The sequence below is a fragment of the Aulonocara stuartgranti genome, assembly GCF_965226115.1.
Source record: "Aulonocara stuartgranti genome assembly, chromosome: 3".
NCBI lineage: Eukaryota > Metazoa > Chordata > Actinopteri > Cichliformes > Cichlidae > Aulonocara > Aulonocara stuartgranti.
The window spans coordinates 52,461,597-52,525,847 of record NC_138941.1 but is presented as its reverse complement, the minus strand read 5'-3'; the positions used below and the strand labels follow the sequence as shown (position 1 = coordinate 52,525,847).

The 64,251-nt window shown below is 39.7% G+C and overlaps 1 protein-coding gene across 2 annotated transcripts; it reads right to left on the bottom strand.

Moving 5' to 3' along the window:
- Window positions 1-4,119: 4,119 nt before the first annotated feature.
- LOC309703823 (GRB2-associated-binding protein 1-like) lies at window positions 4,120-26,845 on the bottom strand. Of its 2 annotated transcripts, XM_082528741.1 has the most exons (14): window positions 26,224-26,845; window positions 19,873-19,942; window positions 17,155-17,283; window positions 16,008-16,173; window positions 14,910-15,102; window positions 12,639-13,318; window positions 10,358-10,440; window positions 10,113-10,222; window positions 9,028-9,317; window positions 8,597-8,668; window positions 7,050-7,146; window positions 6,458-6,587; window positions 6,039-6,173; window positions 4,120-5,748 (listed from the first exon to the last, which is right to left on the bottom strand). In XM_082528741.1, the coding sequence occupies exons 2-14, from the start codon at window positions 19,888-19,890 to the stop codon at window positions 5,563-5,565; spliced, it is 2,289 nt and encodes a 762-aa protein (XP_082384867.1). In that variant the 5' UTR covers window positions 19,891-19,942; window positions 26,224-26,845; the 3' UTR covers window positions 4,120-5,562. The 2 variants fall into 2 exon arrangements, with proteins under 2 accessions (XP_082384867.1, XP_082384866.1); XM_082528740.1 differs by lacking the exon at window positions 19,873-19,942.
- Between the last annotated feature and the right edge of the window lie 37,406 nt (window positions 26,846-64,251).

The following is a 64,251-nucleotide window of genomic DNA, read 5'->3' as shown; positions in this document are numbered from 1 at the left end:
GGCAGCAGAAGAACATGTATGTTCCTCATTGCACTTTCTTGAGCAGGCACTTTGCTTCCATTCTTTGTTTCCACTTAATCCTTGAGAGTGAAGTGTTACTGCAGTTTTTCTAAGTAATCGTCTTCATCCTGATGAGATTGGTCTCTCCCAGGAGGACAATCACCCAGATCCAATAAACTCGCTGACAGTGATCAGACGATCTCTAGCCAAGTTCCAGAGCCCTGCAGAGTCACTACCAAGGTCTACAGAAGCTATTGTATGACTGAGTGTACTGTGTTTTATACTTTAAGTTGTCCCCTGTCTGTATAGAGTAAAGAGGTAAATGATTGGTATGACAAAGGCTGCCAGACATCCTGCCAATCCTGCACCCAATGCCAAGTTGGAAAAAAGGCTTCTTTCTCCTCTCTCAGGTTTTCGGTTTGGTTCTCGTGTTGCTGTCACTGGCTTGGGTTTCACTGTGGCTGCTGTGAAAAACAAGTATTGATTATACAACTGATTAGGATTACTGAAAGAATATACCAAATAAATGTATTTTCAAATTCAGTTCATTTTTAACACTTAAAAACAAGTAGATTTGACCAAAGAGGCAAACTCAACTTGAAAGCAGTTAAATAAAACATAAAAGCAGTATGACATCAAAATGCTTCACAGTCGGTCAGAGCAAGAGCATAAGACAGAATAAAAGAAACAGTTAAAAGGAGGGCAGGACACAATATGACAATTGTTTGAAACAAACAAAAAAAAAATAGCCATGAAATAACATACTAGTTTGAATCAAAAGCCACAATAAAATAATAAGTTTTAAGACGCACTTTAAAATGTATCTTTATGTTAGCAGACAGATCTAGTCTGAGCAGTGATAATGTCTATTCTAATGTCCCGATTTTGTGTGTGCAGACTTTTTATTCATGTCTTAGTTTGAAAAGATAAGATCCGTGTTGCCAAACCATCATTATACTTTTGATCAAGAAAAACAGTGTTAAATGGTGAAAGTTAATTATGCTCAATAATGATCAGAACATAATTAGTAAATATAAAGATGTTTGAGTTTGGCTAAAAGGATGACTAAGAATAAAAGTATGAAAAGAAAATAATTATTTTAGATACAGGCGTAACTCGGGTCTAGAAGACAGCCTGTGTAGAAACATCCTTGAACGATATGAGAGTGAATGTGAGAGTGAATGACCACATAGAGTACACTATGATCTCTGAATGTTTGACTTTCAAAGTGTATGTTTAGTGAAAAGGGGGATTGTATTGAGATTATTGTAATTGACACACAGTTTTAAAGAGAAAAGTATCTGGATTAAAGGGGATTAGGGTTTGGATTTGTCTCCATTTCCCTCATCATCATCATGATCATCATTATCAATGCCATGTTAGATTATAACTCTGAGAAGGATTTGGACTTCCATCATTTTCCAAGTGGACTGCAGATTCTGCAGACTTCCAAGGTGCCCCCTGTGGATTATAACTTTGAGAAGATGTGGGATCCATCAAGGAATCCTGCTTTCCTGATTATTTCCATTAACACAAAAAATCCTCTCTCACCCTGAAGCCTGGTTATTATATTTACATTATTTTAACTGTAAATAGGTATTTGTGTATTCTAAAGTTTTGTGTTTTCAATATGAATTTGTTTTTCCGGCCCTTTTTTAGTTTTGTAAAGGTGATATGTAAATAAATGTCATTACTCCAGTAGCAGAAATAGGAATAGTAGTCGTACACACACACACACATACAAAGCTTACCAGTGATGTTGAGCCTGAACTCTTTAACCTTCTTTCCAAACTGAGTGGCCATCCTGCAGAGGTAGCGGCCCGAGTCGTTACTCCTAACTCTGGACAGCTGAAGTCTGACTTGTCCTGTCGTCAGAGCGTCTTTGTCACACTGAACACGTCCAGCAAACTGCTCGTGCTGAGGCTCATCAGAACTAGTGTCCATGTTGAAGAAAACCTTCAGCTCAGGTAACTGCAGGCAGTGGAAATTCAAATCTGGGCTATTCTATGCTAGCTAAATTTTTTAGCCACTGCATGGCATTAGCAAGATGACAGACAAAAAAGTTCGAGTTTATCACAATTTTTCCTCTGGGAATGATGATGGCTAAACTATTAAAAACAACCGTTCTAACCATTACTAAATGTTTATGTAAAATATAAATTCACAAAGGTACTAAATCAGTGTCCTCATGGAGGTTCAACTAACCGCAGAAACATGAAGTCAGAATTATGAGGAGAAAGCTCCTACACATGGTCTTCTCCCTGTGAATGAACACACATGATGGTAGTTCACAGAATAATAATGACAGTACTATAAAACACTGAATAATTACACTGAAAATACTGTTAACAATCCACAAAGAAAGTTCAAATTCTGTTGTCTAATTATAAATACACAGTCACTGCTTTTTAATTTTGCTGTTATACAATACTACAACAAGCACCAGTGACTTGTTTCCACAGGCATCCACACATAGTCCTAGCTTCACTTACATATTACACATGACATATCATATAGCCCTTACCAAATGTTCTCTGTTCAATAGAATTTCTCAAGTCCCTCTGAAACCTTCAGCCAGCTAATAAGTTCCACGATAAACTCTTGCTTTGCTTACATGCTTGTTACAGCAGCAAGTGTGTCTTCCACGGCTCCTTTCTTTTTCTGCAAACTGTTTTCCTTATCTGACATCAGCCGGTCACATTTAGTTTGACACTCCCTCTCAAACACCAAAAAGAGAAACCAGTTTAACAGTGAACATTTCCTAAGCAAAATTACATACAGTGGTTTTCCTTTGTAAGTTCAAACAATATTTTTCAGAGTTCTAAGAAAGGCTAGCACATTACTCAGACGATGACTCATCTGAGACTGCTTATCTTTGAGGTTTCCATTCAAAGTGTTTCAGTAAGATCTGATATAATACGAATCATCAAAATAGCATTATATTGGCCATATTACTACAGACTACAGAAATACACTAAAACTAAAAAAATCCTACTCTCAAATCCGGAATAATTATTTTGCATATTCTGAGCTATGAGGTTTGTTGGGTTGTTGTTGTCGTCATACTTACTGTCATACGTCAATATTTTGATATGCAAATAACATATGATCAGAATTAACATTAGTTGTTATCAGGGAAAATGTAAATGAAAATGTATTTCTACTGTATACTACCACAGCTAATAACACATAGCTACAAAGCCACCTAATTCAAATGTAAGTGTAGCAGTTTTGTGTAAGTCCACTTCTTTCACACATCAGCATTTCCGCAGAGCAAAATGTGCAGGAAAACAGAAACAGGAAGTTGGTCAATGACAACAAGAGCCCAGACTAAGAGTGAAAGAAACATGGCCAAAAAAAGGTCATTCTTTATAAGATGCAAAGTTTCCCATTTGTACTGTATGTTTACTAAACTCTGTATTTGTCACACACTTATTGTCTTTTCTTTCTTTTTTTTTAACTGAAGTATATTAAGCAAACATAACTAAAATGTCTAGTAGCTCACCCCCGGGAATGTGGATTTTATCTCCTTTTTGATTTTTTACAATCCACCCCTTCAAGGCTAAAACATCTGTAGATCAAGCCTAATGACTGACAGTGTGACAGTGGGAGTGAAAAAGAGGGTATTCTGGGTGATTAGAAAGTGAGCAAAAATTAAGCCACTGTAAAACTGTCACAAACAATTTCATCTTTTTTGAGTAAAACTGTAGTATGATCTACTATGGGCTAAGTCTGTTATTTGTGCCTGATGAACTCATGGAGTTTATGGGTGCAGCATGCTAACCCAGCATTGCTAATGTTAGCTGGTAGCTTGCTAATCCATCCTCCAATCCAAATAAGATTACTTCTGACTCCAAAAATAGGCCACCATCATGGCAGCATGTATGCTAATCTTGAAGTTTCAGAATATGGAGCTGCAGTGGTTACAGCAAAATGTGCACCCGCTGGTTTTGTCTGTGTCTTGTCTTTGAATTATACAAATACATGGCATCTCACTGAGACTTGGACTTGATAAAGTGAGTCGTTATTTTCTCCTGATTGTCAAAACACTGTTTTAGTTTTTGAACAATTTTGTGTTCTTTGGAAATGAATGAAAAATACACCAGGCCCTGGCCCTGCTAGTGATGTATAGTGTTTATTCCATTCTTACTACGATCACATAAATCAGCATTAACAGATTATATCCATCATCTGGACAGACAGGATCTGACAGAAGGCTTCACATCGCGATGATGAATACACTGGAAAATAACTGTGTGTTAGTCACAAGGAAAACACAAACTTCCCGCCACGTTTATCACTCCCTCAGAGGAGCAAATCTAACTAATGCATGTCGTTAGGGAAACTTAACATAGACATACAAAATTAAAGTCACCAGAGATTTTTGGCTTAAAAAAATATCACAGCACAAAACAAGTCAAACAGTTTTTCTCAGTAGATTTAAAGCAAAACTGAAATCTTACTTATATTACGGTGCAGCAAAAACTACCCTGGAGAAATAAGTGATGTTGTCACCTGTTTTGAATAGAAGTAGATGAAGAAGTTCCAGTGCTCTAGAGAAGCAGCTGTTATATTCTTTTTTGCTTATGTAGGATCTGAGTAAGACTGCATTTCCTCATTGCCCTGCCTTCTATTCAAAGTGTGGTGTTTTCCATTCAGTAAAAACGGGCTTTCCAAAAACTCTGACAAGTCGACCTGTGGTTTTGAAAGGGGCAGTTTTGTGTCGAATCATCACCATCCTTTGACAGATCATTCGCGCATATTAATATGACATTGTGTTGCTTAACATACATTTCTATTTTTAGATTTTTTTTATCTTCAAATGCCTGCTGGTGATTTAAACTCTAAAATTCAAAGAATATTTGCCTTTTCTAAGGGTTTCTACGCTGCCACTGAAAGTCATCTTAGAGAACAGGGTCATGTCCTTTATTTCTGCAAATGTGACTTTGATTTCTGGGTATTTGAAGGTTTTAATAACCAAGGAAAATTTTTCATTTTATATAAAATAACTAAATAATAAAATATGGTAGTGTGGTGTGGTTTTGTAGTGTGGAGAGGAAATAAAAAAAGGAACTGTTACTATAAACTACTGTACATTTTATATAATAACTTAGTTAAACTATCTGATATTCATGTTTTAATGACAACAGCTTTTTATGACTAACTGCAAGACCTGCCAATCAAGGCATTCACATCATCAACATACCTTTGTTAAAAAAAAAAAAAAAATCCAGAGTAATCTGTTGTGTATTTAAGTGAAGTGGCTTCTAGCTGTGCTGAAACTTAAATATGAGCCCTATACGATATTTACCAGTGGGATGTATATCAGCTGATATACTGGGCTGTAGATGGTTCCTGCATGCCCCAAGCTCATTTTAACAGATCTGCCAAACAGTCTGAGGATGTGAATACTTTCCTAAGTAGATACTTGATATTAACGTAATGATTCTAAGATTATAACAGTCCATCAGTCACTTTGTCCACCAATGGATTGCAGTTATATTTATTCTTTTCCTGGATAAGAAGCACGTTTTGAACTTTGTGTGTGTGTTTGTGCGTTTTTCATAATTTATTCTTCTCCGTAGACATCCTCCCGGCATGCCGTGCTTCTCGCGTGCTCCTCAGGGCCTTGGTCCTTTTGGGGTCCACCACTGCATAGTCCACACGTGTACGCTGGCCTCGTGCTTGATCCTCGCCGTCTCCAGCGTGCTCACTGCCCCCGGTTAAACCTTCTCCAGTGCAGCGTTTCTGGTTGCACAGAAACACAATGAGAAAGATTTATATGATTTTTGGGAGTTTGGGGTTTTTGGGGTTTTTTTTAGATTATTTACTCGGAAAAACGAAAGTAATCCATTGGTGCCCTCTGGTGGTCAGACAAAATGATCACAGTCAAAATGTATTATTTATATCTGATGACAAATTATTAATTAAATAATGCATATGCTATATAGTATAACAGTAAAAGAAATAAAAGCACATTTAATTGAATGTTATGACTCATGTGGAATGACAGAGTGAAACAGCGAGAGATGGTTTACCTGTCTGCTTGGTGTTGATTGTCCAGTGTGGAGGTCAAGGTCCAGGTACTCCACCTGCTTGTCATCTCTGGCTCGTCGTAACACAGGGCTGTTGACTCCGCCCTCTGAAGCTCGGTGCATCATAAGTCTCAGAGACTGTAAACCGTAACGTAGAGAGTTTAGTAAAGGAGTTATGAAATCTAGAAGAAAGAAAAAAATGTTAAGACATGATAGAGAGATGGAAGGTACTCACAATCAGGTATTAGAATATATTTCAAAGAAAGAAGGGAAACAATGCCCCAAATAACAAAACATGAGCCAAATGTTTTCAATATAATAAGAATAAAAGATGAAGAAGAATAAATGGGGAAAAAGAAAGCAAGAATAGTTGGAACATTGTGAAAAAATGGAACAAAACAGGGGAGATGTGTGTGTTTTACCTGCTCGCCGGCACTGAAACTGAGGCTAGAGGTCATCATTGCAACATAGTTGTCATCTGGGTCATCGGAATCAGAGGACGGTGAAGAGCTGTGAGCAGAGCTCGGCGTGACCGTCCGACGACTGGAGGGTCTGTCACACAAACACATAAATATAAAATGAATCTTACATGATGATTTAAGATTAGGTAGTTTTTGCTTTTAAAGCAAAACTTCATCTCAATTTTGCTGACTTATAGATTGTTGGTCAGACAAATCAATCAATATTTATTCTATTGATGGCTGAGTAAAGAAAACTTTTACTTTGTAGTTTTTACTACAGAGTAACTACTTACTGTTAATTAGTATTTATATTTACTGATTCTACTCCATTCTTCTTTTATTAACTTAAATTACAACATCTTGCTGTTGTAAGATGATCTAAAAGTCCTTGTAGTAACCCTTAAGCACCACAGGGTGGCAGTAGATTGCTGCTCAGCTATTAACACATCCTTCCTCTCTCTTACTCTGAAAGCGTTCCAGGCAGTAAATTTGTGTTCTGTAGTTTTCTGTTGACCTTGCAGTAAACGTGATCATGTCACGCAAACAAACATACCCACGGGTGAAGGTCCGTGTTACAGGCGAGCGCACTGGAGGGGGGACTTCCTGCCAGTCCTGCTGCACTGAAGAGATGTCCAGAGGAGCTGGTTTTACTGGGTGACAAAAGATGGGGAGAAAAGGGCGGCTTTACTTATTACAGTTTGAAATAATGTAAGGCTTAGCTCAAATAGGGGCTGCTTGTTTTCAGGATATGAGAACAAGAAAACTGTATTTCCACTTGTCCTTCCTTTATATCTGTGATTAGAGCTGTTTAGACAGCAGTAAAAAAAAAAGAGCATTGCATTGTTTATTTTAAGCCTCGAGTTTGAAAAATTTCACAGTTTAACATAAAAAAGTAAGACCTGAGGTCTGATTTTTTAAATATATTCATTGTCTTCCTCAGTTGCTGAGTCATTTCAAACCCCCTTTTTTTTCAGTTCAGCTGTTGAATTTGGGTGATTTGAGTGAAAACGTGTACTTCATTGTTTTATTGCTGTATTGACCAACTGAAAGCAGGCTGACGCAGACCTGCAGGCTGAGGAAAAAAAACAAAGACAGATTACCATCTAATGTGTGACCCAGCCAGCAGTCACATATATGACAAATTTGACAGAAATTTTGCTTTTATCTGGACAAACCACTCTTTGAAAACAACTAAAAACTGTAAACGGTGCCAAAGCATCCTTGTAATACTTTTAATGTTGGCTTTTAATGTTTATTATTGTAATTAAAAACAGAATAAAGTTTTTATAGGAAGTAAAATCAGGTGGGGGATTTTTCCTTGCGTGTCCAGAAACAGTTTCTTGACTGTGAAGACTTTAAAATTTAATGTGAACGTTTCTATAAGCAGCAGCTGGTTCGTGTCGCTGTGTGTGTGGCTGTCGTGCTCTTGTAGTGCAGGCTTGTTGAGCAAAGTGGGAGCAGGTGAATAATTAAAACAAAATGAAATGACAGATATTGAGGGGGTGGGGGGAGAAAGAGTCACCACAGAGGAGAAACAGCCAAGTGTTTCAGGAACAGAAAGCTTAGGGTCAAAGTTTGAAAACTGTTTCATTTTATAAGTGGGTGTATTGTCTTCAAACCACAATTTAAAAGAAAAAAAAATCAGTTGTCAGCACAAACAACAAAATGTGATTTTACAGAACAAGACAAGCTGAGTAAAAGCAAAAAGAGGAATCATGAAGTGGGAAGTAATTACAAGAAGCTCTGATGGAAAGCCCCTTTCACCAGTGTTTTTCATGGCTTCTAAGGTTCAGATATTTTATTGCATTTACTTGCTTCAGTAGATGCATCAGCTTCTGCTGGTGTGATTACACCTGTACACTTTGAATCATTTTTTAAAGCTTCTTTTACGTCTTCCACCTCTGCTGGACTGTTCGCTGATCATGCAAAATGTTTACTTTTTGATGCTTAGCAAATATTTTATATCTAGAATTTTAAATATTTGGCAAAATTTTGATTTTTCTATTTGTTTTCATTATTATTCAGCCATATCATTTTAATATTGTCTTAAATATCAAGAGAAAACTAAGTGTTGATGTAAATGTGTGTTGTAGTTTGTACCTCTTGTTTTATTTGTCAGCTCCTCAGGAGTTTGGCTCTCATTTCTGTCCACCGGCTGATTGGCACAAACCCCTGCAGAGACACGCAACACCGCAAAACAGATGGCATTTACCAAAGAGTGCTGCAACAGCAACTCAGCTAATGCTACATTAATGCTTACTATGAACAGACAGAATCTGGTTTTTAAACTCTAGTTCATTTCCTTAGAAATATGCTTGTGGTTATTTAGGTGAATTTTACAAATCACCAAAATGCTTGAAAATACAAAATATTTTAAAGGGAACATTATTTAATTCAAGGTAAGGAGTTTTTCTTTTTTTTTCTTTTTTTTCTTTTTTTTACATCAAGGCTCTGTTACAGCTTCCAGCTCTCACAGTAGAATGATACTAAATTTAACACAAAACTTAATTTCCCACTAAGTTTCCGCTAACCTCTCCGTTGTGGTTTCAGGTTGCGGTGGATCGGAGGGGGCACGGCTTCTTGTTCGCCTCCAGCAGAAGTGTTCATGGTATTTCTCCTGAGCGGCGGAGTGAGAGGAGCAAGGGGAGTCAGGGCGGAGTTACGGAAACCCATGTGCGCAGGGGGAGGCACCTGCCTCCCGAGAGATGCCATGTCGGTCATGACAGTGGTGGGGTGTGTAGGAAATGAAGATGTCAGAGGGGTCATAGGGACGTAGTTGCCTTCTTGGAGCTGGGCAGAGGGGTCTGAGGGTGGAGGCACTCTGGAAGAAGAATAAAATTAATCAGAAATTAACGTTACTGAATTGTAAATTCCAATTTCAAATGTCCCAGATGTTCTTTTCATCACAGCATTGGCTGTCATTAGGTTTATCAAATCAATCAAATTTATTGTCACGTCACATTACTAGTACATTGGTACAGCACATGTGAGGGAAGTAGTTACTAATAGTTATAAGTAGTTCCTTACATGTGAGGTGATGTTAGCTTGTGTTTTAGTCCAAAGATTAAAGGTGCCTTTTGTAACAACTCTCTGAAAATTTTGATTGACATCAAGCCACCACCAGGGGTTAGTGTTTTATCAGCAGGTGTGTGTTTTTTTTCAGTGTGTGTTTGCTTGGGAGGCTTTTATTTGTTAATAAAGACTGCTATTTAACAAAGCAGTCTTTATGACTTGCTTTGTTAAATAAAGGTTACATCAACTCCTTGCACCTTGAACTGTGTTCATCTTCATTTGATAGCTCTTCAACACAATACAAATATGTTTTTGAAATATTGTCATACCTGTATTTTTTTTCACATTAAGTTGTTTGTGTGTCTGTGCGTCTTTGATTGATAGTCTACTAAGGGCTCATGAACTATGTAAATGTGCCAGATTTGGCCAATTCATCCACTTGAGTACTACAAAGTAAGGGGCAGCCTATTAGAAGAAAGTGGAATTTCACGAAGTGGGATCTTAAAGAGAGAGGACCTAAAACAGCTTCATCATGCAGATGACAATTTGAGAGGCTGATTTTAAGAAAGAAATCTTTATTTTACGTGTCGTAATTCTTACAGACCTGGGTGCAACCGGTGGCTCAGAGGTGGCAGCGCTCATGGGAACATAATTTTCATCCACATCATCATCTTCAGAACAGACACTACCCAGAGGGACCATGCCTTTGTTAAACTGAGAAAGAATGGATCAAGAATGCAGGTTGTTTTTCATTGTAAAATTATAAATCCATGATAAAACAGAAAGAGATAAAAGATAGAATAGTCGTTCAAAGTTAACATTTATTTTATTTTGGAGGTTTCAACTTACAAAATAGCTGTTAAAGCTCTCACTGAAATCAAACATGCTTGCTCTGTCAGACAAAGACCGAGGGATGTAAAAAGAGTCGCTACCTGAAACAGAAAGTATTGAGACAAAATCCATGAGTAGCTCAATCCTCTGTTCAATGATAACAGACAAACTTGTTTTGGCTTTCTATTTATTTGTTTCTTGCTGTTTTTTTTTTTGTTGTTTTTTTTGTTTTTTGTCTACAGATGTGAAAGTGAAAGTGATTTTCTTTCCAATGGCAAAGCTCTTCCAGTAAACTGCCAACTACTTGTATACCTTTGCAGATCGTAGACTTCTGCTGACACGCATTTACACAAACAGCATTTGTACAGTGGGTTTGACCAAATGTGAAACTGAATACGCATGGCGGGTAATCTAAAAAGGTGGGACAACCACATGCATGAAATAACAAGTCTGAGCTTGCATGAATCTATCTTAGATATACTTGAAAGCAGCTGTTTCTTTATGATGGAAACTTCATAGAACTGGAAAGAGAATGTGGATTAAAAAAAACAAAAGAAAAGAAATCTCCTTGTGCTGTTGTTGGGCAAAGTTCACGTTTGATTAATGAATCAAATTATGGAGCAATCATGCACAAACAGTTTCAGCTGTAACAATATAATCCCTCAGAACTGCTAGCTCTGCACAACAAAGCTTCTTAGCTCTGCATAATCTCCCTCAGGTACGAGGTTTAAAAATCAGATAGCAAACAGTGATTGCAGCCTCCTAAAAAGATTTAGCATTGAACTGAGTACAACATTAATGTGCATGAACTTGTCTCTGAATATTACTAAGTAGGCACATCTGGTACCAGAAGGTGTTCTCATGTGAACCAGTTTTCATTAGTTTGCACCTTTTGTGGGATTATTACTCTGAATCTGACACTTTGGTGATTAAATTAATGACAAATGTAAAATGGTAAAAATGTTAGTGGTTGGTGTTTTAGAAGAGTAGAAAAAAAATGCTATCTCAATAAAATTCATGAAGAACAAGAACATTGTCTTCTGGTTTGAAAAATGAATCCAGTGACGTGCATTAAAGCTGCGTTATTTTTAATAACTAGCAGGGCAATTAGTGGTAAAACAGCCTGACTTGTTTGTTAAATTAAGGGAGGTCTATCTCTATCTCTCTGAATACAGCATTAAATTTATGTTCAACTGATGAAAAAAAAGCATGAGATCACAATCTTTCGTAGGGTTTCAGTCATATCTACATCTCACTCCTCATATCAGGTTTCGAAACACCAAAAGCCTTCAAAGTAAGAGCCAGCAAATCCAGAAGTGACATCACAGTAACTTTGTTTAGAGCAACAAATTTTAAAACTGTTTAGTTTTAAAAGTCAGCTACAATAAAACATAATGAAACCTGGATCATTACAAGTTTGCATAATGGCAATTAAAACAAAAAGATCTGAAGAACCAACTGAGAATTACCATCCAACGCTGTCAGTCTCCAGATTCATAAAGTCTCTTTTACATCACAAGTTTCCTGCAGCAGCAATAAAACCTTAATGAACCTGCTGTGTAAAACCTATCCTGCTTTAAATTGCAGCCTAAGTTACATACAGCTGATTAATATCCACTAAACATGGTACACACGGTAAAGCATTTTGGCAGCTAAATCAATGCCTTACACTGGCACTGATTTATCTTTAGTTCTACAGCTAGAACTTATAGATTGGCTTAGCACAAGGACTATAAAATGTCAAAAACAGCGAGCCTGGTTGAATCCAAATGCAGCATGGAACACACCGGCCAGAAGGTCGACTTGTTTTGACAACAACTACATTTTTAGAGCTATTGTTATAGCCCGAACATGTGGATACCAGATAAGAGATAACTAGATCAAGACTTCTGCTGGTCACTATATAAGACTGAAGAAAAGAAATGTTCACATGAAAACTACCAGGTTCATTTTGTCTGTCTTTGGCTCTGTACAAAGATTAGGTACCCATGTGTAATCAATGCCAGCTCAAACTGACAGCTCAGTGGGACTCAGATTGCAGACAGACAGAAACATCTTCTCGTCTGTTATTTGCACATTATGTTTATTCATATTCAGGTGTTGTGTGTATTGACGTTAATCAAGAGGAAATAAAATGCATCAACTGGCATCTCAAAGGCTCCTTAAAGAACTCCCTAAATCTGATTTGTTGAATGTGTGAAAAATAAAAAATCTAATGAATGAAATTTTGGTTTTGGCATTGAAATCTGAAGGATTATTTGTTTGAATTATCAATGTCAGGACAGTATTGTCTCCTTACTTGTATGCATGCATCCTGGTGTAGTGACGGTGTTGCTCCTTGGCAGATGTCCTCCTCCATCCACACTCTCATCCCTCCTCTCTGGCTCTGAGGCAGTTCGGGGGAGTGTGGCAAGCTTTGAGCTTTCTCCTTGGGCTGCAATGCCAGGAGGTTTTGGTGGGCGCGGAGGAGGAGTAGGGGTGGAGGCATGAAGCTCTGCTTGGGTTAGGGAGTCCACACTAGGGGTAGAAGATGGGCGGCGAGGGGGCGGCGGTTGTGAAGTGCATACTGGACGTGGGATCTGGTAACCACTAGTGGTGGATGAGTGTGTGCTTGGATGCACATTGGAGTGCACATTATCACTGAGAGGTATTGCTACTGGACGAAGGTGAAAATCCAGGGAGTGCTTTCTGGGATGCGGAGAGGGGTGACAGCGGGGTCTGCCAGCTCGATTCTGGGAGTCAGGGGTTGTGCTGGCATCTAAAGACTGGCTGAGAGGGCTCGACATTGCAGTGACTGTCCAAGGGACCACTCTAAAGCCAGAAGAAGAGGAGGAAGAGGAGTAGGATGGATTTGGAAGGCTGCTGGGGAGGAGGGAAGGAGAGGAAGAAGAAGAAGAAGAGGAGGAGGTTGCAGAGGGAGGCGGGTAAAGGTTGTCATTGTAGTCAGTTTCAAGAGATGTGGATGACCCTAAAGGAGCCCTACAAAAAGAAAGAGAGAGATATCAACAAAAAGACTTGAATAAAAAGAGTTTGTTTTTTCTTTTTTTTTTTTTTCCTTATTAAGTTGTATAGTTTATCTGTTTATTTTGGTCAAAAACAAAGACGAATAAAATAGAAAGGTTTTCTTTGCATTAAAATTATTGTTGATTTTTCCCATCATAGTCCACTCAAGGCTTTGGGTTCAAACCTCAACAACTAAACGTGTCTGGAAAGATCAAACATTTTCCAACTGAGGAGGAAAATAGGTTTTATTGTGCTGTTCTGAGGAACTCTCCCATGAAGTTTCATGAAGTCAACCTTTTCCGTGGGTGTGATCCAAGTTAAATCTCAAATCCCCTTTCTTAGAGTCAACACGTCTGAACCTGTAACTCTGGTAGTTTCGCTGATTTATCTTCAGCTGGTTCTCTTTAGTCTGAACTGGAGTGGAACTGGAGTCAGAGTGGAAAAGTTTTTTTTGCATTTTTAGGATTTTGTTTTGAGCAATAATATGACTAAAACAAAAACTAACTAGATATATTAAACAAAGCTTGCAGATCTGACAGGCTGTCTTTTATAATTCTGTTTTCTATCATTGTGTTTTTATTAGTTTTGTTAGAGTTTAAGTATAGATTCTGGACTCATTTTGGCATTTTAACTCAGTTTTTACAGAAACTGCAAATCTTTCTATGAGGTTAAAATTTTAGCGAAACTCTAAAGGCTTCAGAAGACGTCTAAAGTTAATTCGCTGCTCTGTTACCTTAAATGATATTGCTAACAACAGGATTTATTAACACATTAGGAATTCTAAGTATACCTTCAAAGTTAAATAACTTAATTAATGCAAAAAGACTTCTGGGTGCATAGAAATCTATGGGAAAATGGCCATAAGATCCCTTAATCTATGACCTTCAGTAGTTTCCTGATGAGTTTAGTGTCTCGATCGTGAGTTTCAAGTGATACTGAATGGAAGATTAACTTGTAGATTATGGTCCTAATGCACTGAAGTAGAAAAGGATGATGAAGCTGGGATTTTTTTACTCAGTTATTGACAAGTCATTTCATGAGCAATGGCCCCCAATTGCACAATCATGTCCCCTCATACATTCGCGATGTCTAGTTAGAAAACCCTAACAATATTGTAATTGTATACATACAATATACTATATATACAATATCCATCAGGTTTGTTTCAAGTGTTCTGTATCTCGATTTTTCCATCCACTACATGTTGGAGATATTCCATCTATGACATGTTTGCTTATTTAATTAAAGTTAAATCTTCAGAAAAATATCTTTCTATGATATTTTAAAACTATCCTTAAAAGAGGATTAAATTGTTTACAGACAAATTCACCAGATAACCTTTACTAAGTAGTTGGAAATCATTTAGACTTAGGTGAAAAAAAAATCTGGCCGTAACCTATTGTAACTTAATCTATCTTAATTGAGATGTAGAGTTTACCAGGCATGGATTAAGCCTGAACCTCCTAGAAAACATGTTTGGTCTAAGACTAAGCTGGGAAAATGAGCTTTAAGACATTAATGACTAGGCTTTTTTTGTCTTATTGTATCTTTGTGTTCATTTATTTACCTGATGTGACTCTGGCATTGTGATAACCACAGGTAATCCTCCTCTGAATTCCGGTCAGGCTCCATGTGCCGCACACTCACCGGGTCATATGGTGGTGGGACTAACCCTGTCATCGTAGAGATGGTGGTGGTGTGACTGACTGGGGTCATAGATGTTGCAGAGGTGGAGGAGGAGACAAGAGGTCTTTCTGGAACTGTACAATGAAAGAAAATAAATCAGCTAATTCAGGAATTAAAAACCGTATAGACAATCTGTTCAAAGGTCCCAAAGCTCAGCCAGTATTTGTCATGTCAGTTTATTAGGCACGCCACTTCAATACTTTTAATGCATATTTTACCAGCAGTTTGTTATTCTTCCTGTTGTGCTGAAGTGCATTTTATTGAAATGCTACCAATATATTTATCATTTATATGTTATATATTAACATACATTTGTTGATTATCTGAGCAAAACATTGGAAAACCTTAATAAACTGGAGTGTGGTGCAGTATTGATGATGCAAAAACTATATTGCATTACAATAGATGTTTAGTAAAGCGGTGACTTACTTCATGTGTGAATTTACAGAAGCTCTTTTACATGTTTTTTTCTATAACTTTAATCCTAAAGAGATCTATGTTAATTACAAAGAAACCATTGATTTTACAGTCAACATATGGAAAAAAAATAACTGATTTGTTGCATTGTATCATATCAAATTTATATCAAAAAATCAAATTTATATTTGTTATATCAAATTTATTCAGAATATGAAACCTCTGATAAAACATCCATCTATTATAAACACAAATAAGACTGTTTAACTCAAAGGATCCATTTCACGTGTGAACACAAAGTTCAAATGTACAAGGGCAAGCTGCTATAACAATATCATAATATTTATATTGTTTAAATGTATTGCTGTACAGGTCTGAGTCAATGGCAGCCACAATCGTGAAGGCATACTTGTCTACTTTTCTTTATGCATGTTCTCTCCTCCTCCTACTTTTCACACTGACTCAACCACAGCCCACGCAGGCAAACATCCACTTCAAATGCAAAACAAGAAAGGTACACGGAGCATTTTTCACTTGTCTAATAATTGGATATTTAGCATACCATCATCAGTAGGGTTGAAGCCACAGAGCAGGCAGATGGATGTCACCCAGCGGTTCATGTCCTCTTCAGACTCAGCCACCAAGTACCAGATCCTCTCTTCTGTCCTGAGGTCAAAAACAAAGCTGCTCTCTAGCTCCTTTTTTGTGAAAGAAAGGCCAGCATCCACCTGACGGAGAGGCAGAAATGGAGCAGACTTGTTACTGTCAAACAGTCAAGCAACCCTTAGGATTTATTAAGTGTAAGTGTTTACATAGTTGAGTATCTATGTACATGATATACATACATTCAATTGGCATTTAACAAAGAAAAAGAATTTGAAAGAAAAAAAATAAATTATGAGATGTGATCATAAAGTTCCCTGTGTCTCTCAAAAAGTGAAAAATCATACCTAATTTAAATTTGGTCAACCTTCCCCTATGGGCCGTCGAGTCCCAACACACATGCTATGTTTGGATTGCATCTTAGAAGACACTCAGGCATGCGGATTTGTAATTTCAAACTTTCCCAAAAACAAAATATCACAGTCCGTGTCAAAGTAATTCAACCATTATGCTAATGATCACTGGCCCAACAGCAATTTTTAATCAAAGTGTCCCCAATGTCCAGACCTGAATTGATTGCACCAGGTCAGGAACACAACAATGATCTATTTTCTGACAATCCCCAGGTTGTGCGCCAAGAATTCGTTCCCTGTGGACAGACTATCAAAGTTCGACTTTACTGCAATGTTCCGATGTGTCAAAGGAAGATCATTCAGCAGAAACCACCTTAAATAAATCACATTTTATGCTGCACACAAGACATGTGTGGCCATGCCAACACAATCTTTTTAGTATTATTACCAAACCAATGTTAGTGTTGTGACTTTCACAGTGTGTGATTCGGTGTAATCTAATAATTAGTAGTTCTGTGCTACAAGTCTTGCACTGCTCAAAGAAAGAAACTTGAAAAGAAGATCAGTCAAAGTTGAAATAAGAGAAACTTTCTCTTTTCTCATAAAGAAAATTCAGGAACTGATTTTATTACCAAAATCTGTGTTGCCACACTCTCTCTTTATTTTGCAAATAAGATCATATTTACAAAAAAAAAAATGTTTAAAGACATAAATCCAACATTAGGTGAGATAGTAATATATCTGTCATCTCACCTGTTCGCACAGATTCAGATTGATGTTCCTGATTGGCCGACGGGAATGCGGGTTCTTGTAGTATTGCAGAACGTCCGGCTCTCCGCTCAGTCGACCGCTTCGCAGCACAAACCAGCGCCTCTTCCAGGCCTAGACAGAGTAAAAGATTTATTACTAAAAAAGGTTTTTATGTGTAAAAATAATCTCAGGACAAGATGCAAGCACTCAACCCCTGTGTGCCAACTGCTGAGATCTTTTTGAGACTTTTACTTTGGACTTTGAACTTCAGTCTTCTTCCTGAGTGAGTTATTGATTATATGAAGTTTTTTTTTTTCTGTCCTTCTTCCGTTACACAAACTCATTAAACGCAATACTGTTGTCTTCCTCCATGTCCTAAGTTTTACACTTCAGTGAATTTGAATGCTAACTAAACATCACACACACGCCTACGTCCACTGAACTGCTAAATGTTTGACACTTGTCTCCGGTCGTTTGGCATCAGGTGTTGGGCATTACAGGTAGGGTCTATCTCCAACAAATGATCCACAGGAAGGCATCTCATACTTCAGACATGACTCACAACCAGTGCGTTTGTGCCATTAGTGTGTAGGCAGAGTGTGAAAGAGAAGTCATGATATTTTTTTAAAGGTGTGAAGCAGAGCATAAATAAGGATTTAAATTTCATAACAGTACAGGGACACGTGAATGCACAGTTTCACATTCAGGGCTCAGGTTTTCAGTTTAAAGAAACCTGAGATTTTTCTTACGAAGGTTGAACAAATGCCATTTAAAACACAGGAACAAGTTTTATGCTTCTGTTTAAAAGGCTGAATACAGTATGTGTGTGTGTATGTTTTTGTGTTGGCCTGACAAGCTAAATCCATTCTTTCTGATCATCATGAACTATTTCTCAACAAAATAAAATGGACTCCTCGGGCCTGAGCCTCAGCGGGAGTTTATGTGTTTGTGTGCTTGTTTGATCAAAGCGCACAGTAATGAATGGCAAAACACATTTCAACCTTTTTTTCTTCAAACCCAGACAGGAAAAGGAAATAGCTGAACAGGAAATGCCGGTGGGAGATGGCAGTATGAGCATGTGTTTATTGACTGTCTCCCTCGAGCTGTTTGATGATCTGCTGGGTGCTGGGGAGATAAAAGCAGCAACATGGCAGAACTAGTATGAAAATACTTTTTGATTCTTTCTAATTAAAGTAACAGGAACAAGCTGCAGCGGACTGGATCACTCACCAGCATGGCCTGCAAAATCCTTTTTAAGTGCCTGGTAACACAGGCTATTACTAGAATAAGTCATGATGGAGCAACCAGATTAAGAAACACACTAGTTTTAAAGGGATAAAAAGGTAATCAAATTTTAATGTTGTTATTATGCAATAAGTACTTCTTTTACAACCTGACATGCAAACTTCAACAAGTTCAACATTGTACGAAAGCGTTTGTTTGTCAAACTAAATTGGTGTTCAGTTTGGACTTGATTTTATGTACTGACTCATTGGGTTTATTTATGTTTTTAATTTAAAAGAATTAATATATTTAATAATATAATTATAATAAAATACAGTGATTTACGACCCTTAATAAACACTTGATCATTAGTTTCATGTGATTCTGAAAAAATAAAAAAAACGATTTTAGGCTTGTAAATTATGATCATTGGCCTTCAATTTTGTCAGGTGGTCCTGAGCACTTTTGAAGTCTTGTTAGAAAACCCATTTATTTTTGATGTACAGTCTATGGTTTTGTTATACAAGTTCATAACTTATTTTGCCTACCAAGTTATTGCATTTCTTTAGACTTTTTTATTTAAAACTTTGATTTAAAACTTTAATTAGAAGAAAAAACTCACTTCATTATTGTCTTCATATTCATGATTTTTTTTCAGTGGCCAAAAAGTGTGTTTGGTGTTTTGTTTTATTTTAAAGATGTGACTCTCAATAATCAGATACCAAAGTATCAAAAATACTATTCTTATTCCAGTTTGTGAAATACTGTTTTCTTTTTTAATTTTGCTTTGGATTTTTTCACTTGACATCACAGAAATGAATAAAAGTTTTCCTTTGGTATTATTGCCTTGACTCACTGACAATTTGATGTCCTGTAGTAATGGTTCTTTTTTGAAGGTTGGAAAAGTGAGCAGGTTGTTTGTCAACATGCATTTCTACTTATTGCGCTAGTATATCCTTGTACTTGTATGCCTACAAACACCCTCTTTTTTCTTGCATCCATTGGGTCAGCTGAACTTTGATTTACCCCACATCATGCCTGCCATGCAGTGACAGGTCTAGGGCATCATTCATTTTGCTTTCCTCTGTTCCACAGTACAAGAGATAAGACTGTCTCCATGTCTTTGTAAGGTTTTACAAATATGAGATTTTTTTCTTCTTAATAAAAGGAAATCTATCGTGCTCATTTCTAAGTTATTATTTTTTATTCTTGTACTCTAGAGTAGGTTTGCATGGTTCCAAGCTCAAAACAATTCTTATTTATCCCTTCCTCTTTAAGCCAACTTTCTTCAGATTGGCTGCTGATCAGAAGAAGAAAAAAAAGCTTGAATGGCGGTGGGTGGGGCTTTTTGCTCACAGTCCCAGCTGTGTGGCTAACATGACCATATTAGGTATGCATGCTACTATGCTAAGGCTACTATACTAAGGCCAACGGTAGGAAAGTAACATGTCTAAGACCAACATTTAGAGCATTCTGAAACATCTGTTCTTCACTCACATAGATTACTTTCCACATTTGCTGATTTCACAATTTGGACAGTCCATTCATCGTCCTCTTAGTTGCTGATCTGATGAAAAAGATCAAATTTTAAGCACAATGGCAACCAATTATACATTTCCTCACATATTTTATTTATTTGGAACTGTACTTCTACTTTGCTATCATCACCAAGACAGTGGTCAGAATAGACACACTAACAAACAATTACTGATATTCTTTGTTCCAGTTTATACTTTTGCTCCTATATTTAAGATCCCAAGTGTAACCTCTATGGACAACATTTATTCTGAAACATTTATAGCATTACCTTTGATCTGTGTTTGTTGCCTATGTCCACTGTGCACTGTGCATTTCCTCTCTATCACCTACAGCTCCCATGCAGCGGCCTTATATCCACCTAAAGTAATAAAGATAACCTCTTTTCCTTTAACAGCTTCTTTCCTCCTCTCCTTTCATTTGGTTTCTTTCTTTGACCTTTGACCTCAGCAGGAAAAGGGCACAATGGATCTAAAATAACACTTCCTCCATCCTGTCTCCAAGCCAAAATTAACACCAGACCTGAATAACAATATTCCTGCTGTTCAGTTCCTCATCTTCTCATCTGTAATCCCTAATCTTCTCATTCCTTTTAGTGCTGAGCTCTCATAACTGCAAACATGTGACTTTAAAACACTTTCTGTTTGTTTGCAGTCACTTGCAGACAGTTTCATTTATGAAAAACTAAAAAAAAAAAACCTGACTAAATTATTCTAAAATGCTTTATTTCAACGTAAACAAAATTTAGATGAATAATATTTTGAACATGGCTGTAAATGAATATGCTAAGATGCTAGGCTCCTCAGTTTCCTTCATAGATTTTAGAGGTTTTAAATGGAAATACATTGGTGTCCTTTTTTAAAATCTATCTAGCTTGGTGTCATTTGCCAAATTTTGGAGATGTCTGCTTTCTTTTAAATATAATAGAACTAAATTACATGTAAAACATCAGCAGCAGCACTTCTTACCACAAATCAGACCCAGTTCCTCAAAAATATATTTTAAAAAACTTCTAGAGAACAGTTTCATGAAGGAACTGTTTTCTTTCTCCTGAACTGCACCTTTTAACTGTATGACTGTACAGAAGGAAGTGTACATCTACAACCCACTAATAGAGGTCCTGGCTTATGATTCGTGTAACAGGATGTAAACACTGGTGGCCCCGCTTCCACGCACTGTCCCTTTCTATGATGCAATGTTAGTCAGCTTCAAGTTTTTTTTGACTGGCATATTTGACAAATTGTTTCTGAAAGTATTTGAATTTGATGTTTGGGGGGTAAACAGTTCATTTCAAGATACGATGAAATAAGATTATTTTGTGCTATGGAAGTGAAACAGTAGGTACCAGGATGGATCGATGACTTTGACCAATAGCAACTTCATTCTATTAGTTGTTCAGAATTTCCTCAGATGGTCTTTGAAGTGTCACGCTGGGAAGAAGTTAAGCTTAGATTGCAAAGGAAAACATTACAAGAGATAATTGGTGGTAATTTTCCTGTTTACGTTTGCTTTCTAATCCAGATAAATATGCCTTAACTGTATTTCAGTGTGGTCCTTTTCTTCAGTCACTGGCTTCGTTTTTTAGTGGTGCTTGTCACCCATGTCCAGTGTTGGGCAAGTTACTTTGAAAAAGTAATTAATTCTTAAAAAGAGTAACTGAGTTAGTAACTAAGTTACAAGATTCTAAAAGTAATTAATTACTTGAAAAGTAACTGTTACGTTACTTTAAAAAAAATGTTTAGCCCTCTGGGGTCCAGGGTACAATTGGCCATTTTTAACTACTTTTGATTTTCTCTCCACATTTCACCCTTAAAAACTATTTACTTTGCCTTGTTTGGTATCATCCTTTTCAGCACAACCTCACATGTCTGAATTTACAGTTAAGTTTTCATTTTGACATACTGTATTAACACAACTGATCTAAAATCAGACAAAAAACATAAAATCGGAGCAGAAAAAGTTATATTTTTTAGTGTAACAACCACAAACATGTTTAATGAATCATATTTCATAACTTTAAATGCAAATATAAATTGTCAATTTTAAAATCATATGCACAAGTTTTGCAAACAACAAAGTTATTTGCAGTCATTTACCTTTTACCTTGATTTTCTAAATAACCATTTCAAACTACAGAACAACAGGCTGTTCTTCATTCAATAAGATGCCACACAAATTATTTGTGCCACTCCAAAACAATAATCTCTGTCCACAGCAGCAGGTGTATCACTCCTGTTTCTACCTGGAGACAGCAGTCGCCTCATTGTTCTGACACACAAACAAAACTATCCACAGCACTACACACTAACTACACAAGACAACACACTAACTACACAAGACAACACACTAACTACACAAGACAACACATTAACTACACAAGACAACACATTAACTACACACTGCAAACACACTAAACATCACAAATCTCTCAACATCTCAAGACTCGCTCTCTCTCTTTTTCTGCCGTCTTTCTCTCTCTCTCTCTCTCTCTCTCTCTCTCTCTCTCTCTCTCTCTCTCTCTCTCTCTCTCGCTCTCTCACCGTCACTCCTAAAACTTCCCCCTCTTCCTAAACAACCAAATGTCATGTTGCTATAGAACTCATGCGGTTGTTTTGTCCACTAGCTACACTTCTTATGCCAAAAAGAAATCGTCAACCTGAAAGTGATTGCCGTCCGCGGGAGCATGTGCAGCTGCTTAAAGCTGTAGCGTCCAGATTACTTTCAGCTACTTCCATGCAACTGATATAAGATGCGGTAAGCTGAACACAGCTTCAACCGTCTGTTTGTTGACAAATAGTAACGAGACCATACCGCATTTTCGTGTTAGTAACGGCAACGGCGTTGTAACGATAGAAATAGTAATTAGTTAGATTACTCGTTACTGAAAAAAGTGACTCCGTAACGCCGTTACTTGTAAGGCCGTTATTCCCATCACTGCCCATGTCATTCCCAGATCTCAATATTACTAGCAGAACCAACAAGGAGAAAAGAAAGAAATTAGAATTGCCCCAGAGAGCATGTCCTCAGCTAAGGTCAACGCCCCATCTCACAGCTGTAAACACAGTGATTCAGATCTGCTTCCAAATAAAACATTTCCTCCTTTGCCCATTTAAATCCTAAAGTTTCATACACTGAACAAATGTTAGGTATAGGACCCAAATTAGAGTGAAACAGAATTAGCTTTTTTATGTGGCTTTGCTGTATTTCATTTAAGTCATAGGTTAAGAGTTTTTCAACTTGGAAAACTGAAATCATGAATAACTCTAGGGCTCTCGAGGTGAAATGTAACATTTCAGGTGCACCATGGCTGACTGACCTTGTAGCATCCAGCTGTGCATTAATCGGATGCAACCGTATAATGGAGTGGAATAAATGTCAAATATAAGAGCCATTCACACCAGCAATTTAGATAGATCATTGTATCCCATTATCCTACCGAGTGCCATAAATGCTACATACTTTACAGGCTGTGGCTAAGTAACGTTCAACTCTGTGGGTGCTGCTGAGTGGTGTTTGAGCATCTGTGGTGCTGGGACGCATGAAATCAGAGCTCTTCATTCAAACCTTTTCAAGGCAAGGTGTTGAACTTGTCTGTAGAGCACCATTGCTCTGATGGAGAGCAGGACTTTTGGAGGTATCCACACTGTGATACATATCCAAGAGAGGGCCTCTGCAGACCCAACTCTTTCTTCAACTGTGTTTGACTTTCTGTGTGTGTGTGTATGTGTAAAACATGTGTTATTGTACTCAAGGTTTCAAAATTTACGTCATCATTATCCCTGGTTTGCTTCCAGAGTGTGTGTTCGTTTGTGTGTGTGTGTGTGTGTGTGTGTGTAGCTGTGTGTGTGTCTGTGTACGTGTGTGTGTGTGTGTGTTCGTGTGTTTTCAAATCTTCTAAATCTTCAGGAAGGCCCTCATCGTCCAACCAGGCATAGCTGAGTGTAATTGGTTTATTACATAACGCACACACAGCTTTCAACAGAGCAGGGAGTGTGTGACGAAGTATACTCCATGAACTTTACCCACTATACATGAACACACACACACAAACTGTCTGCTTCTTCCATTATAGGGGACTGTGTGTGTTTGTGTGCTTAAGTGTGAGTGTGTTGATATTAGAGGCACAGCTGGCCATGCAGCGCTTCTTTGCACACATTTCATTGTATATACCATCATGACTGAATATATACACAGACTCAACAATGGTCTGTCTGTTTGGAGCAACTTTCTTTTTCTTGCCGTCTCGCCTCTCTGCGTCTTCGTCTCTTGTCTTCTTTTCCCTTTTCCTCCAGCTCTTCTTCTTTGATTCCAATGGATTTGCACGGTCTCCTTCATTTTAAACAAGCAGTAAGAAAGTGCAACTCCAGCACTCGACTTTCTTTGAAATCTGATTGTTCCCTCCTAAAAAATGTTCCCTGCTGCGATGGGTCTATCGACGTCAGCTAAGAAGAATATTGAAGTCTGCCTAATTAGTGCTGGCACAGTTTCTCTGTGCTTTTCCCCGGCCTTTTAGTGATGCTCTGCTTCAGCTATTTCTTCAGAGGGCCCGTGTTCTCACGTAAAAAGTTACTGGTTCAAATCTGGAAATTGTTCAGCTTTCCCTGAGCATATTCTGGTATTGAAGGCAGCTTCACTTCCTATCACTTTTTCTTCTGACCTATTTTATTATCCTTCACTTTCCGCTGCACACACACAAAGACAGAGGGGGGGGCAGGAGGAAAGGAAAACATGTGATAATAGGAGAGGAAGAGAGAGCACGAGAATGAAAGAGAAACACAGAGAAAGGCACACCAAACATTTTTTTAGAAATGGAAAGAATAAAACATCAAGGGAAAATATGGAACGGAGAGATGAGATTAGCTCAACTCACTGGTAAGGCATGCCAAATATGTGGTGCATGCATGTGATCCTAACTGCCTAAGCTGCTTCTTTACTGGAATAAAGCAGCCTGTGGTGCAACTGGACACACCAACTTGCATGAATTCATGAATCCATCCTTCCACTTATTCTACATAGTGAAGGAGAATACAGGAAAAAACAAAACTGGTCCAAGTCTCTGGTATTCATTACAGGCACAGTGCCACGTTGTCAGGTTTGGGATTTGAAAAATGCTAAATAACATTTTTGTGGCTTACATGTAATTAGAAACAGTTGTTTCTTTTGACAGCAGCTAGAACTGTACACTTCGTTCATTTTGCATGTTTATCAGATTACAAGTTACATTGCAGCAATTTTGTAGCTCATCTTTAAGTTAGTTATGTTTCCAATGACAAGTTGTATAACAGTCAGTTTGTAGGGCTAATATATCAGCTAAGGATCAGCCTTGTTGACTGAGTTTTATCCGTTTTAAATAAACTTTATTAATACCAGTGGCTGGTAATTATCTGTGTCACATCTTTGTTTTTGTTTTTTCAAAGATAATGGGATTAATGATGAACATTGTTGGGTTTATTCATGTAACAATGTATGCATTTTACATAAATTTATAGAGAAAGGACTCAAAAATAAATTGTCTTACAATATAATACAAATACAAAACAGCTACAGATTTCACTTTAAGGATATTGACTGCTGTGCTAGCTGTAATTAAAAGTCTGCATATTTACTGAAATAAACAAACAGCTAGCTTGCACGCTAATATGCTAACTGTAGTAAAAATATTGTAGCTGTGCTAAAAATATAGCATACAATCAAGCTGTTTTTCTTTTTCTCTAGATTTAGCTTGTGTATTAGCTGTATTCTGAATGGGGTCAAATAAATAATGTCTGAATTCTCATTTTTTAGAAATAAAAATTCATCCATTCGTTTATTTTCTTAACTGCAAATCCAGTTCACGGTCATGGTGGTGATGGAGCCTATCTCAGCTGTCTTAATGTGAAGGATGGTGTAAACCATAGACAGTTTTGTAGAATTACAAATAATATTCTCTGTATTTTATAATGTGGTACTACAAAGTCAAGTAGCATTACAGTGTTGCTTCCTGTCTAGTTGACAGCTGTGTTAGGATGGATGTTTTTTATTGTTTTATAATCAAGAGTGTGTAACTGTAGGAAATGACTCACTGTGTAAACACTGATGAAACTGAGACAAATCTTTAAACTTAATTAAATGCTACAGAGACAAACCTCCATGAACAGTTGGTAATACTTCTGCAGTTGTACTCCTGATTAAAAATCTTTGTACAGCTTTAGGATACTTCATATATCCACACTGGACATCACAAAGATGAGTCATATATATATACAGAACATATGCACAGTTTTTTGTATGTTTAATTTTTTCAAGTGTTTCAAATTCAAATAAAATACTCACATAGCGCCTCAGTTTTTTCTCTGGGGGTGACTTTCTCAGCCACCCTTCACACACCACGTCCCCTGCTCCGCTCATCCCGATGCCAACAAATATGGCTCCAGCAGCGCTTCTTTAATTATCAATTAACCAATCAGATGGACCTCAGTTGATCAGGATGCCAGTAATGTGTCAAAGCAGGCAACCATTCAGTTGATCACCATGAATTTCCAACAGTCAAGTACATTTAACCAATCGAATGTCACATAGGTTCATTAGTCCTTTCAGTAAGTCTTCTTTTTTGTTAACAATGATCAAATCCAACCAGATTTGAGATCAGCTGCTTTGGCTTTAAATCGGTAAACAAGGCATCCAAGCTTCACACCAGTCTGAGATCCAGTCAGTTGATCTGTACATGTACAGGTCAGGCTTCCACTTTGTCAATCAGACTTTTAATAAGTTAAGGTTTCCAGTCTGTTTTTAAGTAAAATCCTGCTGTAATAAATCAGTTGAGCAGTTTCTATCCACACATGGAAGAGCTTCTGTTCACCCGTCGACGCCTGAGTCACACCTCCTTTTGAGAAAGCTTCAACTTCCCAGCAGTCAGTCTTCCCTCCCTCCTCCCTCCTTTCTCTCACTCTCTCGCTTTTTGTGGTTGTGCGATAACTGAACACAATGCCTCAGCTCGGACATTCCTGCTCTCCTCTCCACCCTCTTTTCCCTCCTCCTCCTCATCACTCCTCCCATTCTCCTCCTGCTCTGTGTAACAGGAAACTCCCCCTGTGGATATGGATGCAGTTTTTTTTGGAAAATGTGCGAGGGAAAAGGAAGATGTCTACTTTAATATAAAGTGAACATGGCATGAACATAAGTTGAATAAACTGATGGATAAATTAGATTTCTAAATATAATAAGCATGAGTATGGGTCTACTATGACAGACGAGACCTTTGATATCAACAAAAGAAAACGTGTTCAACAAAACAAGAAAAAAACATTTTTTCCTCCAACAGCATGTATTTGTTTCTTTTAAATTTCTACTTAAAAAAGATGCACACATTCAGTAACAGCTCAACAGCCATTATGAACAACCTTGGGGTCTATTGATGATTATATATTAATCCATGTACCTTGGTATCTCCAGGTATCTTGTGTGAAAGAGCACTCAAAGTTGTTTAAGGTTTATGCTCAACCCTAAGTTGATCAGTTTCCAGAATTCCAAGTACACTTGAAATTAAAGACTTCTTTAAAATATATTATATTGGTAAAAGAGAGGCTACAGCACCCTCCAGTGCTGAAAGACTCAAACCGTCTAAATACTAGATGAAGTCCACTTTCTTCAATTTCTTCTCTTGTGAAATTGTCAAAAGTAAGATTGTGTCATCAATAATAAATTAATACTAAATTAAATGTATTGATCAGTAAAATGACTATGTTAATTTCAATTCTCCACTTCAAGCCTTAAACATAAAACTCAGATTGAACCCCTAAATAACTTAAACTTAATGAACTTCTTCTATAGTTCAGTTTACATGGCTTGAATATTTCCTGAATTATACCTTAATTTTTTTTTATTCTTAAGTAATTATTTTTTTATAATTGAACTTTTTTCATATCAAAACGTACACATAAATTGATTTATTGTCAATATTATCTTTATATGTTGCTCATTTATTTATTCCTTTCTTATATTGCAGTTGAAGTACATGTATTATTTTTGTTAATAGTAATTTGACTGACATAAAAAAAACAAAAAAAAAACAGAAGCTTTATATTTTAAAAAAAAATGGCACAGATAATTTTCCAAAAGTTGATTCTGTTCATCTGGACGTAGCGTTTTCAGTGGGAGAAACATTTCGTCACTCATCCAAGTGACTTCTTCAGTCTCAGCTAACTACAGGTCTTTTAAACGGTGTATTTGCATAATGACTGATAATAATGAAATGAAATAATAATGAAAACACTATGCTCAGATAATTGTTTTGGGCTGGAGATTTTGTGATTTTGTTTTGTTTATACCAATCTGTGTCTACACATGCATTTGAGAACTTATTTATCTTACACTTGATATGTCTGAGTCAGTTTTTTCTTGGGAAATGACAGAGCGATGAGGAACCTTCTTACAGTAAAATGATGTTTTAATTTAATGGGGAAAAATATCCTACCCTGCTCACATAATTTCCTTGGGGATTAATAAAGTAAAAAATCTTGCAAAACAAATATGAATCATACTAGATATCATTATGTATTACAGTGGGTGAGAGGTAGAACTCCCTACATGAGGTCACGGTGGGAATTACTACATGTTTGATGTGGCAGACTTTTGCCTCAAATGTCTTTTTAGCACAAAACTGGGATTTGTGTCTCCAAATATAACTGAACCAGGGACCTTTCACTTGCCAAGCAAATGTGTAAACTGCAACAGCTTAATAGTGCAGTAGAGCAGCTGAAAGTTGATTCTTAAGTTATTACTACTTTACTAAATATAGTATTATTTTCTTATAGTATCATTTTTCTTTAAAACTGGCAATTGTCCCCCCAAACACGTAGGAAAAACTCAGGTTGTATGAGTTGTACTTCTGTTTTGTGTGACTAGGTGGCAGAATTAGAACTTGCTGTACTTTTGTCAAAGAAAATCATGCATTATTAGAACTATAAGGTACAACAAAAGGCATTAACACACCCCAGAAGAGCTTCAGGCTTTTGAACTTAGCACTTGTAACCAGCTGGATGGCCCCTCTTCTCTTTAGTTCAGAGGTCATCCAAGTTTTCCAAAAGTAATTTCAAATTTCAATTTCTCTGACCTCAGAACAATTTTACATGAGTGATTATATCCATTATTATATCACTTTATTTTAACTATTTAAGTCTTCATAATTTTATGCTAAAGAACACTATTCTTAAATTCTTCCACCGTTGTAGACTTTCTTTTTTGTTGTGCTTTTTTGGGACCTCCTGGGTGAGTCATCAGTGCAGTCTTGGAGTAATTTTTGAAGGCTAGCTGCTTCTGGGAAAGTTCACCACTCTTCAAAGTTTTCTTCTTTTGTGGATAGTGACTCTCATTTAGTTTGGTGTGGAGTCCTAAAACTGTAAAAACTGCTTTGTAAACTTTTCCACACTTACATTTTCACATAGGTTTGTATAGCATTTTTTAAATCATGATTGAAATGAAGTAATGAGTTAAATGATTTAAAACGTTTTGATTTCCTAATTTACTTTGCTTTAAGTGTGAAAAATATGCCAAAAAAAAGAGTAAGTGGCAAATACTTGTTCATAACTGTATATGTATTTGTGACAAAAATAAGTGGTCTTACCTGCTGTGGGGACCTCTTGTGAATAAGGGAGCGGCCAAAAGTGGGTTTGTTTTGTCATTTCTTAAATACAAGAGGGGAAAGACCTTGTAGGAATGAAAAATAGTACAGGGAGAGAAACAAGAATGTCTGTGTCAGGCAATGTAAAAATACACTGACATTATGTGGCCATCTGCTTAGCTAGTTATCAGTTTGTGTTTGATACAGAGTGACATATGGCTATTTACTGCCATCTGGTGTTAGTTATACAGAACTGCAAGTAAAGTCACTGTTGCGTTCTTGTTGTTGTTTTTCTGTTGACAAAAAACAGCTGTGGATATCTGTCTTTTTCATAGCCATTTTAGGATTTTTTTGTTACAGAAGGTCTCTCAAAGATTTAGACACCAAAGTGTCAAACTGACACTGACTGTCTCTTATTATTATTAACTGATTATTAACTGAACATACTTGAACTGATTGGCGCCATAGGCAAAAAACAGGGGGACCATCCAACCAGTGTTCAGCACCAACTATGCAGATATGAAAAATGAAAAATCCTCCAACGCTCACCCAACAATATTACATTTCCTATGATTTTTCATCTGATATATACTGCTTCATTTCCACGCATATAAAATGAATATTGTTGCACATTTAAAAAAAAAACAAAACCTGCAAGTAGAGGGTGGACTGGTGGAGCGTGGTGCATTACTTCAATGTGACTCTTATGGCAGAGTCACAGTTTTTTTTTGCATATCAATATATTATTAACTAAAAATACACCTGTGAGAAATATTAATAGGTCATGTGGTCGAAACCAGGGATTGGATTCTTCATGATATAGACATATTTACTTTGTGTTATTTTCATGGTTAAACACCCCTGCGAGAATCAAAACAAGAAAGCTCATATTTGAATAAAACACGAGAACAGCTGTGATGACCTAAACTGCATTCCTTGATTTGTATACACATGGATCGTTGTTTGTTTCAAAGTTATTTGAATTATGAAAATGTTATGAAAAAACGAATATCATTTGCATGGCTTCATTCTAGCTGCATGATTAGCTGGTGGTGATCATTCGCAAAGTCCTTCTAAGAGCACATTTCAGCCATCTGGAAGCAAATCTTTGTGGTTGAGTTAAATTTCTACTATGCGTGTATTTTCATAACATTGCAGCTTTTCTAATCTCTTAATACAAAGTGCCGTCATGGACACACCTTGGCTCGTGTAACTGACAACACTGAACAAACGTCATGCTAATTGTTATCTGGTCTTATGGGAAAAGGGGAAAAGAAAGAAAATATAAAGGCCAACGTATTTTAACCGTGTAAAAAGATTCAAAGAACGAACTTGAATTGCAGCATGCAAAACTCTCCTGTACTCCTCCTTTTACCTATTACAAAAACACTCATTTTTTTTAAAGAGGTGGACATTCGAATCAGACATTTACAAGAGTGGCTGACAATAGGAGGAAGATCAGACTACTGACAAAGTGAGTCTTGTTCTTCTTTTTCCTCTTTTAGCTGATCACTTTAGTCACCACAGAGCAGACTCCTCAATCACACCAACACTGCATCGCTTCACACTAGTTACAAGGGAAAAGATCTTTAAAGATAAAAAATAAAATAAACAATATTGTCACAACTAAACAATTATAGAATATTTGTCTGTTTTTACATCATTAGGTTTTCATTCAAGACATAATTACCCCTTGGATGCACAACCTACCAATACCTACACTCTTCCACGAGTGGGGTCAAAAATGACCCCAAATAGAAACAATGCATTTTGCTATAAACTTGGTTGTTATTCTTCAAAATCTTTAAAACCAAGAGTTGTTATATTTTCATATTTGAGGTATTCCTCATAAAACATGTTTGTGACATGAGGCCCTTTACATTTTTATTTATTTTTTCATTAATTTTAAGAAATTGCAGTTTTTGTATCAGTTGTATCACTTTTGTATGCTTGCTCTGCATATACTGCAGAAGCTGGGCCTTCCAACTGAAAGGCACAAGTTGTTCATCCACTGTAACACAATCACTGAGGATGAATTTCTGCCTGCAGTTGACCAGGAACAGGTCCCATATGTAGCAGAAAGCTGCGATGTGGTTTGTTTTCAGTCGGTAGGCTCTGGTTCTCTTGTCATCAAAGTGCAAGAAACTGTGAATATCTTCAAATCTTTGAATTGACATAGTGGCCTTGAACAATGGGTTATGCAGAGGACTTGTACATCCCAGTTCTTCTCACTTCCTTCAAGAATGGTCAATCAAATGAAGGTCAGGAGCTTATATTTGTTTACATTTTTCCACTCTTTTCCAACGTCTTTGGCTACTCTTCGTGCCTCCATGTTTGTGCATGTCAGCACCTCTTCTATTATATTTTAAGACATGAACATCTTCCATGCATTTACTGGGGAGAAAGTACTAAACCCAGGTGCAAGCCCTGGCCGACTAATTCAGAATATTGTGGCTAGAGCAGTAAGAGGGGCTCATTCTGTTGGACTCAATATCCATTTCCTCTTCAGAGGACTCATCAGAGGACTCCTCTGTATCTGACTGGCCTTGTCCAGTGGGGGGGACAATAGTCTGGGTCCTCCATATCTGAGATGTGCGATTCTGAGTCAATGCCTCCGATGGGCTCTTCATCACATCCGTCCTGGATCATTTGTAGGGCCACAGGGATCCTAGCTGGCCTCATAGCAGCTATGTTACTTTAAATATAAAAAAAACCTCAGAAAGGGCAATGTTTGAAATGCACAGGAAACTATAAATAGGGCTGCAAATAAATGGTCGAGCAGGTGCGCATTTGCTGTCAAAATAAAGATAAGAAGTTGGAACGCTTGTTTGTGTACATTAGATGTTCTGGAGGAGGACAGATATTTGTTCAGAACTCTTAAAGATGTCGAAGAAGCAAGCTCGGTAAGCAGTTACTTTGGTGTTCCTCCACCGCAAAAGAAGCGCGTATTCTTGGAATTTCTGGGAATTTCCTTTTATTTTGACATTGAATGCACACCTGCAGACCACTTATGTGCAGCCCTGACTTTAAATCATGTATGTTACTGTGTAAAAATTCATTCCTGATCCTTTAGAAGTGTAAGTGGGACAGTCAGAGTTGCTTCAGAATGAAAGTTCCATAGAAGATTCCACAGGAACTGCTTGGGGTCATTTTTGACTCCACTTGTGGAAGAGTGGGGTAGTGATACAAAAACTGCATTTTTTTTTTAATTAATGAAAAAATAAATAAAAAAGCAAATGGCCTCATGTTACAAACATATTTTTTGAGGAATACCTGGAATATGAATATATTACAACTTTACATTTTAAAGATTTTGAAGAAACACAACCCCACGGGTCATGAAACCGCAATTTCAAAAAGACTTTGGATGCTGAGTACACTGTAAAAAAACCAAAAAACAAACATATTTTATTCACAAAAGAGCCAGAAACCATAAGAAAAGTTTAAAGTTGGGGCTTGGCAGTGCTGCTGCCGTAGGCCCCGGTCTGGATGGGCCTTGGCTCCCTTGCCTTGGTGGGTACCAGAAGACGGGGGTGCCTACTGGGGTCAGCGGGGGAGCTGGCCCTAGGGAGGGGCATCCTCCCCTCCCTTCTTTTCCTCACCATCCCCGGCTACCTCCCTCTTCCCGCTCCACCACATCCACCCACACAGGTAGGGCCTTGGGGTGCGGGTGTGTCACCACGGTGCAGGGGAGACATTCCCCCCCCTCTATCCCCTTCTGGCCACCTGTGCCTCAATTTTATCTCACAACTTAGACATCCACATTACTTACACTCTCATACCACACACATATATATAGGGCCTTGAGGGTGGGCACGTTAACGGCGTCCAGTGGACGGTCTGTGTACTTAAACCTACCTCTGGCGCTGGTGCCCACCTCTCAATTTTAAATCCATGTAGACATTGAGGGTTCTCGGGAGGGGCCGTGCTAACACCTGCTGCTCTCTGGCAGCAGCACCATGCTCTCCCTTGTTTTAAATGCACTTTAGAACAACACGCAGCAACACTACACATGAGCGGGAGGAGGGAGGTATGGGGTCTTCACACACCCCCGTTCTCTACTAGCCATCGGGGCGGGGGGGCTGGGAGGAGATGTTGGCTGTCCGATTGGCCTCCCTGCTGCTGCGGAGCCTGGGACGGTCTGCTTGCCTCCACCCCGGGGGGAAGGGTAACATCTCTTGGGTCTGGGTTCTGTTTCCCCCTCTGGGGGAGAGGGTACCTGGACCCGGGGTATAGAGTATGTTTGGGGAGTGTGATTGTGTGTACATGTCCATTTATGTCAATCCTTACGTTGGGTGAGTGCTGAGTGTTTTCATATGTGTGCATGAGGGTGGGAATGCATGTTTGTGTCTGTGTGTGCCTGTTTGTCTGTGTTTATATGTCAGGTTGGGTCTTACACTCCACCTCTCTGGGAACTCGCAGGCCCTCCAAGGCCTATCTCCCCTCACCACACTCCCTGCCGGTGACTGATGCCCTCAGGGGTCGGTGCATTGGTGGTTCTTGGTGTCCGGGGCTGGGCGCTCAGGTATGTACCAGCTCACTCCTGGTGGCTACTTGGCAGGGCCTGGCGCCTGTTGCTCGGTCAGGCCTCTTCCGGGATGCGGGGGGGGGGCCTTCGGGCCTCCGGCCTCTGGGCCTGCGGCTCGGTTCACTCTGGCACAGCTGGCTGCCGGCAGAGCCGGCGGCACGCCGGTGCAGCCCCCTCTAGCTTCTGCTCGGTGGCTACTGGGTGACGCCTCGTCTGGGGATCCTCAGCCCTTCCCATGAGGGTGGCACGGATGCCCCTCCGGTGGTCCTCCTTGGGGTCTCGCACTCTGGGGCCTCTGGATGTCTGGAGCCTGGATCTCCTCCATACCTGCTTCACACCCTGGGGGACGGGGCTATGGCTCGCTACATCCTCTTGCAGACCATTACATGGGGAAACCATTTGAATACAAGCACACTGATCCACACAGGTATGCACATGTGTGTTCACTGCTCGTAGACTTAAATTACACCTTTCTTGGCTGCTACTTCAAAGCACATTGTGCGCTGTCTGTCCTGCGTGCTGCACAACAACATTGAATATTTAGTATTTACTGCTGTTTACACTTAGCTAGATTAATGCGATGGTGTTGTGTTTAGTATGTTGCTTTGGTTTTTTTTTTTTTCGCTTGTTTTCTATTCTTTCTCTCTCAACAGGTGATCCAGGAGATTTTTTTCCTCCCCCCCTTTCTCACTGTCCCTCTCCCCTTCTGTTTTTCTTTTCCTTCCTCTTTCTCTCTCCCTTTCCTATCCCTCACTCATGTCTGTCCCATCTGTAACAACTGAAAATAAAATAAATAATAAAAACAAAGGTTGATCAAATGGACCAATACGGCAATGCCATGATGATCCATTTGGCAAAATAAATCCATTGGGTATCCTTGTTGGTCTTCAGACAACAATTCTGACGGCTAAAGAACCAAATGGGTCAGGCAAAAAAAAAAAGAAAGAAAAAAAGAAAAGTTTAAAGTGAGACAATTTGTATTCTCATGAAAAATATTAAAAGTTAAATGGTAGTGAAAATAATATAACGAGACCATCTTAGACAGGCATATTTTCACCAATCTGGAAAAAACTGCATATACAATTTGTTGAAGAATACTGTTTCTCAATGTGAAATTGCAAAGTCTTTAAGTATCTTGTGTGATGTACATAATATCATTAAAGAAACTGTGAAATTTTGAATTAATTGATCAAGGTCAAAAATCTATATTGGAAAATTAGGACAAGGCCATGTGTTCCTGCCATCAAATTCAAAATCAGCTTATTTTGTTTTTACAGTAGTACATTTTCTCAGTTTGACATTTGATATGATTTTATGTTGTATATGTGATTGTTATTTTATATTTTCTTCCAGATGTCAGTAATCTCATCCACCTTCAATGACTTTCTTTCCTTGATCAGCTATTCTCTCCCTTTGAAAATACAGTGTCTCATCTACAGACCAAGGTCCCTTATTTTCATCTCCTTCAGCATCACCATTATCCTCCTCCTCCTATGCACACTTATCCTCTAATATGTTCTGCAACAGTGGTGGAGAGGGCACTCTGTCTTCTCAGCATTAACAGCAAGTCAGTCAGACAGTTTCACATACCACATAGTCACTATGGAACTAATTTATAGTTTTGGATGTATCCTCATCTGTTTCGCTAACTACAACCAAGATTTAAATATACTGTTAGTGGGGGCCTTATGTATTTGTCCAACTGGTTTGGAGAGACTTCACATCTTGACCTATGTGAAGCGTTACTTGGCTGTTGGTCATCCCATCACGTGACTGAGAAATGAAAGAGGAATCAGAATGAGAAATATATCTAGTGACTGTGCTTGGCTGCTTTCTATGTTTGGGGCAGGTTTGTCAATGAAAGAAGACATCTTTTTCATTGTGTACTTCTGCCTCCATATAATATCAATAATAACTATATCTTTCTGCAGTCTTTGTGTACTCTGTATTTTGATCCGTCCTGGCCCAGGGGAACAGGGACAGGGTTGACCAGTCAAAGCAGAGGGCATTCTACACTACTGTGGTCCTGCTGGTTGTTCTGGTATTGAGGTTTGCCAGGACTGTGATTTGGGGATGTGCTCAATAATTCAGAGGGAAATTATTGTCTGATTATGAAATGTTTTTTTCTAAGGGTACATTTTGCCAGCAGTCTGGTGTAATGTTTGCTTTTTCTACACAGAACAGGAAAATTAACATCTTGTTCAAACAAAACAGCAACAAAAAATAAAGTCAGTGAGGGTAAACGCTATTTAATCATTCAAGCTAAAGCTACAATGTTACAATTAGATTACAAGGTGAGGGTCAACTTAAACTATTGGTCCCTCATTTGTTATATATTTTATTTTGACACTGAGAGTGGAAAGGTATAAATGTTTTGATGTGTAAGATCTGTTTTTGTGTTGATATTTGCATTCTTAATTTAAATTATTGCAAATTATGCTGTTCAGTTATTTCCTTCTGGTAGGTATTATTTATTTTGCCTGTAATTATTTGGCATGCTATATAGCTTTCATAATATCGGTTTGATACAGACAGTACAACAAACTGTTCTATTTCAGGCTTCCGTCCACACTGAGATGGCGTTTTTGTTCAAGAAAAATGGAGCTTTTTGAAAATGCTCTCCAAAGTGGATAAATTTGAAAATGCTGCTTTCACGTTGCAGTGTGGACTGTGAAAACAGAGGCTTTCGAAAATGATGACACATTTTAGTCATATGATGCAGTCATGTGACCATGTGACCAATTCAGCTAAGATGGCGGATGGAATTGTACAGCAGTTGTTTTGGTTTTTCCCATTTTTCACAGCCCTATTAAAGATTAATATCAGTTTGTACATGCTCCAGATAGCTTTTCTTCAAGACGGAATGTTAATTTCAGCGTATTTGTTTTGGTATGTCTCCCAGTCTATATTCTCGCTTGCTTTTGCAACTTTGTACCCTTGTGTTAGTCACAGCAACATCTCCACCTCATTGGCAATCCATTTGAAAAACTTTGTGCTTTTCCTCAACATTTTGGCGTTTCAAAAAGCTTGAAAGTAAATAAACAGCAGATGGAAATGAGGCAGGTCAAATCGTCTTACGTTTCATGCATGTGCAATACAGGAATGAAAGCTGTTATTCTTGGTGGACAGCCAAAGAATATAAATTCAGATAAATTTTAAAGCATACTGTGCGAGCCATACATGGGGAGCAACCTATTCTACAGTTTTCACAATAGACATGCTGGCATTGTTAACACCCCCTGCAAACTAGCCTATTCAGCTATGTCCTCTGTGATAGACCTTGGTTTTTGGTCTATATCTTTTTAACATATTTGAGTTACTAAGTTACTAAGTCCTGATGTGCTAAACAGGCATACTGGGCTTTCCAATGATATCTCATGTGTCTGGGTGGTCTCTTTTAATTCCAAAGAGGAAGGAAATCACAAAAATGCTCATGAGAAGATTCTTTTTTCCTTTGTTTCTCAGGCAGATGTATGGGCTCAAAGGCATCTTATGTGAATCTCTGACTGCTGCGGTGTCTTTGAGTGTGAGATGAAGGCACTTGATGGAAACTTTTTTTTTTCGTCTGTTAATGGAAATATCCACTCAGATTTAGTATTTGAGAAATGTTCTATGCTTTGGTCATCAGAGAAAGTGATGGCAAAATTTCCCTACAGACATTAACTGTGTAAAAAGATTAAGTGGGAGAATTTGTTTGGAAACATGCAAAACTCCTTGGTAGTCCTCCATCTGTTACGCAAACACCCGCATTAATGTTTCCCATGAGATTCCTCATATTTGGATTAGCTTACAGCAGTCTCTCACAGTACAAGGCGATCAAACAACTGACCAGGTGAGTATACTTTAAAACCTCTATTACATATTTAAGCTGTTATTGTCCCTCATATACTATCATCTATTTTATTTTATTTCATCTATATCATCGTCTATTTGACTGTCAGGCTAAACAAAAGTCCACTTGAGTTCACAAATTATGAATTTACGTTGAAACACACTGACTACGTTTTAATATCATTATTTATCATTCACTCCTTGTAAAGTGCATCAGTGTATCATAAGCAAATTTAATAAATTGAATATATTTATGGAAAAAATACAGTTTGGTTAATAGATGAAGAACCACTCTTCTTGAATAGATGGATATGTAACTCATGTAGCAAAGGCATTTCATGTCTGTCTTTTTCTTTTTCAGACATGCCAGTGAATGATTCCTCTTTCAGCACCTCTATCCCTTTAAGCACACTGTGTCTCCTCTCCAGACCAAGCTCTTATATTTTCATCTCATATAGTATCACCAAAATTGTACTCCTCCTCCCTCTCTACATTGTCATTCTCTGCTATCGCCTCCAACAATGGTGGAAAAAGCGCTCCACCTCCTCAGCAACAACAGTGAGTCCCTCAGACAGCTTCATCTACCACATGGCGGCCATGGAGCTGATTGGTATTATTGGGTGTCTCATCTGCTGTTTTGGAATCTACAAGCAAGATTTAATAATATTACTAGTAGGAACATTTATTAATTATTTTCGCTGGTATGGACAGACTTTCTTTCACATCCTGGCATGTTTGGAGCGCTACCTAGCTGTTGTTTATCCCATCGTCTACTTGGACCTGAAAAATGAAAGAGGGATCAGAATGAGGAATACCACTATTGGCTGTGTCTGGGTGCTTTGTGTTGCTGGGGCAGGTTCAGTGATGAAAGAAAACATTTTCATCATTGTTCACCTCTGCTTAAATATATTGTCCATAATCCCCATCTCCTTCTGTAGTCTTTCTGTTCTCTGTGTTTTGACTCGTCCAGGCCCAGGAGAAAGGGGGACGGATAAGACTGACCAATCAAAGCGGAGAGCATTTTACACCATTTTGTACATACTGGGAATGCTGCTGTTGAAGTTTGCATCTAGTGTGCTTTGGACTGTAATCTATGGTTTTGGAGGGAGTAATTGTGTAATAATGACAAGCTTTGTCTGGTTACATTTTCTCTTTAGTATAGTGTTACATGTACTACTTTTGAAAAGACTGGGAAACTCTGTATTTTGCAAAAACAACATCCACTGAGAATAGCAGCTAGTTTTGCGTTGATAGGATCAATATAAACAAAGGTACAAACAAATCACTGAAGCATGTTGTGCTTAGACTAGTAAGCAATTGCACAAAGTAATTAAAAATAAAGTAAAAATCTGATTTTTAGGTAGGAAATCAATGCCGCTATTAGCATTTGCTTTCTTGTAGTCTGTGTCCTGAGCACAAATTACAAAGGAAGAATAACTGAAGGCAGAAAAAGAAGAAGCTGTAGATAGGTGGTTATAAATCAAATTAGTATATTATATTTATAAATAAATATCCAACATAAGTTGTATCCATTTCACATTTGTTTCTTATTTTCTCAGCACATAAAAATTTTATCTTTGATGAAAGAAGTTTCATGTAAAAAGCACAGCACAGAAAACATATGTTTCAAAAAATAATGATTAAACATATAGTCATTTTTTTGCAATTAACGTGGTTTTTGATCAATTATTTTCACTTTAAAGCATAGTAAAGGTGTATCTTAACTCTTGTTTTCAAACTATAGAAAAATATAGAAAATATTTTGTTACAAATTTTTTTGTTTATACTTCCTTTCGGCTAACAGAACCAGGGTGAGTGAAGACCTCAAACCTCCCTACGCCTGCTCATATGTAGTGTTGCTATGTGCTGTTTTAAAGTGCATTTAAAACTCAGGAGAGCATGGTACTTGCTTCCTCTCAGAGAACAGCACGGCTCCTCCCGAAAACCCTTAGTGTCTAAATGCATTTAAAATTGAGGGTAGGGCACCAGCGCCAGAGGTGGGTTGGAGTACACCGACAATCCTCTGGATGCTGTAAAACGTGCCCACCCCCAAGGCCCTATATGTATGTGTTATGTGAAAGTGTGAGTAATGTGGATGTCTAGGTGGCAGAATAAAATTGAGGCACAGGCGGCCAGAAGGGGACAGAGGGGGGCTGCCTCACCTGCACCCCAAGCCCTGCGTGTGTGGGTGGGTGTGGTAGAGCGGGAATAGGGAGGCAGCTGAGGATGGGGAGGGAAGAAAGAGAGGGGCAAGCGGCCCCTCCCTGGGGCCAGCTCCCCCGCTGACCCCAGTAGGCACCCCCACACTCTGGAACCCACCAGGGCCCAGGGGGCCCAGGCCCATCCGGACCGGGGCCCGCAGCAGCAGCACCGCCCAGCCCCACAGAGTCCGGGGCAGCCCACCTGACTCCACCCCAGAGAAAACTGCACCCACCCCATCATCCAATCATCTCCCAAACTACACAAGACAATAGACACCCAGGTTGGCTAGGAGGAGAAGTTGGCCGTCCGACTGGGGTCTGGAATGTGGGGCCTCCCTGCTGCTGTGGAGTTGGGGCGGTCTGCTTCTCCCCACCCCAGGGAAAAGGGTAACACCACCTGGGTCTGAGTGCAGTTTCCCCCTCCAGGGGCAAGGGTACCTAGACCCGGGGCTTAGAGTACGCTTGGGGAGTGTGATTGTGTGTACAGTGTCTCTCTATGTCTGTCTCTACGTTGGGTGAGTGTTGAGTAATTGCATATGAGAGCATGAGGGTGGGAATGGATGTTTGTATCTGTGTGTGCCTGTTTGTCTGTGTCCATATGTCAGGTCGGGTATCAGACGCCACCTCTCAGGGGACATCCCAGGTCCTCCAAGGTATGGAGGCCTATCTCCCCCACCACTTCCCTTGCCAGTGGCAGACGCCCTCAGACGCCCTCTGTGTCCAGGGATGGGCCTCCTTGGTGGCTGCTTATCGGGGCCTGGAGCCTGGGGCTCGCTTGGCTACTTCGGGGGTGGTGTGCCCTCAGCCTCTCGGCCTGGGGCTCGGTCACTCTGGCACAGCTGGCTGCCGGCGGAGCTCACGGGCACGTCACTGCAACCCCCCTTCTCCCTTTTCTTTTCCTCATTCAAGTCTGTCCCATATCTAGCAAGTGAAAATAAAAAATAAATAAAATAAACAATATAAGGTGAATCAAATAGACCATTACGGCAAGGCTCACATTTAGACAATAATTCTGATGGCAAAAGAACCAAACAGGACAGGCAAAAAAAAAAAAAAAAATGGAAGGCCTTCAGCAACTTGACGAATGGCAACATGGATATCCTGTTCCCAGCGATTATGAATCTTTGCCGTTCATCCTCTAGGGGTCAGATTTCGGATGAGGACACGATCGCCAGGATATAACACAGAGCTTCTCACTTTCCCATCATAATGTTTTTTCACTTCTGTCTGTTGACTTCCTTGCATTCTCCCGCACTATGTCACATTCCTCTTGGATTTCTCGTGTCTATTTCTCTGTGCAGGTCCGGTGGTCTGTTTTCCATGTCTCAGAGGTGAGACCAAAAAGTAGATCAGTAAGTAACCTTGGGGACCTCCAAAAGTTGATTCTGTTCATCTGGACGTCGCTTTTTGTGGGAGAAAGGCTTCGTCACTAATCCAAGTGACTTCTTCAGTCTCAGCTGACTGCAGGTTTCTACAATCTTATAAACAGTACATTTGCATAATGACTGAAACCAGCCCACTGAAGGAACAATGGGCTGGGAGGTCAGTTCCTTAATCTTAATTATGCAAAGTCTCATGACCATTGATCAACAACCACTGATCAAAGCCCACTGATCAATGGCCATGAGTACCATCCACAGAGAGTTGGGGAATTAAAAAACCAGTACGCATGTTGGAGAACTAAATATATGAGCCAAGAAAGATTCTTCTGCTAATTAATTATCTTAGTTTTTTCTGGGAAATTCTGTATGCTTTTGATATCAATTTTCTTCTTCACTGAATAATCACAATTAATGCAGTGATGCACTATTGTATTTAACCATGACTAAACACCCTATATGACTAAACAGAAATATCTGTTACACTATGTGTTTGTTGAACTATATCACTTGGAAATTCATGCTGATATGTTAGTCTTTAGAAAGCAAACCTCCTACCTTATATTCTCTACTAGAAACAAAATAAAACCTCTTTTTTAATTAAAACAAAAAAGCAAATCAGGTAACTCACACATTAGTTGTTTATATTTAAGTCATTTGAAATATTGTAGGCATGACAGATAAGAGGAATCACGTTTTCATGGTTTGTGTTTAGGTGAGAGGTAAGAAAATTTGATTTTAATACAGATTTACGTTCATGAAATGATTTGTGTTTCACTTGTGAAGTATAAGTTGTGTGTTAACATATCAAAGAAAAATCTCATTGTAATCTCTTATGGTTATAATAATCTCTGAGCCAAGGGGGGAAATGCTGACGCTCTGGTCAGCTTGGAAGTGGAGAGAACAATGAGAAAATTTTCCTACAGAAATGAACCATGAAAAAAAAACAAGACCAAATTAAGCATACATACATAATGCATCCGTCATAACATTCTCTGAACCCTTAAGGCTGTTAAAACAAGCACCATCTATTTCATCACAAGTTGATTTGGATTCTGTAAAAAACACAAAACTGTTGGAGGAATCTGGTTAGTGTACACTACCACATTAAGGAAGTGACTGCAAAATAACATAGTTGAACTGGCAAGAATTACATTTCTGGGAGAAGCAGTACATAGTAGTTATAGTATTAGAAGTAATAAGTCTAATAATAGATCTTGGGTCCCTGGGTCATGCTCTGGTGTCCATGAAAGAGGAGCGAGCATTATTAACATTCACCTAATGAAAAATACAAAAAATTAAAAAACATTCAAAACATCACAGCTTGCTTTGCAACATGCAAAACCTCCTTCCTCCTCCCACATGTGATATGAACACTCACTAATGATTTAAAGTGCTGTATAAAGTGCAGATATCAGTTTACCACACATTCTAACACCATAGAAGGAAGATTGGAAATAAGCACTACTGAAAAGGTCGGTGTCCTTTAACACTTGTTAAACTATTTGTTTGCTTTTGGATGTTTCCTGTTTGTGTTCATGTGAGTACTGTTTAATCTGACATATTTCTTTTTAGTCAAAATTAAAAAATGCAGATCCCATCAATGAAAGACACGTAAAAAAAGCTGCAATTGCTGCAGATTTTTTTCTTTATACTGACTGAAATTGACTTGAACTGTGTAGATATAAGAGCAATTTAGAAAATAGTGTTGTTTTGTTATCAAAAAATGTATTTGAAGGTTGTACATACTTTACTGAAAACATCAATATGTCATTTTTGCTTCTTTTCTTTCAGGACAAATACACGTACAGCTGATGTAATATTAACATTTTATTCATCTGATTATCTTCTAGATGTCAGTAAACTCTTCCTCTTCCAGTGACTCCACTTTTCTTCACCCAAACCTTTCTTCCATTAACGCCCACATTCCAGTTGACCTTGAATGCCTCATGTCAGAACCAGGCTCTCTCATCTTCACCACATTCAGCATCACAAATTTGTTCCTCCTCCTCCCTCTCTGCATCTTCATCCTCTACCATGGCTTCCAAGAATGGCGTAAGAAGTGCTTCCCCTCTACGATAAGCCACTCTGACAGCTTCACCTACCACCTGGTCATCATGAAGTTGGTCGGCATCTCAGGGAATATCCTCAGCTGCTGTGGTATCTACAAGAAAAATTTGAACATGTTAGAAGTAGGGGACACTCTTTTTACTTTGACGTGGCACGGAGAGAATTACTTTCACACCCTGACCTGCGTGGAGCACTATCTGGCTGTTATTCACCCCATAACTTATGTGAGCCTGAAAAACCAAAGAGGGATCAGAATCCGAAACATAAGCATTGGCTGTATTTGGCTGTTTTGCTTTATAGGTATAGGCTGGGTGATAAATAATAATGCCTTTCTCTTTTTGGATTTTTGCCATTTGATACTATTGCTGATGGTTGTCTCCTTCTGCAGCCTTTCTGTTCTTTGTGGTTTGATTCATTCAGGACCAAGAAAACACGGTGGAGGCTTTGACCAGTCAAAGCAGAGAGCATGTTACACCATTACGGCTGTACTTGTGCTGCTGGTATTAAGGTTTTGCTGGGGCCTGGTTTGGGCTATACAATTCATTTCAAGAGAAAATGTTAATTGTGTTACATTGGGATGCGAAGCCTGGTTTAATCTGCCAAGCAGTCTGGTGTTACCACTGCTATTTCTACACAGAAATGGTAAATTTGTGAGCTGTATAAGCAACAATCACTAAAAATTCTTCTTAATGTCATCAAACAGATTCGAAGACAATACGTTTTTAGGGGTAAGAGATGAATTGGGTCGTGTGATTATAGAGTGATGTATGAAGGTGTATTTATGCTGAGATAAAGGGGCCTGTTTATATTAATGTGGCCATCATTGTATTCATCTTTTGACGGCAGAGGAAAAATCACATTTGCTACTAACTTAGAATAAATATAATCTCGCTTGCAGAAAATTTCACGCTAAATCTACTGGCAGTTTAGTAACATAAAATTATTCGATTACAGTATAAACCTGCCTACTCTTTATCATATATAGCTCATATAAACATTATGCAAACCTTATAGTCGAACACCATCAGCTTTTGATTTGTCGACTTTGTGTTTCCACTGTTATTACTGTAAAATATATACCTGTATCCTAGAATAAGGATTGTTACAGTGCAACATGTTTAAAGTTTTTAAAATGTTGTACTCCAAAGTAAAGAGAACAAAGCACAAATGCTGGTGCTGATTCTTTTTTTTTTTTCTTTTACTTTTGCCGCTCCATTGGCCAGGTCTCTCTTGGAATGAGACTTTTCACCTGGATAAATAAAGGATAATAATAATAATAATAATAATAATAATAATAATAATAATAATCATCATCATCATCATCATAGTAATAAATTATGTAAAATACTACCAACACTACTCAGCGCTATTTTTTAACACTTACACCAGTGTAGAATATTGTTGATACTGCTCAGTGTTAGTCAGTTACTCTATAACTTGGTAGTGTTAAAATAATACTGTCATGGTCCTGGGCCATGTTGGCCCAGTGTTCTTAGTTTTCTTGTATGTTTGTATTTTGTTCCCTATTTAGGCCATGTTTCCTGAGTTGCCCTGTTGTGTTGTTCCCTAAGTGTTTTCCCTTCGTGGCTTTTACCCCCTGTGTGCCCCTCTGTGTATCTGTGAGCCCTCGTCTCTCCTTATGTTTTATTCCATGTTTCCCCTGCCCGTTATGTCTAAGTTCTCCCTGTGCTCTCTCTCCCCCCGTTGTGCCCTCTGTGTATTTATGAGCCCTCGTCTCCCTTTGTGGTTGTTCCATGTTTCCCCAGTCCGTTATGTCTGTGTTTTCCCCGTGCGCTCTCTCCTCCTGTCTGAACCTCTGTACTTCCTCTTTTACTTTGCCCGTCTCCCGCCAGTGTGGTGTTCACTCCTGCCGTGTCTTGTTATGATTATCAGTGTCACCTGTGTTCCCCGTGTGCTCCCACTTCCCTCGTTAACCCTCTGTGTATTTATGTCTGCGTCTCCCTCAGTTCTGTGTCGCGTTCTCCCTCATGCTGCGTGGATTTCCCTGTGTTCCTTGGTGAGCTTTATGTTAGTTTTTCCCCAGTCTAGTTTTGTATCGCCTATCATCTTCTGTTAAGCAATAAAGCTGCCTTTTGAGTTCATCCCTTGAGTCGGTGAGTTTTTGCGATTGGGTCCTCATCCTGCCTGCCACACAGCCGTATCATGACAAATACAAGGTCATTGTTAGAAAATATGAACTTTCAAAGGTTTAAATTTAACACTCAGTGTCTATTTAACACTGGTGATTTTGCAGCATAGATTGAACTACAGCATCAGAACATACAACAATATTTCCCTGTACTTTCAGTCTGCTTTTTCTGGCATATCCTGAACAGTACTTATTTCATTGTAAAATCATACAGAACCCAAAAGAGGCTACACTGCATTGTTCACACAAATCCAAATGATCCACATCAATCAATCCAATTTTAGCATAATTAACCATCACAAGTTTTTTGATTGCATATAAACATCACAGTCAGTCGGTCAGTCCTTTCTCATCAGTGTCCTAAATTAGGTTGTTGGACTTAAGGTACAGGATTTTGCACACATGATGCAGAGTTTATCAAGTCACAGAGGTCAACTTAGTAAGAAAAGAAAAGCTAATTCATTATTTTAATAGTTTTCTGTTAATATTTTATTCCTTAATTCATATCAAAAGTAGTTCACTAGATATATCAAGGTGTACATTACATCTTTTTTATGCATGCATATTTTTACAGCATCATTACTTTATTTCTCAAAACAGACTGGTAACATGCTCATGACCCTGAAAGCAACAAATGCTAATTAATTATAAGGATACAGTAAGTTAACAAAACATAATACACGCATGGATGGCAAGAGGAGATCTTCTCTCCACCACAAATCGTTTGTTTGAGATAAGGGACAAGTTTAGCATTTCAGACTCTTTTTTTTTTTTTTTTTTTTTTTCCCCCAATATATATTTTTGGCCTTTTTCCAGCATTATTAGACAGATACAGAGACGACTGACAGGAAAGCAGAGGGAAAGACATGTAGCAGAAGGCCTCAGAGTGGACTGAAACCAGGGCTGGCCACGCTCAGCCAAGATGAGTATGACTCAGAAATGGATGATTTTATTGATGATGGAGGTGAGGTGCAGGAGGAAATTTCTAAGCACATTAAGGAAATCGTTTCCTCAGTCGGGTTGCCTGCTCACCCGACTGAGCTAAATCAGCACGATGCACTTCAGAATTTTCAAGTAGTGATGTAATGATACTAATTATTTCAAACTGATACAATATCGATACTTGGATCTGAGTACTTGCCGATACTGAGTACAAAAACCGATACTTCTACCATACACACAAAAAATGCAACGAATTGGAGGACAGGTTTTATTTTATTCTCTGTCGATAAAGAATAAAATATTAATAAAAATGACCACAAAAATAACATTTCGAGTAAAATATAAACACTTCCGTAAAATTATCGCAGAGTGTCTACATTGTAACCAGACAAACAAAATAACTAAAGTATTTTCCACTGTCTCCAGCTTTCAGAGAAACATAACGTTAATGAACCTATTGCAGAGTATCCACATTATAAAAAAAATAATAATAGTGAACTATTTGTGACTCTCTCCAGCTTTCAGATTGAAAAATAAACACTTCTGTTCAGAATAAATTAAATACAAATTAGGTTTCAGAATAAAATAAACACTTTTGTTAAATTATTGCAGAATGTCCATATTGTATCCAAACAAAATATCAGTAAACTATTTGGCACTGTCTACAGCTTTCAGATTCACATAAGATTAATGAAGTTATGCATGTGTTTTTCTACCTCTTCAGTCAGCAAGCAATGGTGTGACCTCTGAACTAAGCTGCTTTGGGGAAAGTGAGAGGCAGGTTCTTTTTGATGAAAAGAATCATGTCTGCATGATCATTATGACTCTATTTCTGCTTTCATTCACAATGTGTGACACTGAGCTGAACATCCTTTTACTATCAACACTTGTGCACGGTGCTGAAAGGTATCTGCCCGCAAGTTTAGCCAGGTCTGGGAACCGCACTTTATTAACCAACCAGTGTTTTAGTGGTTTGTCTTGTTGTAAAATTGTGGCCTTTCCAAAATATGTTTCTAACTCTACAATGGAACCTACCACAGCTCTGCCCACCGATGCTGATGCCTGCTCATCTGCAATTTCATCAAACATGCTGTCCAGACTAGTAGTGGGCTGGTCACTGCATGCTTTTCTTGAAGGTGGTTCATTCAGGTCATGATCCTCCTGCTAGTTTCAGCACCTCTTTGACATTTGCAGCAGTTGTGGTGCTGGAGGAAAAAAAACGATTTTTGTATTTAAAACAGAGAAAGAAAAAAGTTAGCTGACAATAGGTTTGCTTACCTTCTTCTTTGCAGTCACACACAGTTACATACACAGTCATATTCACACACAGAGTCATATTCACACACAGTCAAACAGTTAGTCACACACAGCCAAAGTTACACACACAGGCATACACTCACCTGGGATCGAGAAGCATGGCGATGCTATAGAGTGGGTTTTCTTCCACGTCAGTGAACCGCGTCCTGACAGCTGCAGCCAAGGTTCCCGTCATTGCTTTAATCTCACGGTTCTCATCAGTCTCCCTTGTTAGAAATTTGTGGAGCACAGTGACTGCTGGAATAACATCTGCAGCCATGGCATCTGAAGAGCTGAATTTTCGAGTTTACTCCTCAAATCGACCCAGAACAGATATCACCTTCTCCAGCAGTGTCCACTGGTGAGCCATGAGCCTATCAGGAAGTCCATATTCAGACACGAATATTCTCAGAGCCCGTTTCTGTTCGATCAATGACTGTATCATATGAAAGGTGCTGTTCCAGCGGGTCTAAACTTCTTGCTGGAGCCTCTTCGCAGGCTGGTTGACCTGTAATTGAATGTCCTTGAGACAGGAGCTGGCCAGAGCAGAATGTTTAAAATGTCCATTTTTTTTGCAGCCAACTGCCATCGCATCAGCAACACTCCTCTGTGACAGAAGGCCCTCGTGAACAACCAGCTGGAGAGTGTGAGCAGTACAAGGTAGGCTCGGCAGCTCAGCATCACTCATGGCCATTATCATATGTCTTGCATTATCCCAAAGTACAATGTGGACAGACGTCTTCGTTTCAGTATATCCCAGGTCTGAAGCTTGCTATTGAAAGCAGCTGCGATGGTTGGGCTGGTGTGCGAGCCCCTGAATGACTTTGCATGTAGTGTGACTTGATAACAAACAAACTCCTCATCAATCCACTGCGCCTTTAAACTGAGGAGTGACATCGGGCACACACTGCTTGTCCAAATGTCTGTAGTGAAACTTAGGCTGAAACTTCCTGCATGAGGTTATGCACGTGTTTTTCTACCTCTTCAAAACGTTTTGGCACCATTATGTCTGTGATGTATAGGGCTTTGGAGTTGATGTCATGCCGCAATGTATTGTGGGAGCACGGCGCCATTTTCCGAGTCCATAAATCAAAACAAACACACTGTGTTGGAACGACGACGACAAGAAACATGCTTAAAAGCAGCTCAAAAGAAAATGGATGGTATAGAGACCGATTGCGTCCAGAGGCGAAGCAGCGGTACTTGAAAAAAATAGAGTGCATCACAAATGTGGACCCATATGAAATACGGCAGTGGAGTAAAGACCCCGACGACTTACCACCACTGTCCTACCCCGATATCGTCACATATCTTGTTTGTGGAGTAAGCGCTTACACTGCGAACCAGTTTCGTAATTACAAGTCACTGGAGGCGCACATCCAATTTACAAATGGCTGGGTGCAAGATTTGGCTACTTTCAAGCCGCCAAACTCTCAGTATGTCGTCATTCAAACCAAGGTAAGTCAGCTGGAGTGCATCGAGTGTAATAGCCATGGTTCACCCCCTACCACAGTTGATGTTTTACATTTATCAATGAACTGGTAAAATCTCATTGTCATATTATGTGCCCATAATTGTAAAGTTGATGCAAACTACCACATTGATAATCGGGCAAGATATTACAGCCATTTCATAGGCAGGCTTCCCTACAGTTGTGCGAAAGAATTAGCTAATCGTTATGTAACCCAACCAGTGCAGGGGCCTTCCTACACCACGGACTCTGCCGTTTATTCAGATGCTGGGGCAAACACCACTCCAACTCTGCTGCTGGCCCTTTGCAAATCACAGTAAACACTGCATGATTATCAACATAGTAAAAGCCAACAACAAATATATAAAAACCACATTAAGCAAAAATAATCATGTCCTTACAAAATTCCTCGGTCTCAGGAATGAGTATGACAGAAAACTAACATAGCAGGATTACCAGCAAACTGTAGCTGAAAAGCTAATGCTTCATCTTGCATTACTTTGCCCTAATGAATGCTCTGCTAACTAGCGGGAATGTAGCCTGAAATTGCGGCAGATATTACAAAATGGAACATGCACACAAACTGCTCATACTCTCATCAGACAATACATGAACCTCCCAACAAACACAATATATGCTTAGCAAACCGTCATTTTACACAGTGGAACACTTATTTTTAACCAAAAATCAATGCAGTACACCACTGACGGTGCTTACCTTTGCAAATCTCAGGCTGTATCCCAATTCAGGGTCTGCAGCCTTAAAGTAAGCATTTCAAGGCCAATTACATCACAGCGGCGCGCCGAAGGCTGTCCCAATTCAAAGGCTGCTCGAAATGCGGCCCTGAAATGCGTCCTTCATTTCCCTGAATTTTAAGGCTGTGGCAGTGTAGACTTCGTGGCCCAACATATCTCAGAATGCATAGCGCAGCAGTGGGTGTGGATAATTTTGCCGAAAAAAAAAAGGCGGATGAGGGGCGCCCGAAGAGTACACTTTAAGTACTGAATATTATGTCACTTATTTATGTGCAAATGTTTAATAACGAAGAACATTAAAACATTACTGTTGGCCACATGTCGGCAAAGTTATGTGATATTAGTGACGTTTGTACTAACTTGGTTTTAAAGCCTTTACTTTAATATATATGTGTTCAATAGCTGAGCTTAATCTTACAGAGAATGATCAAAGTTCATGTAGAAAGAAAGAAACAAATGAACAAGATTTTCTCCTTCATTTCTGTCAAACAAAGCTGTATGACACTTTCCAGCTGTTAGTATCATGGTTGCTAGGCAACCTGGGCAGCGCAACGGAGGCTAGACCGTCCCACTTCACAAGCCTCGCACTTCCGGCCTTAGCGGTCTTTGAGTACGCGGCCCTTGAGGATCGTTGAGGCTGCGTACTTTAAGGCTACAGACCCTAAATTGGGATACAGCCACAGTAAACACTGAACCAAGATGGCGCCCGCGCGAACGAGAAATCTGAACTATGGTGTCCTGCAGAGGACAAATAGTCAAAATTGCTAAAATTTACAATGTATATGCAGCTCAACAATGACACATTGTGACCAATTCCAGTCACTGTTTTACAGTTACATAGCACATATGTCTACAAAGTCACTCCATTCGATGTTTGTTAGTAATTTCTATAACTTCCGAGACCACCAAGGATAATAATATTAAGCTATAAAGAGTGATATGAACATATATAGAACTTACCGGAATGAAAATGTCCGGTAAGTTAAGTGATATCTGGAGATGGAAGCGAACTGGATATCAGCTTGTCTCACGCTGCTATTCAGGCTAGATGCCTTCGTTTGGTAAGGTCCGCCATATGAGCTCCCTCATGTTGCTTCCAGGTTGGGAAAGAATAAAAAGACAAACCCTTTTTAAGCTTATTCCTGTGCCGGTTGTGCGATCGAACATTGCAGCCAACCACACAGCAAGTAGGAACCATGGCTGTTGTGTGTGCTTTCACTCCTTTGTCGCTTGCGCTTTGTTTGGACCCGGAAAATGGCGCATCAGGCCAAAATCCTTTCCACACCCACCCCCGTGACATCACGCTCCAAAGCAGCTGGGAATCTCATATCGCGGCTCGAGTATGCTGACAAGACGGCAAAATCCTACGTTTTCCTTGACCAACAGTGGCTGGTCATCCAGGGCGATAAAATGAGTCAGAGCCTCTGTTATTATAACTGCCCGTGGATTTTCTCTTGACATTTTTTGTCACTTTTCTAAAACCTGAGTTAAAGTTGGCTGTTCTGGTCTTGCGTTAGCCTTAGCAAACTTGGTGTACTCCAGAGCATTATGTGTCCTCGGGTGTTTTATTAAATTGCTTGTATTGAACGATGTACTCTCCTTCCGTCCCCTGGACACCTTACCAGTACACAGTTTGCACTCGGCCTTGCTTCTGTCGTCTTCACATATTATGAATTTTCTTTTTTTTTTGCCTGTCCCGTTTGGCTCTTTTGCCCAACTGATTTACTTTACAAAATGGACCATCCAAGCCTTGCCGTAATGGTCTATTTGATTCACCTTTTATTGTTTATTTTATTTTATTTTCACTTGCTAGATACGGGACAGATTTGACTGGGGAAAAGAAAGGGGAGAAAGAAAGAGGGAAAAAAAACAGCAGGGAAGAGGGACGGGGATAAAGGGCAAAAAACAACAAAATAAGCAGACAAAAAATACATATATCAATCACCTGGATCACCTGTTGAGAAGGAAAAAAAGAGAAAACAAGCAGAAGAAAAAAAATAATAAACAGCATCACGATGATATATGGGAATATAACAGTAAATACTAAATATTAAACATTAATGTGCAGCACGTAAGATCGACAGCGCACAGTGTGCTTTGAGGTAGGAGCCAAAAAGGGTGTAGTTTGTGTGTGTGAGCACCCATGTGTACACCTGTGAGCATGAACATGCTTGTATTAAAAGGTTCCTTCATGTAATGAAGAAGGCGCAGCAGCGCCTCTTCTTTCTCAGTAGAATGAAAAGATTTGGCATGAACCCCCACATCCTCAGGACCTTCTATCACTGTGCCATTGAGGGCATCCTCACTGGATGCATCACCTCCAGCGAGTAGTGCGGTGCTCTGAACGGATAATTGGAGGTGAGCTTCCCTCCCTCCAAGACATCTACAGGAAGCGCTGCCTGAGGAAAGCGGGGAGGATCATCAAGGACTCCAGTCACCCCAGCCATAAACTGTTCAGACTGCTTCCATCAGGAAGGAGGTTCTGCAGCATCCGGTCCCGAACCAGCAGACTGAGAGACAGCTTCTTTCACCAGGCCATCAGACTGCTGAACACTTCATAGACACCTCAGCTTCACTACTGGAACTTCAACATTATGCACTCCACACTGTACAGTAATGCCACTGTTTTGCACATGTCTCAACTCTGTATATTTGTATATATTTTATTTTATTGTTTACTCGATTTAATTTGTAAAATATGTGTATACACACACACGTAGAAAAATATTTAGTATACACATCCAGAAATGCATATACTATTATATATTGTACATATATTTATTAGTTTCAGATGTAGCCATTCTTGTATTTTGCTTGTTTACGTTATTGTATTTTGCACAACTCTGTTGCTTGTGAAGCTCGCACACAAGAATTTCACTCACATGTACTGTACCAATGTACCTGCACATGTGATGTGACAATAAAAGTGATTTGATTTGATTTGATTTGATCTGCTAGAGGGTGTGGGGAGCCACAGCCCCGTCCTCCAGGGCATGAAGCAGGTATGGAGGAGATCAAAACTCCAGACATCCAGAGGCCCTCAGAACACAAGAGACCAAGGAGGACCAACAGAGGGGCAGCCGCGCCACTGTCCCAGAAAGAGCTCAGGAGAGTCCCAGATGAGGGGTCACTCAGCAGCCATGGAGCAGAAGCCAAGGGGGGTTGCAGTGACGTGCCCGTGAGCTCCGCCAGCAGCCAGCTGTGCCAGAGTGACCGAGCCCCAGGCCGAGAGGCTTAGGGCACCCTACCCCCAAAGTGGCTCATATGAAATCTTCATCCCTTCCTGGTTCTTAGAGGAGGGGGATCCATCTTTCACCCTATCCCTCCATTACATTCCCTGCTTGCTGTTTTCTATGTCTATGTTTAGTCTCATCTAACTCTAACCCTCAAAGAGTCTCTCATTCTTGTTCTCTAAACCTAAGAATTATGGATTTGATCAACTGGTCCCGTAACAGAATTGACACCCTGCTGGGCTTGGGAGAGCTCGATTGTCCAGCAGAGACGTTTGTTGCTGGATACTCGTCGGTTGCATTGGGTGTCTGGCGACACTCTCGATGGAGGACATTGAACAACATGTATCAATTCGGAACCACGGTAACAGAGTTCTGGCTGATTCAAGCTGGCTCGGACCTGGCTTATCGAAGAACAAGAAGCGGCTACAGCTGTTCAAAATCCCACAAGGGTAGCTGACATGATAGACGATGGGCAGGGCTGAGAGTACTCACACTGTGTTTATTGAACCCAATATGGATAAGATCTTAGAGAAGAAGAACGGGAATTGAGAGAATTGTTGACCAGTGATGGACATTAAACCAACTGTAAAAATTGGATGCCGTTGTTCGCACTAAAGCCAAACATTCACCATCTTCACTCATGCGGCTATCTCACTGGTGCCAGCTGAAGGCCTGCCAAGGTCGAAGCTGACTGGAACAACAAAAATTCTCCCATGATAACAGGATTGTTGTCAGAACTCTTTGTACCTCCTTCAAGGCCACCTGAGTCCACTGGAAACTGTTGACCTTCACTTAACCTCTCGTGGTGATGCTTTCTCTGACCTGTCTCGCCAATGTAAGTTTGTATATTGTATGCATTGTATGTAAGGTCAACTAGGTCTGTCAACTGACAAATAAAGCTTATCCATCCATCCAAATGTTGTTTATGCTATTCTATTTTTAGGCTCTATGTTCTATATTCATATGGGAGTTGAGCAGGAGTCTGAACTCTGGTCTCCAGTTTGTTCTCTGTTCTTGTCACGGCTGGCGGAGTGAGCCGTGTGGTGTGGAGGAAGAGGAGGACCCAAAATGCAGCAGTGACTGATGATACGAGTGATGTTTATTTACAAAGTGGTAGTGGCAGAAACAGGCAGTGAGGTATGACAAAACAACTGAAGAAACCTAAACTGGGAGAACTGACAAACCTGAGACCATACAAAAGGGGTGCAGGGCAGAGACAGGAACACCATAGAATGCAGAGATACACGGATGAATGCAGACGAGCAGACAATGAACACAGACCGACACCCACTAAATATACATACAAGGTAATCAGGTAATCACACACAGGAGGGAAGAACAGCTGAACCTAACACACACGAGGACCGGAGGAGACAAGCTGAACACAATGACAACAGACACAGACTTTCAGAACAAAACAGGAAATCTAGGACCCGAACCGGACACAAGGGGGGAGGACACAGAATAACTAGAACAGAGGAAAATAATCACAAAACACAAAACGCTGGGTCAACGACCCAGGACCATGACAGTTCTTCTGGGAAAAAGAGAAAGCATTGAAAAAAATTGCCTAAAGATACCAACCATGTAAAAAAGGGGGAATTTGGTTTGCAACATGCAAAATATATATATTAGTATATTTGGACATCAGTGGACACTGACATTCACAGCGGGGAATGATAAAAATAGTGGAGAGGTTCACTCTTCGATGATAGTTCCTCCTGCTATTCCTCATCAATACCTTCAGTTTCCCGAGGAACTCTTTTAACAGCTCATTTTTTTCACTGTTAACTGACGGATGGTATGTGTTCTGGAGATATTTGACTGTGGTTGGCTTTCTTGCATCCTGGTGGTTCCTGTTGGGCTGTGGGATACCCAGGTATTTCAAGTTGTCCTATATGTCCATTATCCTGCATTTTAGCAACTCCACTGTTTTCTTTCTTGGCAACTATTTGGCCAATCTTACCCAGTTTAATTTGGCATCTGATTTTGGGGCAAACAGCTATCAGGACAGTGTGTCACTTTGGTATATTGAGCAGTGAATTGTGCAACTGGCTAGAAGCTGGACTCAAGTGTTGTCTTTCACAGCCCCAATGAGTTCCTGGTGAAAGTGTGTGGGGCATTGAGTTGAAGCCATCAGAGTGAGGGCTGCAGGTGGAGTCACTCTGATGGCATCAACTCTCTTCGGGTGAATCATATAGTGTTTTGGTATCTAAAAGGTTGATTTAAACATAGTGCGACCCCTTCCTTCCCTCCCCATCTCCAGCTGCCTCCCTCTTCCCGCTCCTCCACAACCACCCACACATGCAGGGCCTTGGAGTGGGGGTATGTCACCAGGGTGCAGAGGAGGCTACCCCCCCCCCTGTCCCCTTCTGGCTGCCTCTGCCTCAATTTTATCCCACAACTTAGACATTCACATTATTCACACTCTCATTACACATACATATAGGATCTTGGGGGTGGGCACAATCACGGAGTCCAAATCACCATCAGGGTGTATACCTCACCCCTGACGTCGTTGCCCACCTCTCAATTTTAAATACACTTAGTCATTGAGGGCTAGCAGGAGGGACCATGCGCTTACCTGCTGCTCCTTGGCAGGTAGCTCCATGCCCTCCTGGGTTTTAATTGCACCTTAGAACACATATGCATCAACACTACAATGAGCGGGTGGAGGGAGGTTTGGAGTCTTCTCCCACCCCCATTCTCTGCGGCCTGCTGGAGCGGGGGGGCTAGTAGGAGGAGTTGGCCGTCCGACTGCGGTCTGGGGTGTGGGGCCTCCCTGCGGCTGCGGAGTCGGGGTGGTTTGCCTCTCCCCACCGCAGGGAAAAGGGTAACACCACCTGGGTCTGGGTGCAATTCCCCCCTCCAGGGGCAAGGGTACCTAGACCCGGTTTGTAGAGTACGCTTGGGGAGTGTGATTGTGTGTACAGCGTCTCTTTATGTCTGTCTCCACGTTGGTTGAGTGTGGAGTGAGTGCATATGAGAGCATGAGGGTGGGAATGGATGTTTGTGTCTGTGTGTGCCTGTATGTCTGTGTCTATATGTCAGGTTGGGTATCAGACGCCACCTCTCTGGGGACACCTCAGGCCCTCCAAGGTTTGGAGGCCTATCTCCACCCACCACCACTTCCCCTGCCGGTGGCGGACTCCCTCAGGTGTCGGTGTGTTGGTGGTTCTTTGTGTCTGGGGGTGGGCGTCCGGGTACACACCGGCTCACTCCTTGGCGGCCGCTTGTCGGGGCCTGGGGCCTGGGGCTCGCTCGGGCCCCTTTGGAGGTGGGGTGCCCCCGGCCTCTCGGCCTAGGGCTCGGTCACTCAGGCGCAGCTGGGGGCCGGCGGAGCTCACGGGCGCGTCACTGCAACCCCCCCTGGCTTCTGCTCCGCGGCTGCTGAGTGAGCCCTCATCTGGGACTCTCCTCAGCTCTTACTGGAACAGTGGCGCGGCTGCCCCTCTGGTGGTCTTCCATGGTCTCTTGTGTTCTGGGGGCCTCTGGATGTCTGGAGTTTTGATCTCCTCCATACCCGCTTCACACCCTGGAGGACGGGGCTGTGGCCCCCCCACACTCCCTAGCAGATCATTACATGGAGAAACCTTTGGAATGCAAGCATGCTGATCCACACAGGTATGCACACATGGGTATTCACAGACGCGGACTAAAGCTTTCTTGGCTGCTGCCTCAAAGCACACTGTGCGCTGTCTATCTTGCGTGCTGCACAATATCGTTTATTACTTAGTAAATACTGATATCTATGACTAGCTAGTTTATTGTGATGGTGCTTTGTTTTCTCTATTATTATGTTGCTCTTTGTTGTTTGCTGTCTCCTCTGTTTGTCTGTTTGTTTGTTTGTTTGTTTTTTCTCCATACAGGTGACCCAGGAGTTTTTTGGGTTTTTTTTGTCTCTCTTCCCCCCCCTTCTCACCGTCTCTTCTCCCCTTGGGTTTTCTTTCTTTCTCTCCCCCTCTCTCTCTCATTCATTCCCCCTGTCCTATTTATTAAAAAAAAAAAAAAAAAAAAAAATGACAAAGGATGAACTGAAGCTCTGCCATCACGTAATGTCGCATACTGCTGTTTCTGATGTCATTTAACAAAAAAAAAAAAAAAAAAAAAAAAAAAAACATAGTGCGACCCAAATTCCAGAAAACACGGGTTGCTGTGTACAACAGAACGTAGAAAACATATCAAATGTTACTATTTCATGAAATGCAGTCGCTCATTTTGAAGTTGATGGCAGCTACACAGCTCAAAAACGTTGGAACACAGCCATATTTGGTGTTTAAAACTTGAACATTTGTTCATCATCAACTACCTGAGACTGAGAAAATGAAACAGTATCAGATACACTAAGCATTATTGCGCCTCTAAAACAATAGCATGGTTTGATCTGTTCAGTTAAATAATACAGGTTTAACCTGATTATTTCAGTTCAGTTCAGTTCATTTTTATTTCAAACATTTCAAACATGTGCCTTCACAATCATTACAAAATATCATTCCATTATTTGTTTGTTATTTAAATAGTAGTGGATGGTTTTAGATAAGACATTATTCTGCACAGATGTGTAGAATCTACAGATTACCAGCAACATTTTCCAGGTCACTCAATGCGACAGATTGTTCACAAGCTAATTTTAAAAGGTGGTTAAACAACATGGTGTAATAAATGTATATTGTATTAAAAAATTAGTACACATGAGGCAAAACTAAAGACATGAGCGTTACAGCCTTTGCCATATTTTGGATCACGGTGGCTGGATATTGTTCAATGTGTGTAACCTGTGCCTTTAAGTATCTCTGCAGTTACTTCCTGTCTGGAGAACTGGCAGCTGCTGATTGGTTCCAACATCAAGTGTCTGGCAGCAACTGACAGCAGCAGCAGACCCATCCTTGGCCTCCAAACCATCTATGAAAAATTTGCGTGTGTGACTTCAGGGAATTGCAAAGTTTTATATATAGTGTGTAGATACTCTTTCACTTTTAAATAAGCAGTGAAGCAGAAGGGGTGTACTGCCTTATTATTTTCTGTATTTTTTCTCGTGTTTATTCAATTAGGGAGTTAGGGGTAGCACTTGTCTTTTGTTTGGTTTTTGTTTCACAGTCTAAGGAGCTTGCAAAGAAAAGCGTCTGGACTTCTTTAAGTCCAGATGCTTTTCTGGACTTAAAGAATTCCAGAAACTTAAAGAAATCCAGACACTTTTCTTTCCAGGCTCCTTAGACTACGATGACCTGGACTGAGAACCTTCACAGACATGTTTCAGAGTTTAGGTAACACCTCACTTTCTACAATAGCTGGTTTGGTTTGTTATTTTGGCCTTTGTTCACCCCAGAGTTAAAGCTTTCAGATTTTGGTAGCACCAAAACTACCTTAACTTGTAAACCCTTATGTTGTGCTCCTGTAGCTCTAGACTGGAAAGTAACAATGAGCAGAGAAAGATTCTTCTGCTAATAATTATCTTTAGTTCGGTGAATTTCTAAATGCTTTTTGATATCAATGTTCGGCTTCACTCAACAATTGTGATAAATGTTTACGTTATGTGGTATTGTATTTAGCCATGACTAAACACCCTGCATTAACTTCTCTTACTTCTCTGTGAACTATATCCCTTGAAAATTCATGCTGATATGTTAGTGTTTAGAAAGAACACCTCCTACCCGCTCTTCTCTGATAGAAAGAAAGAACAGGCTATTGTTTTAATTAAGAAAATCAGGTCACTCACACATTAGTTGTTTAGACTGAAGTCATTCAAAATATTGTAGACATGACAGATACAACGAGATGCCTTGTCATGGTTTGTGTTAAGGCGTGAGATAAGACAAGCTGATTTTAATGCTGATTTACGTTCATGAAATGATTTGTTTCACTTGTGAAATCTAAGTTGTGCAATAACATATCAAACATAAATAAAACAGTGCTTTCAAAAACAGTGTTGTAATCTCGTATAATTATAATAATGTCTGAGCCAATGGAGAAAAATGCTGATGCTCTGGTGACCCTGGAAGTGGAGAGAACAATGAGAACATTTTCCTACAGAAATGAACCATGAGAAAAATATACAGAGAGGGGAAATTAGGCTCTACACAGGCCATTTGTCATCACATTCTCTGAACCCTGTGAAAACAAACCCCATCTATGTCACCACGAGCTCATTTGGATTCTGTAAAGAATGAAGCAAAGTTGGAGGACTCTGGTTAGTGAGCACCACCACACTGATGGAAGTTTCTCCAAAATAAAAATTGAACTACCAAGAATGACATTGCTGGGAGGAATAGCTTGTAGTAGTATTAGAAGTAATAATTTTAATAATATATCTTGGGTCCTTGGGTCATACTTTACTTACTTCATGTAAAAGGAGTGAGCAATGTAAACATTTACCTTAAAAAATCATTAAAAAGTGTTCAAAACATCACAGCTTGCTTTGCAAAATGCAAAACCTCCTTCCTCCTCCCTCCTTCCACCTGTGACATGAAAACTAAATAAGGCTTTAAAGTGCTGTACGTATGGATCACATATCAGTTTACCACACACTCTAGCACCATAGAAGGAACATAGGAAATAAATACTACTGAAAAGGTGGGTGTCCTTTAACACTGTCACACTGCTTTCTCTTTGTATTTATGTAGGTATTGCTCAATGTCAGATATTTATTTTTTGTCCAAATTACAAAATTCAGGATCCCATCAGTGAAAGACAAATACAAGATGTGTCAATTGCTACAGATTATTTTCTTTGAACTAACTGAATACTTAACTTAGCAACTGAGTAAATCACGTGTTTTCTTTATAATAACAGGTATTTGCAAGGATAACTTCAAGTTTATGTTAGCAACATATGAAGACATACTCTACTGAAAACATCAGTGTTGTATGTTCACCAGTATGATAATGATGAAGCAGTAATCTCAGTTAACGTGGTTTTATTAACCAGCACAGCAGCAGAGAACTTACATGCTTGGATTCAATAACGGAATGGCGCCTATACCACTCAAAACATACAGACACCTACACGGAGGTACGGCAAGCGGATTAGGACAAAATACCAAACTAACAGCAGGTTATCTACATCCCCCTTCTTTAGTACATCCCCAACCGGATATAAAGTTTAATGCATATTGAATAATAATAATCACAACATAAAAGGTGACATATGCTGACCCTTAGGAACATTTAAATTTGCAACCAGATGGAAGAAATAAACATGACAAGAATATCATTTTGCTGTATAAAGTTAAATATGATTACTACTGAAAATCACCTCAAACAGAATTTAGCCTGAAGCATTGACATCAGTTACTGTTGGCTCAAACATCAAACCTGAAAATGTTCTGTGTTTTAACTAGTACCCAATTAATCCCTGTATCTTGGATTAGGTTTGCACACACGACCAAAGCATGTCCTGTAAACACCATCACTCTTGGAAGGTCTTGGAGAATGCAAAACATCAGAAGAGCTCTCAACATGAGTGCTGTCTTTAAACTGTTCTACATCATTGTTTTCACCCACAACCTGCAGTCCATCATAATGATGATGATCAGTGTCTTTCTGAACAGTAACAGGCTCAGACACAGGCAATATGTGTCTGCGATTTCTCCTGTAAGTGTTTCCATCTGACTGTACCAGGTAGGATCTAGGTTCTTTACAAAGTTCCTTCACCACACCTGTGCGGTCATAACCCTGTGGGGTCTGTAACCTCACTACTTGTCCTTCGTTGAGAGGTGGAAGTGGTCGGCTGGATCTGTCATAACAGACCTTCTGAGTCAGTCTCTTGTTGAGTAGTTGGGCTTTCACTCTCTCAGATTCACGGTGTTGTGGTTCGAGCAGTTTGGTTGTGATTGGGAGCGTAGTTCGAGTCTGTCTGGATAGAAGTCGTTCTGCAGGAGAACCCAGGTTCACATCACGTGGAACATTCCTGAGATTCAGCAGGTTTAGAAATACATCAGTGCCATCTCTGTGAGATTTCTCCATCAGCTGTTTAGCACTGCACACTGCTCTCTCAGCAAGCCCATTGGATTGAGGATACTCTGGACTGCTGGTGACATGTTGAAAGTTCCACTGTGAAGCGAAGTCTTTGAAACGCTGGCTTGTAAACTGCCTTCCATTGTCTGAGATCATAGTGTGTGGAGCACCATGAACTGAGAAGTGTCTTTTCAGCTTCTTGATGACTGTCGCTGATGTCAAATCCTTTAGCAGGTCAATCTCAAACCAGCCTGAGTATGAGTCAACTACTACTAAATAGTGCTGACAGTGCCACTCAAAGATATCTGTAGCCACAGTTGACCAAGGAAGCTCTGGAACTTCATGCAGATGAAGGGGCTCTTTTTGTTGATGAGGTTTAGTGCTGTTACACACCGAGCAGGAAGTAACTGTTTGTTCAATATCTCTTGACATGAACGGCCAGAAGACGATCCCCCGTGCTCTCCGCTTGGTAGCTTCTACGCCGGGATGTCCTCTGTGCATGATGGTGATGTAGTCTCCTTGCAGTGATTTTGGGATCACGGCTTTGGAACCTTTAAGAATGATGCCATCATCCACAATCAGCTCATCCCTGAAAGGAAAATATGGATGAACTGCCATGGGAAGGTTGTGGAGTTGTTGTGGCCAACCATGTTTGATGAACGAGCTGAGCACTTGCAGTGTCTCATCCTCAGCTGTGTGTCCTTTAAGTTCCTCCAGGCGTGAAGATGAGATGCAGCTCACCGTCATGACATCAAAGTTGTCCTCTTCTTCAGGCTGCTGGAAAGTGGAGCTGTCGGGAGCACGAGACAGTGTGTCAGCCAGATACATGTGTTTTCCACATTTATATGTGAGGGTGATGTTGTATTTTTGGAGCCTTAACAACATCCTCTGTAATCTGGCTGGTGCAGCGTGAATAGGTTTCTTTAGTATGGTGACCAGTGGCTGATGGTCTGTTTCTACGACCACAGGCTTGCCATAAATGTAGTCATGAAACGTTGTACATGCGAAAACAACAGCCAGCAGCTCCTTTTCTATCTGAGCATATCTGGTTTCAGTGTCTGTCAGAGTACGTGAAGCATATGCCACAGGTCGCCCTTCCTGTAAGCAAGCTGCACCAAGACCATACTGTGATGCATCGCACGTTAGTGTCACAGGTTTGCTGACATCATAATATGACAGAACAGGTGGATTAGACATGTGCTCTTTAAGTGCTTCAAACGTAGTCTGATGCTGTGTGTCCCACATCCACTCGCTGTCCTTGTGTGTGAGCTGTCGCAGAGGAGCTGACAGATGGCTGAAGTTTGGAATGAATTTTCCAAGATATTTGACCATCCCCAGGAACCTCTGCAGGACTTGGACATCTGTTGGAACTGGCATCTCTCTGATTGCGGCTGTTTTGAAAGGGTCTGCTTTAAGCCCCTTGCTTGTGAAAATGTGTCCGACATAACTGACCTGATTCAGCCGGAATTTGCACTTTAATGGGTTTAGTCGCAGGTTTACTTCTCTGGCACGATCAAGGACTTTTCTCAGGTTGTCGTCATGTTCTTTCATAGTTCTTCCGCCGATGACTATATCATCAACAATGATGGCACATACCCAGCGAATATCTGCTCCATGGCTCTCTGAAACACCTCGCTGGCAGCGTTAAGACCAAAAGGCATTCTGAGGAACCTGAAACGACCAAAACAAGTGCTGAAGGTGGTTAGCATGGATGATTTTTGATCCAATGACACCTGCCAAAAAGAATTCTTAGCATCCAAAACAGAGAACACAGTAGCATTTGACATTATTGCAGCCACTTCTTCTACTGTGCGCATGGGATGGTGTGGTCTTTTCAGAATCAGAATCAGAAAGGGTTTTATTGCCAAATGTTGAGCGGGTTTACAACATTAGGAAATTGCTGCGGTGCTTCAGTGCAAACATACTGTTATAAATTAAGCTTAAATAGACATGAAAATAAAAATGAGAATAAGAATTAAAAGTGCTATGTAGGTGATCGAAGAATAACCACACCGATCCGGCCGGGTGAAGTCAAACGATGATTTTAATGAACACACGTGTGGGAAGACAACTCTGTACGCAGACAGGAATATAGTCTTCGACTTAATCAAAGCATGAACAGATATTTTATAGCATCAGGGTTTATTTACTGACGCCCCTTCATACGTCACAGATACATTTTATACATAGATCAGATCAGCATCATCATGACTTTTCACCTAGAAAATCATCTTCTATTTTCATGGCTTGGTACTTTCCGTTCTTATCTTAAAATGAATTGTTCCTCTTTCTTGCCGAGACAACAAGAAACGGTTCCTCTTTTACCAAGACAATTTTGCAGTTACAGCCAAACATAACTAACCTCTTCCTCTAAATAAATCTAATTTAAAGTGTGTGTGTGTGTGTGTGTTGACCTCACATGCTCTTTGTGTCACCTCTTCACCTACTGTCTGTGTCTCGTCCTCAAATGCTCTTTCTCAATTCACCTGTTGCACTTCTGACCTTTTACCAGACCAGAAGCTCACTGAGACTATGTGTATGTCTTCTACTAAATAAATGTTTTAACCAAGAACCTCTACTAAAACCTTAATATAAAATGATCTGATATATAAGTGTTTTGTAAGCATGTATTGCGATTCCTTCTATGGCTCCAAGTCACTTGCACAATAGATTGTCCGAACATCGCGCCGAACAAAGCTTCCGACCCCCAATTAATTGACCGAACTCCAACTCTTTAATAAGCACAGATATGCATTGTGTATAAAATAGTCATAGCTGCTTAAGGCCTTCTTAAAGCTATCTGTTACATTGTTAAAGCCTCGTCTTAGCCTGCGGCTCAAAATAACTTCCTGCTTTCACTTCTGCATACAACTTCCTGTCAGCCTGCAACTCAGTCTTTCTGAAAGAGACACTGTTTAAACCTTGGAATGCAATA

Bases quoted from the DNA above. Each gene is read 5' to 3' on its own strand.
- LOC309703823 (XM_082528740.1), bottom strand. From the start codon at position 26,298: ATGAGCGGAGCAGGGGACGTGGTGTGTGAAGGGTGGCTGAGAAAGTCA. The intron at 17,284-26,223 runs GTGAGTATTTTA...TACTCTGTCTAG, and splicing joins AGAAAAAACTGAGGCGCTAT to GCCTGGAAGAGGCGCTGGTT. The intron at 6,174-6,457 runs GTAAAACACACA...TACGGTTTACAG, and splicing joins GTTTCAGTGCCGGCGAGCAG to TCTCTGAGACTTATGATGCA.